Raw genomic sequence first — 72,089 nt, 5'->3', positions numbered from 1 at the left:
CATATGCCCATGAGATTAGTGGGGTCCTACTAGCTAAGTAGGTCATATGCCCAAGCCTACAAACATACATATTATAACACTTATCATAACATAAGAAACATAAGATAACATAAGCATATAACATATAGATTCTATCCTATTTTCCTTACCAAAGTTACCGGGATAAGAGGATAGTGTTGGGACTTTTGGAACACTCCTAAAACCATATATAACAGGGTGAGTAGATTGAAGAAAAAGTAATGAAAAGAATGGAAGGAATGGAATGACTAAACCTTTGAGAAACATACTTACCAAAATCTTATGTTTAAGTTCTTAAATTTCCTAACCAAAATAAGAATAAGGTTAGAAGACTGAGTAGAAGACTATGAGAAAGAAAATAACATAATACCAATGAACTAGGGTATAGAAATACCTTGAAGACTTGTAGACCAATCTAAGCCTCGAACCGAAATACTATAGAACCTTACTTCCCAAAGTGTTTGATAAGCTTATGATGATAAAGCTTATGATTCCCCAACCCAGGTGTTTACACTCTCACACTCACTTAGCACTTGTAGCCTTTGAACTTAGAGCAAAAGATGAATAATGGCTGGGTACTAGGTCCTATTTATAGAGTTTAGGAATGAAAGGATCTTAATTTTACTTGAATAAAAATAATAGCTTTTTAGGTGAAAATAATTTGAATAATCGTTCAACAGAGGCTGAAGACTCGTTCAAAAAGGTGCTGGAGTTATCAAGAGGTTGAATGGTTGAAAGGAAAAAGAATTCAAAAACATTTGAAATATACTGAAGGAGGCGATATATCGCCCCCTGTAGGCGATATATCGCCTGGGCCAGTATGCCCGAGGCTGTCGTGCATCGTCTCGTGTTTTCCGTATCTACGTGCTGCGATATATCGCCCCCTATAGCTGCGATATATCGGCACACGCTGATTAATTAAACACGAAATTACACATTTTTAGCTAAGTTTGAATGGAGTAAACAGCCTTGACTAAGCCCTCAATGTATTCAAAGCTGCTGACTGACCTTATAGCATTCAAACTTTTACCCTTATTAAATTAAATCCTCAAAATACTTAATCCTTAATCATCCATACATAACATGTGCTTAAAATCCTATTGGTCCTTATCTAAACCTTATAGTATAATAAATATTATCCTTAATATCAGTCATATAAATCAAACCTTAGGTTAACATCAATATTCTTAAACTATAGGTTAAACTTAGAAAATCTATAAGTACTACTATGAGTGTCCAAATGATTCCCGGTCTGAACCAAAAATCCACAGTTACAAAGATAATACTATTAATACTATAATACTACTATCTAACTAGCTAAGTAAAGTTCTTGGACTCTACATATTTGCCGGGAAAAAATTTCGCTGCAAATAAAAGGCTCAATATATGTTCCAGAAACCTTTCTTCTTCCTCATTTATGCACCACTCTCTCTCTCCTCTCCGTTTCTCTCTGCAAATCCGAGAAATTTCTGCTTGAAACCCCACCTCTCGACCCCATTCGACCCCACCTGCCCCACCCCGACCCCATATGCCCCACCCCCGTCCCAATCCGACCCCTTTCTTCTTGAAAAGTTTGGACAAAAATACCTCTCTCCAAAAAAATTTCAAAACCCATTTTTTTTCAAAACCACCACCGTTGCTGGAAATAGTCCATCACCACTCCGGAGCCGCTGCCAACACAAGTATTGTTCCTCTAACTCTTTATCCATTTCATTTTTTTTTTATGTATAATCCTTCTAACTCTCATTGTATTGTGTTGTCACCACCACCACCGTTATGCTGGAGCAATGCCACAACTGCTCACTGCAGAGAAATCATTGATGCCTTGATTGCCCACTGCAGAGATGTATACATATTTTGGTTATTTTAATATTATTATAAGAAAATTAATTATGCTAGTAATAGGAAAAAAATGTTATTGTGTTTGGATTATTGATTTCATTTTAATATATATTTATTTAATTAGTTAAAATTAATTTTGAAAGTTTGATGTAAAATAATTTCTAAATTTTATTTGTTGGGATAAAAGTTTGTTGTTTATTTAATTTAAAAGTTTGATGTTAGTAATATGTGAGGAAAAAAAATGATGGCTTGAATTATTTTACTAATATGTAATACTGGATTTAAGTATTATTTGCAGGGTTTTAAATTTTGGGATAGGTAGAAATATAGTCATTATGTTGCCGAAATTTGAGTAGATTTTTATTTAATTAAATTATGAAATAATTATGATAAAATGAAAGTTTAAATTAATGTAAGATTAAATTAATTAAATAAATTATTAAAATTAAACTTTAACAATAAAATTATATTTTAACATTTTAAGAAATAAAATAAAATTTTAATCATTAAAAAACTTATAAAAATTAATGTTTCATAAAATTATGAATTATTATAAAATGAACGTATAAATTAATCAATTCAGATAACTTAACTTAATAATAATTCAAATCAAATGTTAACAAATAAAATAAATAATAAAATTAAATTTTAGTAATTATAGAAGATAAAAAAATAATAAGTAAAAAAATAAAAATAATAATTAATAATTTTTTTCTATAATTAATTAAGAAATGAAATAAACTTTTTAGTTTAGAAATTAATATCAATTATTATAAAATTAATGTAAGGGTTAATTAGTTTGGAAACAATGCATTGCATTATGGTTAAGTTCACTACTACAAAAAAGACTTTTTAAGACTAGCATTGCGAGTCTTAAAAAAGTTTTTAGGACTCGCGGGGCGCGAGTCCTCTATTTGAGAGCCTTAAAAACTAAGGTCTTTTAGGACTCATGTTGAGAGTCATAAAAACTCCCGTTGAGTGTCTTTAAGTAAGTTTTTAGGACTCGCGTTGCGAGTCCTAAAATAATGTTTTTAGGACTCGCAATGCAAGTCCTAAAATATCCCATTGAATGTCTTTAAATTAAAATTTTATGACTCCTTTTGCATGCCCTTAAAAGTAATTTTTTTTAAAAAAAATGCAGCTACAATTTTCATTTTAATTTAAAAATAATATATGTCTTTGATAGTCCAAAATGTATTATATATGTTAGATTTCTAAAATTTTAGTTTTTAAAAAATTAATATATATTTATTTTAAATTAAAAATTATGATTTAAATGAAAAGTCCAAATTTTAATACAAATCAAAGTTCATAACAAACCACAACACACAACATACATTCAAAACTTGACAAATTAGATTAGCAAGAACATGGACAATATTAATATTATAGTATCACAGTAATAGACAAACAACAACATGAAGACACAGATTTCATACATACCATAAACAAATTATAATTTGTTTATCTCCAAAACCTATAAACTAAATAGGTGGATTATGAAGCAGGGTTGTCTTAGCAACTACAAGTAAATGGTAAAACTTCAACATCTTCCAACAACTAATCAAGTTACATGTGAGAATATTGCACTGTCAAATAAAACAAATAATTAAAATCAGAATGCCACTATAACATGAACCTTAAACTACAACCCCGAGCCAAGATTTCCAAAGAAACATTTTTTTTTCTTTTCACTCTCTCCTTCGTCTTCTCCATGCCTACTCCCTCTTTGTCAATCAACAAACCTGCGAAAAGAAACAAAAAAAAAAAAAAAGAATGAAACTGAACAGTTTTAATGATGTCATTTTCTTAACAAATATAAATGTATATTGCCGTAAGTATATTTCAAAAGACCTTTACTTGTAAGGAAATATAACAGTGTGCTTGTAACGCCCTGGATAGCCAGGACCGCTACACTGTGTGTTTATAAAGTGCCAGACTCGCTAATCAAGTCATTAAAGTAAAAACGTGTTATTGAAATGGTAGAGGAACTAGGGTTAAAAATGTTTTGGTCTCAAAAGATACATTTTCATTGCTAAACATTGTTTATGTACATGGGATCCCAAAGATGACAGTTTAAAAGCCATACTACAAAAGTTACAAAGTTTATATACATTAACAGCCATACTAAGGCAAAATGAGCAGTTAGGTGATCTCCGTCCTGACACACTCCTCGATCGTGGTGATCGAACGGCTGGCTATGTACATTTCACTTCGGATCTCTCCACCTCAGGACTGGTCCAGCTTGCTCTTGTCTTTACCTGCACCACGTAGCACCCGTGAGCCAAGGCCCAGCAAGAACACATATCAACAATAGAACATGCACATTTAGCTGTCAAGTCAATCTCACATATGGCATCTCATAAACTTCAAGCATATCAATAGTCAAGTATTTCATATACAAAGCATATCAGCTCATATAACACAATGCACAAATGATAACCAGGGCTAGCGCTCACAAGCCGCTCCCTCTGTTATCCTTTCGTTTCTGGCTCCCAGTGGCCAATTCGCGTCCCATGCGCTAAATTCATGAACGGTACTCTTAGACCGCTTACACGTGTCCCTTGGCGTAATACCAACGATGACACAAAACAAACCTCGGGAGCACTTAGTCCCATCACATTCATACAATCGGGTGCAGCGTTCTTACCTTTCAATTTACTGATTTCCGATGCCACGTAGCCACAAGCACGGTCCTCTACCCCGAGCCTCTCCAAATTCCTAATCAAAACACAAATATAATATTCTTTGTCATTAACCAATCCAAGACTACCTCCCCGGTACCTAATCCACACTCTCGGAACCCCCAAAACCTTAGAATAACACCCCGGAGGCATCCCCCGAACCCCCAGAGCAAAGACCAAAAATTGCAAAATTTAACTCCCTGAAATTTGCCTTGTGCCGCGGCACCACATTCCTTGTGCCGCGGCACCCACCTCCAGAGACCCCTAGGCCGCAGCAAGCAAAAGCCATGCCGCGGCACACCATCGCAGATCTAGATTTCTGGGTTTCCCTTCGCATTTTCCCGAGCTCCAACCTCTCCAAATCACCCCAAACTCTATCCTAAGCCCCAAAACCAACTCTAAACCCCTAACAAACCTCACAACAACTCAAAGACATCATGCCCAAGCTCACTCACACCTTCAATCCTAAAATTCACTCTTGAATTTCCCACTTGACAACTCAAACCAGAGAAATTATGAACTGCTTGAACTCAAGCACAACCCACACTTCAAACTCCCTATACCTTAACAAAACAAACCTAATAAACATACAGAGACCTTACCTTAAGTGATAGGTTCAACCTCCAGCTCTTGACCTCCTTCCCCCTTGGTTCCCAATTCTGAAATTACATAAAACCAGCCACCAACTCATCTCAATTCACCTTCCTTAACTAAAATTCAGACTTTAAACTTGGATATAACATAATCAAAATCTTACCTCTGAGTTTTCTTGGCCTAAGCTTGGTTGATAACTTCAAACATCCCTTGATTCTCCTTCCAAGAGTTTAGATTTCTGCTTCTCCTTTCTATCTCCTTTTTGCTCTTATTCTAGGTCTCCTCAATTCAGCATAACCAACTCCCAAAGTGTTATACGTATATGATATTCCCTCTTCAGCTGAAACTCATCTACTAACTGCCAAAATACCATTTTAACCCTCCATTAATATCACTTACTAACTAGACCTCAAGGGCTTATTTGTCCTTTCCCTAACTTTGCAATTCTACCACTTTCCCAATAAGACCTGTTACTCTCTATAGTTACTAACGGTTACGCAGGTTACCAAATCACCAGTTACCATTATCTAGTTTCCCGGGACCGTCCTGGCACGTGCATCACGTTTGTTTCACAGCACCCACACAATACAATTCACATATCATTATTATCACATAATATAATTCACATAGTCATTTAACATGCTTAAAATCATAATCATACATCTTAATCATAATAATCACACATAATTCCCATCATGCCCTCCTGGCACACTAATCAAGGCCCTTAAGCCTTATTAGTAAATTTGGGTCGTTACAGTGCTTTTTTTTATTTATTTTTAAAAAAAGAACGTCAAAATGAACAACTCACATTCTGCATTAGCGAGCTCAACATCAACGTGAGAAGGAAGAACTCTGTTATCCTTGAAATGGTAGTGGTTGTCAGATTCTGGGGTTGTAACAATAATCCTCTTGAGCCATTTTACCATGCAGCCCCCAATAAAGCCTGGTATAATCATCCTCACGAGAAAACTGTGGTCCGAAGCCAAAAGCTCACCGTTCTGCATGTAAGCCAGGATGATATCTCTAGAAGGATCCATGGCCATATGAAATTATAATATTACAAATTATAAAATATATATAAAAATAGCATATATATTTATATAAGCAAAGAAATTAAAAAAAGAAAAAGAAAACCTCTGCAAAACCAGCCGTGAACCCAGAGATGCCCACATCGAGAACGCACGCCACAACCGTGAACCAGCCGTGAACCTAGGGATACACAGAAACATCAACAACACCACAAAAATATTGAAGAAACCACGAGGAGAGAGGATTATAAGAATAGTTACAAATAGATACAATTAATATTTGACACTTAATTACATTTGAGATATAAGTGTTTTTTCTCTTAAATATATACAGAAAAAAAAAACAAGGGAAAGAAAACAAGTACTACAAGGCACAACAACACTTTTAATACATGGAAGAAAAAAACACCAATATTCCTACTTGACAAGAACATGTTTACAGAAATGCTAAGTATTAAGTTTTTTAAAAAATGCCTTCTTTTTTGGTTGAATCTTACAATATAAAGAATGAGACCAGGCCTGTAACTCAAACAATAATGGTACCAGTGTTCTGTAGCAATGGTACAAAGAGCTATAAAGCATGTATTACCTTAGAAAGAGCACTGCATCTTTCCCTTCTTGTTTCACTCCTACCAACTGAATAATATCCAAAACAAAACATTCATACCATCGTCATTAATCATCCCCACTACTAAAGAAAGATGATAAAATTTGACTAAAATTTTAGAATAAAGTAATATTCTAACACCAAATTCAAAGTCCAAAACAGTAAGAGCTGACACTTTACTAGACAGTAGACACTCAAACACATTCGCATAGCACACACATATATAAATTTTTAATATAATTATCTTACAAGATCAATAACAGTTAGCCATTATATATCTATGGATTTTATAGATATGAGACAAAGGGAACACATAGATCTTTCTAAAAAAATATTACTGTAACAAATAAATAGCATGTAGGCTTCTCTTTCTGTTTTGGCAGGGACAAGGGAGATGATAGCAAACCTTTGGAGATAGTTTTCCAGAAGCATTTCAAGTTCTTCTTCCTCATTTGCATAAAACAAAACAAAACAAAATCAACCCAAAATTTAATTTGTTGCAGTAATTATGTAAAATAAAACTACAATATTGCAGATGTCAGGATTAGAATTACCCTCAGCAATCTGGTGTTCTACAGCAACAGAGCATTCTAAAATCTCTATTGTTGCTACTAAAGAGAGTTCATTGCATGAGTAATTTCCATGGGCTACACCAAAGTAGTGTTTTCATTGATTTAGGAGACTTAAAAAGTTGCCACTTTAGGATTTTACACATTCATGAAAGATTAAAAGTGACTAAGAAGTAATATATAGCAAAAGATTAGAGATTGAACTGCTGTTCTTTTCATACTTACAGTAAATGGTCAGCATGAAAAAAAACAAGAAAAATGAATGAAAGAAAGAAGCTTATTCTTATAATACAAAACAAACCTCAAATCTGCTCTAAACAATATACAAAAAATGTGTCACAAAGGCATAATTGAACACCAACTTAGTTGAACATAAATGGTTATAGGTAACTAAAACGCACATCATATATAGTAATTTCTCAGCAGGCAGCAGCAAGACAAAACAAATGCTACTGCACACAATCCAGGAATGAATACAAGGGCAGCAGCAAGAGAAACCACTACACACAAACCATTTCCCAGTCCTATTTCTTAATTCATTCAAACACCAAATTGGAATGAAAACAAAATTAAATCCAAAATTTATAAAACACAAATAAATCCATTTCAATCAATTACTTTAACTCAAATTAATCCAGTCCAAGAATAAGTAAAAAAGATACCCATTTCAATTCCCATAAATTCAAAAACCGAAACTTGAAACATAAACAATGAACAAAACAAGACAAGACAAATAATACAAACCCAATTGCACAATAGAAATCAATTGCCATTGGCCGAAAAGGAAAAAAACAAATAATAGAACATAAAAAAAAAGTAGCAAGTTTCAGTGATACCACAAACCTAGAATCTATCTCAGTCGCTCAAGGCTCGATGTCGACAGTTATGTTCATGTCACTCGGGCAGTTTTGTTGTTAAAGGTTGGCCTGAACGAGCCTAGTTCGCGCAAGGAGAAGGGTGGCCTGAATCTTTTGGGGTCTAGTTCGCGTAGGGAGAAGGGAGGCCTAAAGCTTTTGGGGTCTGGTTCACGCCAGGGAGAAGGCTCGCCCGAAGTTTTGGGGTCTGGTTCGCGTAGAGCCCCGTCGCAGTATCCATCGAGCCTCCCGCGCCAGCCACCTGCAATTGAAAAGGGTGAGACAAAGAGAGAGAGAGAGAAGGAGCTGAGAGGTTAGATCTGAGGGAGATTGAGAGGTAAGAATGAGAAGAGGGTGAGGCCGGCTGAGAGGAATAAGATGAGAAACAAATGAACCCTAATCCCTAAAGCCCCAATCCGAAAATATATTGTATATTTTATTCCTTTCTAATTAAAAAAATTGATTTTAATTAGTTAATTAATAACAAACTCATTTTTAGATCTGGTTTTTTTAATTAAAATTTTCTTATTTAATTAATTAATAAAAACTTATTTTTACTTATTAATTAATAATTTTCTTAAGAATATATTTATTTATTACTTTTTTAGGTCCCACTTTGAGTGTCCTTAATACTCTTTTAGGACACTCAAAGTGTGCCCTTAAAAGTCTAAACTGACTCAAATTTCTTCATATTGTTTTAGGACTCACATCAATAATTAGGACTCGCAGTGCGTGTCCTAAACAATATTTTTTAAGGACTCTCACTGAGTGTCCTAAAAAGTCTAGGAGTTGTTTTTAGGACTCGCATTTAAATGAGTGTCCTAAAAAAGTGTCCTAAAAGCCAATTTTTGTAGTAGTGGTTGTTGAGACAATACAAAGTAGACACTGAGTTCCTGTCTCAGCGCCTTCCTCCTAAATCTCGTCCACCACCTCAAAAGTGAGATCAAATGAAGTAACTCAATGGTGGGAGATGTATGCGGCTGCACCTTCACAAGCTCCACTATCGCCTCCATTTATGTTCGGAGATGCGCGCCCACACATGTTCCCCCGCAGTCCCGCCTCAATCTACATTTAGAAATGGTGCGTCTTCGTCAGCACCTCCGCCACGATCTCCACCGCCCCCAGTCATTTAGTTTCCAGATGACAATGACGATGATGATGCCATCAACTTATGAAATATTATATAGAATATAAATAGTAGTGCTTATTTGTTTTAATACTATTAAGACAATTATTAATATTACATTGTATGATCTATTTTCTTACCAATTAATGGAGACTACAATTCTGATTTTAAATTTTATTATATATTATTTTTTTAAAATTTTTGTTACACTATTTGCGGCGAAAATATATTGTTCGCCGCAAATAAGCATCAGACAAGACAAATCATTTATTATTTGCGGAAAATAATAGGACTATTTGTGGCAAATTATTTAAAATTTTCATTGCAAATAAGAGTCAATTACAACAAAATCCAGAATTATTTGCGGCAGATTTATTGATATTTGCGGCGGGCATTTTTTCACCGCAAATAATAGTTTTTACGACGACCTTTTTGTGGCAAAGTATTTGCGGCGAATTGTGGGAGTATTTGTGGTGAAATTGATCGCCGTAAAAACTCTAATTTCTTGTAGTGTCACCCTCGTTTACAATTGCAAAAATAGAAAAGAAAAAAGAAAAAGAGAAGAATGTGAGAGAGAGAGAGTGAGAGAGGGATGGAGAACGTGGGAGTAAGAGAGATCGAGCCTACCCCATCGTTGATGTCGAGCCCCCACAAACCCCGAGTCTCCCGCTATTAATGTTGATTATGTCGGTGACGAGACATGAGGGTGAGTTAGAGGAAGAGATGGAGAAAGTGAGAGTGAAATGGGTATGCGAAAATTCTATTTGGAGAGAGAGAGAGATGAGGGTTATTAGGGTTGGCTGGCTGATATAGGCTTTAATTCATGTGGGCTTCTATTTTATATATAAATATATATATATATGGGTCATTAGCCTCATTGCATATCCGACACTAATGGCTTTTGCTAATTAACATCGTCAGTTACTATACTGACGCAATTAACAAAAATTAGAGTTAGTTTAAAATCGATATTAATAAGCCAATTTTATCAATAACGACAGTGATTGTGCAAAAGCGATGAAAATAACGATACTAAAAGATATTTTTGTTGTAGTCACTTTATTATAAAACATGTTAAAAGTCCTAGCATCTTTATCTTTTTATTACATTCTCTATTCTATTCCCTTCTTACATTTATCTTATAGAGCAAGTTCTTCTTTTTCTCGTTTTATCTTCTTTTCTTCTTTCTGATTTTTATTTTGTACTTTTATTGTCTTGAGAATTTATTTACTTTTTTACAAGGGATTTTTGTTTGATTTATGTGGGTATTACCTTAGGGTTTTCTCTTCTTTTCTTTTCTGATTTTTATTTGTCATTTTCGTATTTTCGACTTGGTTATTGTGAATTTGTTTATTTTTTTGTTTTCAAGTAAGTATTTGCATATAATTTATGTCGATATTAAAACTTGTATAATATTTAATTTTAATTTGGTATATTTGAATGTTTGGAGTTTGGATTGTGATGCTGGCACACTACAATGGTGCATCGAAATTATTTGGCCTCTTTCTTTCATTTGAGACTTTTCACATTTTAGATGATTTGACATTTGTGATACTGTAATGCAGGATCAAGATGTGGCAGTTAATTGAGGGGGAAACAATACGAAAGAGTTTTTTTTTTTAAATTAAAATTAAAAAATACGAGAGAGTGAACGAACGTAAATGCAATGAGATTGAGTGTGGTGATTATAGGAGTTTTGGTTTGGCATTTGGCTTCTTGTCTGTAGTCGCTCTCGAGAAATAATGATTGAAAAGAAAAGTTAACGATTAATGTAAGGATTATTAAGATGGACTTAGGTGGATTTAATTAAATTTAAATAGTGATTAAGATTTTTCTATATATTCATATATTTTTACCCAAAAAAGGACTACATGATGACGTTGCAGAATTAACATACACATGGGATACACGTGACCGTTTAAGTGAGTATGATCTGTTCGACCATCGACCAGAAGAGAATTCACTCAGCAGATATCATATTTTATGGGCGACCAGTCTCATCGCAACATTTCATATATTTTCTTCAGATATGTAATTTTGCATTTATGTAATAATTGTAATTTCCATTATTATTTAAATACGCTTGTATTAAATGCAATTAATGTCCATCGACCCATACAGAACTCCTTGAGCCTATAAATAAGAATCAAATGGCTCAAGAGATAAGACTTTTTGGGACTTTTTGAACTTTGGAACTCCGAGAGAGAGTTATAGTGTTTTTATCCGCCATAATGTATTCATCTTGAGGCTTGTGAAACTCATGAACCTTAGTTCATTAATCATAGTTTTTGTGATTCTACATCAATAAGAACACTAAGTGGGCGTAGGTTATTACTATCATTGGGGCGAACTACTATAAATCTTTGGTGTCATTTATCTTTTTGATATTGATTTCATATCGTTTTTGTTGTTTTACTTGATTTCATATCGTTGACCAAATCGATGGTCAATAATATACACTACAAGAAATCTGACATTTACCTACCAATTTTTTACCTACTTATATTTATTTGTAGGTAAAGATGAGTTTTACCTACCAATATTTAATAGTACGAACTATTCGTAGGTAAATATTGCAAAATATATGAATTATTTCAGATTTATTTTTCGCTACCAATAGAATTGGTAGGTAAAGAGTTTTACCTACGTATATATTGGAGGGAAATTTTTTCAGATTTTGGAGCTCACTTTTCCCACCAATTTTCTTTTAATTTTAAAATTTTATTAAAATCAATGCTGATGTGTCTACAACATTTGTGTGAACATACTTATTTTATAATTAACACATTATTTTATCAATACATATAAATATAATACTAACATAAATAAATTAATTATTTAACATAAATTTATATTTATAAACCTAAACCCTAACATATTTCTCAAACACTCAAGCTTCTCTCTTCCAAACACAGTCGCCTCTCTCTGTTCTCTTCTCTGAGCACTGCCTCTCTCTTTTCTCTTCTCCGAGCTTTGTCTCTCTTTTCTCTCTTCTCCGAGCATCGCCTCTCTCTTCTTTGAGCTTTGCCTCTCTTTTCTCTCTTCTCCGAGCACCGCCTCCACCATCAAACCATGGCTGAGCATAGCTGAGACCCTTAATCTCCATGGTTGAGCATCGGGTGCCTTCCTTTGTCTAGTTCAAGTGCCTTCATTTCCAGTTTCCTTTATCTCTATTCTTGAATCAACCCAGAGGCTCTCTTCTTCTTTGTTGAACCAAGATGCCTTCACCTCTTTTCTTGAACCCGCCTCTGAAGAGTATTCTTAGCCGTTGTCGCCGCCTTCGTCTCTGAATCTGCACCTTCATTGACGAGTGGTCTTGGTTGATGCTGCTGCCTCCATCTCTGAATCGTGGGTTCTAAATCGTGGCATCCATACAACTATGTCATCCTTCGACACTCCATTTTATTTTTGTAAGTATGGGTATTGAACTTGTTTAGATTTATGGGTGTTGTCATTTTGGCTATTTTAACCATGCTTACTTAACAGGGATACCATTTTGTGATTTCTATTTTTTTTTATTATCTCGGGGGGTTTGAGATTTCGATTCACTTGGCTCAGTGGCTTTGTGAGTTTCAGAATGTTGGCTTGGTGGCTTTGAGGTATATTTTTATGATCCATTTTGATTAAATCCCCACTAATCTGAAGGATTAATGATGATCCATTATTCTGAGGCTTTTTCATTGTTATTTGCTATGTATATTTAGTATAAGGTTTAGATGTATGCTTTGAGAAATATTTGTTTTAATGATTAGTTAGTTTCATTATCCTACGAGTTTGAGTTTTGTTTTTGTTTAGATTACAGTTATGTTTCATTGCTTTAATCTGGTTTTGTGGCTTTAAGTTTCAGAAAAATTGGTTTAGTGGCTTTGAAGAATATGTTTACGATTCATTTTGATTAAATCCCCACTAATGTGAAGTATTAATGATGATCCATTGTTCTGCCTTTCGATTGTTATTATATATATATATATAGTATATTGCTTAGATTTTTTGTTTTGGGTTTCACTCTATTGCAACTTGATTAAGTATGATTTTTTAGCAAAATTTGATTATGAGACATGATTGAGCAAAGTTTTTTTCTGTATATTTACTTTGGTATTTTGTTTCTGATTATAGCTTGATTCCTAGCCAATAGGGATTTGGTGATCTTGTTCATTGTTTGAGGTCTATGTTTGATTGAGCAAAGAAACTAGTTTTTATGATTCTTTTGCAGATTTAAACTTTATTTATTGGTGTATTGAGATAAGGTTTGACAAATTTATGTTTTGATGATTAGTGTGTTTCGACTTTGAGTTGTGTATAGTTTTTCAGTTATGTTTCATTGTTGTAATTTGGTTTATGTGTTTCATTGCTATATTCTAGTTTATTTGTTTGATTTTCCTTAAGCTTTGAGTTGTGATTCATGGTTTTGGGGTTTTGTTCATGTTCAGGGAGTTTGTCATATGTGATATTATTTTCCCTATGATTTCATTAGTTTTATTTTGATGAAAAGTTAGTTTTACATGTAGTTCTATATAAATCTGATTGATTATACTTGAATGCAGTTTTTAACTTTTAGGAAATGAATTTTTTTTATAGAGTAATTAATATGTTTCAAGTATTAGTGTGTTTCATTGTCCTAAATCTGATTGATCAAGCTTTCTTTTATGTATTATAGCTGATGAAATTGACTAAGGATGAGTTTTTTTTTTTTTAATATTTAAGCACTGATTCTATTTATTTATTTGTTGTTATGTTTCCAAAGTTTTTTTAATAGTTAAGCACTGGTTCTTTTGGGTATACATGCTAATTTTTTTTAATGTGTCATCTTACAAGTTAGATTTGCTCTTGTTTCTGATATTTGTATTTAGCTTTAGTGTTGCTCTTTGATTGTAGGGTTTGGTTATGTTTTGAGCAAACAATCTGTTTTAATATGTCTATATATGAAGGGGTCTGTTTTAAGTAAGGATTTGATTTAATATATGTTGTTTGGTACTTTGTTTATGATATTTGTATTTAGCTTTGGTGTTGCTATTTGAGTGTAGGGCGTGGTTCTGTTTTGAGGAAGGAATCTATTTTAATGCCTATATATGAAGGGATCTATTTTGAGCTAGGATATATTTTAGTATATTTTGTTTGATATATTGTTTCTGATATTTGTATTAAGATTTAGTATTGCTCTTTGGCTGTAGGGTCTGGTTCTGTGTCTATAATCTGACTTTTATAGTTTGTGGATTTTCGCCATTGTTACTTTGAATTTATTTTGCTTATGATTTTTAAGAATAAGTATACTTATTCTATGTTGGTGATTATGAGACTTGATGTGCTCATATATTTGTTTTTAATATATGCTGGTATGTCAAGTGTCATAAATGCTCATAATAATGAGTCATTATAATATGAAATCCTTATGATGATTAAATTGGGGATATTTTTTTATGTTGAAGTTAATTATAGTCATTCCCACTATCGCCAACCCAAACCTCACCTCTCAAAGCCATCATCAACATTCTCAAAGTTCAGTTAGAGGAAGGAGGCTCTCGTACAATAATTCTAAAGTGAAGAATATCAAGAAAAATGTAGTTAGAGAAAAGAGAATTGTATAGAATTGTTGATATTTTATTTTATGAAATGTAATTAGTGTAACACTCATCATTTAATAAGCAATGAATATTTTATAATATATGTTTGTTTATTTTGTTATTCATGTTAAATAATTTATTTGAGGAATAATGACAAATATTTTTAAAATTAATTACTTTCATTTATTGTTTATATTAAATTAAATTTAAAGATATAATTAAAATTACCTACTCATAAACATTATCTTTACTCACAAATAAATAAGTGTAGGTAAAAAATAGGTATACCAGCTCATGCCATGTGGACCAGTTATTTAGTGACACGTAACTAATAAAAAGGGACAAGGAACCCAATCATTTAATGCCACGTCATGTGCCATGTGAAGTGCCACATCACTTGCCATGTATAATGCCACGTCAAATACTAGGTCAATGACGTTGACTCATTTTTTGTGGGGTCCACACGATTTTTACCTACCAATATGCTAATCGTAGGTAATAATACATTTCTCGACTAACTATTACCTACCAATAGGTTATTGGTCAAAATTGGTTGGTCATTTACCTACCAATGCACCATTTTTACTCACAAATAAAATTGGTAGGTAAATGCCTAATTTCTTGTAGTGATATAATTTAATTAGTTACATTTAAAGGCGGAATTGTCATTTAGAAAATTACAACTTATTTTTTTTTTAAAGAAGTATATATTATCCTAATATTTTGTTAAGACGGTACCCTATTTATTTTTTCAAAATTAACATAATATATATTTACTATTATTGCTCACCTGTTCTCTTTTTTTTTCTTTCATATTTTAAAATAATAAATAAAAATAAAATATATTTTAATTATTTAAACATAAAAAATTAAAAAAATATATTAAAACTTGTTTAAGTCAAAAATAAAAGTATATATACACATTATGTTTTAAAAAAAAATTATAAAGACACAATAAAAATATATTGAACTTAACACAAAAAGAAGAAATTAAAAATGTCAAAAAAATATTGTGAAAAGGTGTTAAAAATAAATTTTAAAAAATAGGGTGCCTTTGAATGTTCTTGGGGTGCAAAGATCATTATCGTTTTCGAACCTAAAAATTGCAACTTCATCTAAAAGAAATCACTAAAAATTGTAACTTTATCTAAAAGAAATCACTAAAAATTGTAACTTTATTATTGTAAAAATTCAAAATATGACAATGGTTTAATTTGTTCAGTTTTTGCAATTAGAATGTCTTTATTTTAAAATTAAAAAATATAAATGAGAAGTAGCATTTAGTTACAATAATATATATATATGTATGTGAAATAGTGTGGACCTTTTAGCTGTTCATTTTTTTTAAGTGGACACATTAATATATATATATATATATAAATATGTGTGTGAAAAAATGAAATAGGATTATAATTTTTGTAAATTTAAGAAACTGACAATGGGAACTTTTTGGCATGTGGTCTGGTCTCTGTCGTGGAGGCCAACCATATTGTACGTTAAATATTAGCTAGGTGGGACTAAAGCTGGTGTTTCTCCTAAATTAAGTGAAAAGAAACGATTAACTGTGTTAAATTAATGTTCGATTTTAATACGGTACGGTTTTATATATATATGCCCCAAAGTAATGTCACCAAACACTGCCTGCCGAGGCCAATCCACCACAAATAATATATATATTTATATATATAAGTGCACTTTTAATGGTTACTACCCATGGATAGTTACTTTAATGTTAACAATTTGATTAAGATCAATGATCCATATTTATAGTTGTTAATTAATATTTCTCAAAGTAAATTTTGATTTTTTTTCAAATTTTTTGAAAGAATACCTGATAAAAAACGTGTATTTATTATGAAAACATAATATTGCAAGCTTTTCATTTTTCAAATGCATGTCAATTTCAAAATATAGCTATTGTTTCTCATTGGTTCGAATCACCATTAATTATAGGAAAAAAAATTAATTAAATTCGAAATTAATGTAGAAAAAAAATATTTACTTACTGGTGACTTGTTATACCAAGTCACTATGTTGCCAAATCATCATAATTGTTAGTACCCATCTATAAATAGTAACCATTGAAAAATCTTCCATACAGTCCTAGTATTACCTAATCTTTAATGTTTCTTCTTATGTTATTTTATTTTATTAAAAAAACAAAAACCGTATTTCTTTTCTTTTTAAATTTGCATCCTTTCTTGCTACGCACTTAATTAAGAGCACAAAACTAGTGGACGTACGTGGAGGGATATTCTATACAAAAACTTGGGGGTTTTTAACTTCCTACTGGAAAAGAACATAATTTTTTGAGAATATATATATATATAATTTTTTTTTTATTATGTTGGAACATGGAAACATAAATTAAAAGTAGACCCTTTTTTAACCTTGGACAGACATGGTTATATTTTAAGTGGATCACTTTTTTTTCTGAAGTATATTATCAAATAGTCTGTTTCAAAAGCAATTTTGTTTAAGGAGGTTGAGAGCAAAATCTGTAATTCAGTTATAGTAACTTACCAGTCCGCGTGTCAAAATGTTCTTTGTTTTTTTTGGGATATCCTCTTCATTTCATAATTTTCCGTCCCCCTATGTCCTTTTTACTTTATATACTCTCCCCTCTATTTACACGTCCCTTCTTATTTTAGGTGTTATTATTATAGTATTATTTCCAGATTTTATTATTGGCCACATATTCTCTTTTAATTATGGATGGGATAGCTCTAAATCGTTTCACTTATCTGCCTTAGTTGGCCCAAGCTAGTCCTCACATGGTTCCGATTAATTTACTACAAGAAATCAGACTTTTTCCGGTGCTTCTCACTGTTTCACTAGGAAAGATCCACTTTTGTCTGACAGTTTCAGAGAAACTCGCGAGGGAAAGTGTACTTTTTTACCGGCAGTTTTGTTCGCCGATGAAAGTAATTTGTTGACACTGTTCACCAAACATGCCGAGAAAGAGTGATTGAATTTTGAGTGGGATTTTGGATAGCCTTTTGGCAGTGAGAATGTGTATATTGTCGGGAAAGGTCCCCAGCTTTCATCGGGAAATGTCTTAATCTCCCTAGAAAAAGTATTGGTTTGCGTCGACAAAAGTTTTTCAATTTAGAATTATCGATTATTTTTTTTAACTTGTCGAATTTCTTTTAAGTTTAACTTGCATCGTTCAATATGTTTTGAGTTTGGAAAATGTAATCAACGGTTTGTTTTCTTCCGGATTGTTCCGAGATTAACATATAAACTTACTAATAGTGTTTTCTTAACAATTTGAAGTTAAACCGATTTGATCGGTGTTGATATGACCGTGATATCATAGTTTGTGGAAACCCTTGATAATTAAATGTAATTTTACAACTAATCAATGGTTTGATTGCACATATAGTATTTTAAGATACATATTACATTAATAACAGTTAATATTACATTAATAACAGTTCTTATTAACTGTTAGTGCTTAAAGTGTTATGATATGTGTGTAACATTGTTAATCAAACTACGAATTAGTAATTTCTTGCAACGTTAGCTAATTATTAGTTCGATAAAACGTAATAAATAGTTTGATTGAGTCATGAGTGTTTAAATATCAAAAATCGAAGTAAGTAACACTGTTTTGATTGAATGTTAAACATTAAAGTGTTCAGATTTCTAATATTTGAGCTCGATCTCATGATAATTGCTTGATCAACTCTGACCAAACGAATTGATGAGTCTTTTTGAACTTAATCAACCATATGATTATCTATCGGATATTTGAAGTGACAAATATCGGTAGTATATTGTTAGGGTTGATGAGACTTTTGCCAGCGGGAATACTTTTCCCTGGCAATATAACGCGTTGGAGAAAGTCTCATCTACCTCAATTAACACGTGGGACCTTTGCCGGCGAGATAGGTGAACGTCGCTGGAAAAGTTCTCACGTGTTAAAGTGTTGGGTGACTTTTACCAGCGAGCCATTATGCGCTAGTAAAAGTGCATTAAAGTGCCAGTAAAAGTGCCCACTAAACAAAACATGGTGTTTTGGCTTAGGTTTTCCCTGTCTAATTTTGCCGCACGAGCTTGGATCTTTGGCCGGCGAGCCCAAACCCACCGGCAAAAGTGATTGCGATATCAGACCTTCGGGTCCGCCTCCTCCCCCATTTTCTTCTTCTTCTTCTTCTTTTTCTTCTTCTTTCTCTGCATTTTCAATACGCCTCAACCCAAGTCGCCGACCCTCCCAGTCCCCACGGCCTACCGCCTCCACCTGAGCCCCCACCACCCCTCCCAGCCCCCACGAGCGAGACCACCCACACCCATTTCCTCTCTCTCTCTCTCTCTCTTTAGCCGAGCCACCACCATCACCTCCTCTTGTAATGGTAATTATTTTAAGTTTTGTATGTTTTAAATTTTTTTGAAATATTTATTTAATTTTCTAACACAATTACTGTATGTGGTGATTGAATTACTCGTAGGTCCTCCACTACTAGTCTGAGCCCACCACTGCTGCTGCTTTTGATTTGGATATATCACAAATTTTTCATTTGTGAAAAAATATATTTTTTTGTATTTTTTTTGTGTATGTGTATATTTTTTGTATATGTGTTAGAAATTTTTGGCATGTTTGGATTTTCTATTAAAAATAATTTTCTGTGTTATTGTGAATGTTCTGGGATTTTCTGAGTGCAGACATTTTAAATTTTTGGAATAGCCAATATCAAGTCGTTATCCTATCGATTTTTTTTGTGAAATTGAATTAAAATTCAGTGTTAATTTTAAAGAAATTTAATTATATGTTAAAGTAATCAATTTTTAGAAATTACTTTATTATCTTTGTCCTAGTATTCTTATGATTGATGGGTGTATTCTTGTATTAAATTATTAATTATAGATTAAATTAATTAATTTTGAAAAATTAAATAATGATTTTATAATTGAATTAGTAATTGTTAATTAATTATTTATAAAATTTTAATTAAATTAATAATTTAAAATTACTTAGTAACTTTTAAGTGACTTAAATCCTTGAAATTAGTAACTTTTTAGTAATTTAAGTAATTAATAAAATTTAATTATAAATTAAGTGAAAATAAAAATTAAATTAGTATTATGAAATGGAGTGAAAAGGTGGTTAGGACACACATACATTTTGTTGATACTTTGGAAATTGTTTGTGTAGAGGACGCCACCTGATCGAAGCTGGCTAAGTGCTCGGAATCGGCTATCAGCTGAATATAAAAATGGTGTCACTAAGTTTATTGAAGCATCTAAGAATCACGTTGATTATCGAGGTTTAAGTCGTTGTCTGTGTAAGAAATGTAGGAATGCTCGTTTCCACACCCCTGATGCAATCAGAATGCATTTGTTCAACACTGACATCCAACCATCCTGCTTACTATGGTATTACTACGAAGATTCAGTTAGTAAGGAACCATATGTAGTCCCAATGGAGGACGGTGACGAGATGGCAGTTGTGTTGGCTGATATTTTAGGAGAATACAACGCTGACGGAGAGCCAAGTACCTCTCCAACTGGAACCTTTAATGACCTCCCCCCCCCCCCCCCCCCTAGATGATGACAATAATCGTGATAAGTACAACAATTTGTTTAAGGAGATGTCAAGTGAGTTATACCTTGGTTGTAAAAAGTATTCAACATTGAACTTTTTAGTGAAGCTCGTGCATTTGAAAGTGATGCATAAGTGTAGCAACCATTATTTACCTCAGAGTCACTACAAGTCCAAAGCTAAGTTGCAAAGTATTGGATTAGGATACGAGATGATAGATACGTGCAAACATGATTGTGAACTCTTTTGGAAAGAGAATTCGAGTTTGGGATTTTTTCCTATTTGTGGCGAATGTTGTTATCATGAATCTAGTGGGAAAGGGAAGAAAATTCCTCATAAGGTGTTCCGTTACTTTATGAAGAGGATGTATAGCTCTCGATGTATTGCAGAGGATATAAGGTGGCACTATTCTAGAGGCCTAATGAAGATGGTGTGATGAGACATCCTGCTGATAGTGGGGCCTGGAAGCAATTTGATAAGTCGTATCCAACTTTCACCTCTGAACCCATAAATGTGAGTTTGGGTTTGGCTATAGATGGTTTTAATCCATTTGGTAATCAGAGCAACACTTACAATATGTGGCCTATTATCATGGTCCCATACAACTTGTCGTCGTGGAAGTGCATGAAACCGGGCTTTTTGATGTTGTCACTATTGATTCTAGGTCGTACTTCATCTGGAAAAGATATTGATGTGTGTACGAGGCCTTTAGTTGACGAGTTGAAAGAATTTTGGGAGGAGGGTGTCGAGACGTGAGATGCATACAATAAATCATTATTCACTATGCGTGCATCAGTCCTGTGGACTATTAATGATTTTCCAGCTTATGCTATGATGTCTGGTTGGAGCACAAAGGGATATAAGACATGCTCGACGTGTAATGAGGAAACTCTTTCAGTAGGAATCCAAAGTAAAATTGCATATATTTGGCATAGAATATTTCTTGATGAGGATCATGAATGGAGGAATAAACCTAAATTTTTTGACGATAACAATGAACTCCAACCTCCACCCAAGGACTACCCGGGGCTTGACATCTTGGATCAAATGGAAAATATTCAAATTCAACAACACTGATGCTCGATTAGTGTGTGACATCTTATACCCTACTTTGTTTCATTGGACCGATGTGCCACAGATAGATGTTGCGACTATTTGCCAAAGATGATCTGTAAGTATCTTACTAAACTTTAACATAACACTAAAATAATTAAGGTTTAGAACCTTGATTAGGAGGTCGGGAGGGCCATAATTGATATATTATGATATTTAATGATTATATGCATGTTTATGTGAATTATATTATTATATGATGGTGTATGCATGCATATGGGTTCATATTTTAATTGCAAAGGACATTTTGGTAATTTGGGTCGTTGAGGGCGTGATTGTGTATTTTTATGCATGGGGGTGAATTATAAATAATACCACATGATATGTGGATTGGCTCGAGCCATTCGGCGTGAGACGATCATGGAACGCAAGTGTTCGGTCTAGTCATAACGGGTTTAAGTTCGAGGCTCGGGGTGAGTCTCGGGGTCATTTTGATGACTAGAACGTTACCGGGAATAAAAGGATAATGGGTTATGATTTATTGATATTTGAGAATATTGGGAATAACGGGAATTGGAGAGTGTTAATTATAATTAACGAGATAGGCGGGAAATGATGTTTTTACCCTTGGCATGACTTTAGAAACCTTAAGTGACCTAGGGGCATTTAGGTCATTTGGCAAAGGATATGTATCTTTTAGATGGCTGTAGAAAACAGAAAAAATAGAGCATCATCATCCTCATCTCTTTCTCTCCCGTATCTCTCCTTCTCTTCTTTTCCTTTTCTGATTTTTGACCTCAAATTGAAGAACCAAGCTAGGAAATCAAAGGTGGGAGCTTAGGAACTTAGTTCGTCCATTGAAGAGGACTCAAAACCAGCTTGAGGCAAGATTTCATCCTTGAATATAAGTAATACTCTGTTTTTCCTTATGGTTTTTAAGTTGAGAATTTGAGGTGTTAGTGGTGGGAATTCATGGAAGTTTTTGTGTAAGTTTGAGTGGGTTTTGATGAGGGTGTGATATAGATGATGATTTGGGGTTGAATTGGATGTTTGGGTGATGTTTGGGATTGATTTGGAGGGTTGGTTTTAAGAAAAATCGCAAGGTAGAAGAACCAGAAAGTTTCTGGTCTGTAATTGGCGCAGCAGCGCCATTCAAGGCGCAGCAGCACTAGGCAGGGCAGAGAGCAAGGCTCTCTGACTTGGAAATAGGGCTGCAACGCCATTTAATAGGGCTGCAGTGCTGGTCCATTTTTTAGCATACCTATTTTAGGGCTCGGAATGATCCTTAAGGTTCGGGGTTTGGTTCCTTTGCCTCGTTTGAGTATATTAAGATTCCCGAGAGTGCGGGATGGATCCCGGGAGTGTGGTTTTAGATTATAAACCTTTTATGATTTATTTTATTGATGGGATTCCATATTTGGTTATGACTAGGTAACTGCTAAAGGATCAAAGGGTTGATCGTTCTCAAAGGTCATTCTTTTAATATTTCTTGCTCGAATCCAAGGTAAGAAAACTGCACCCCATGTGTGACATGCATGGTTATGATTGATGCATGTTGGATGTTTAAATGTAAACATTGATAGCATAATGAATGCTTAGCAATCTTGCTCATTTGCATATGATTATTATTTGAGGCATGCTGGATGATTAAGTGTGATGCATGTGATGCACAAGAAACATGTGATTAGGGCAAGCCATGAATGATGAATATGAGATTGGTCAGAGCTTGAGTCTCTGTGTTTGTGCATGATCATAATTATTCTAGCAACTGTTAAGTAAGCGTGCTGAATACCCTGCTTTTGGATAATTGGCATATGATACACATTGATAGCATTGCTTACTTGTGCTTGGTACTGACTAATTAGTCAGATTTGGCAAAGGTGTTAGTATCAAGTGTGAAACTGTGACTTATTAGTCAGGTTCGGCAGTGGTACTGGGCACTGGTCACATAGCGCTGACTCATTAGTCAGAACGGCCTTAGCGTGTTCAACGCAAGCCAATAAAGATTAGATCTAATCGACTTTTTGCATTGAATGACTCAAAGAGCATTAATGCTGGACCGACCTCAAGTTCGATGAATATTATAAGCGCTTGAAGGCTAGTGGCTTACCTAGCAGCCACTCTTCCATTTGAATTAGTGACTTGCTTGACAATCACTCAGTATGGTTTACCAGAACCTGTTGAAGGCTAATGGCATACCCAACAACCACTCTTCCACTTGAATTAGTGACTTGCTTGTCAGTCACTCAGTATGGTTTACCAGAACCTGTTGAAGGCAAGTGGCATACCCAACAGCCACTCTTCCACTTGAATTTGTGACTTGCTTGTTGGTCACTCAGCATGGTTTATCGGAACCTCAAGTGTTGTGACACTCATTTGATTAGTAAGCGCTTGAAGGCTAGTGGCTTACCTAGCAACCACTCTTCCATTTGAATTAGTGACTTGTTTGGCAGTCACTCATCTGATTAGGATTGACTTGATAGTCCTCCGATCAGAAGAGCAGGATTTCTTATCCTGGATACCCCAGCATCGTTTGAACTCATTTGCATGCTGAATAGAGCTATGTTTGCTAGGCATGCCAGATATGATTTGATATCATGGTTTGACTGTTTATGAGCATATGAGTTCTCTTGCTGGGCTTCGGCTCACGGGTGCTTTGTGGTGCAGGTAAAGGAAAAAGGAAGCTGGACCATCCTTGAGTTGAAGAGCTTAGGTATTGACATGTACATATGCAGCTGCTCGACCAATACTTGGGCGAGGTTTGAAAGAGGAACTAGGGTTAAACCCTGTTTTGCTGCTTAGAACGGCCTGATGTAAATATTTTCTTGTAATAGACTCTGAAATTATATTTTTTTTGGGATCCCAATGTATATAGTAGACGTTCTAATGAAACGTTATACCTTAACCAAAATTTTTAATCCCTAAACCGCTAATCGCACTTAGTTACACGTTTACGACCAAACGACTTGATTAGCGAGTTTAGCACTGTTTGCAATGTGCACTGTAGCGGTCCCTGGAGTTGGGGCGTTACAACACATATCATATAACAATTAAGGGGTCCATGCCCTCACATCATGCGTATAACAACATATTCATCATCCTCTATCTATATATTCAGGCAAACAGGGCACTTAAATAAGTAGTTAAGCATATAATTCATTGAATACCAACTAACCCTGAGTCGAGCTTGTCATTAGCAGCGAGCGTACATGTTCGGTCGATCTTTAGGAACCATAAACCTTGACACACTCTGATACCAAGTTGTAATGCCCTACTTCCTTAGATTCGTTACTATGTGAGTTAAAAATGATCCATTAGCTCGCTAATCGAGGTTTTAGGTTAAAAATGTGACTAAGTTGAAATAAAACTTGTTTAATGACATTAAGTATAAAAATTTGGACTTTCATTGAAATCATTAAAAAGTTACACAGTTGGGATCCGAAAATACTGTTTGGAAAATATATTACAACTCAAAAATACAATTAAGGTCAACCTAAGCGACAAAGCGGTTCATTACAGCATTCTCCCCAAAATAAGCCTGGTCGTGGCGGCCAAGTAGACTGAACATGTATCTGTCACTCCACGCTCTCCATACTCATGGTTGGTCGACCTTTCCCTTGCCTTTACCTGCACCATATAGCACCCATGAGCCGAAGCCCAGCAAGAAAACTCAACACAAAACATATAACATATACATAACAATCCACAATATACAACAATATAGCTAACGGGCTAAACACATAGCGGCCATCGCCGTTCGAGGCGCTTTACCAGGCCTTGGGTTTGCGATCTTCTCCGAGAGGGTGGATACAACACCCTAGGAGGGTCTCGCCCTAACGGCCTGCACTCAGCGCGCTCAACGTCGATCTTGGCCCCTTTCCGTATCAGGATTCTTGTCATTCTCGGCCTTGGCCATTCTCGGCCTTCGCCGTTCTCGGCCTTTGTCATTCCCGGCCTTCGTCGTTCACTCACAAACATGCATAACATAACATAATAATCACATATATCCACAAATATATTTAGCATAAATAATAAGGCCACACCCTGAAACATAAACAATAGGGTCATGCCCTACTCTACAGGTACAACAGTTTTCTTACCTGTGTCCCGAGCGGATAAGCCAATACGATCCCAAGCACAACCCCTTAGTCCGAGCCTCGTTGAGAACCTAGTCACAACGCATCCATAATAACCATCCATCAAGCCTTGAACCAATAAATAACTTAGAAATATTAATCTAGTGTCTTGGACCTTGGATTCTGCTAAACCAGGTAGTAGAATCATTCCCGAGCCTTAACATTCGAATTCACGAGCTTAAAACCTTAATTCCCTTTTTCTTCCCATTTAGGGTTGCGGTCCGCTACTTAGTCAGAGGGCAAGGCCCTCCCTGCTAGATGACACGGGCTACGACATGCTCCTCTAGGTTCGCGACACTTAGGCGACCCAGAGGCTTCTCCATCCTCCTCCAACATGCGGGTTGCTACACCTGAAGAACAGGGCCGCGACTCGGGCCTCCGAAACCCGGAAATCAAACCTCTTTTCTGCATTTTTTTCCAGCCAAACCTTTAAATCCTCACCCAAGTCAACCCATATTCTCATAATTAAACCCAGAATTCATATCACAGCAGCATAACCAAACTAAATACCCCAAAGCTTACTCCACCAACTCATTAAAAGTTAAAGATCACACCCCATAGTCTAACCCCATAAAACTTCAAAACCACCATGGAGAACTTAGTAAAAAGCTACAGAATTCCATACCTCAGTTGGAAATTTGACCTAAGCTTCCTCTATCCTCCACAAGCTTTAAGATTACCAAGCTTCAGCCTCAAATTCTAAGCCTCACACTAGAATTCCCATAATTTCTTCAAGTTGTTAAGAGAGGGAGAGGGAAAACTGAGAGGGAGCAAGAGAGAATTGAGTTTTTTTTGTGTTTCTTTTCTTTTAGTTCCTTCTAAATTGTTCTAGGGTCTCAGCTGCCCAAAAATTCTAAGTCTATCCATTGGCTAAAAGTCCAAAATACCCTCAAGTCAATCTTAATCCCACAGTGCCACCAAGGGCAATCCTGTCATTTTCCACATCCCGCTAAATCCTCGAGTGTTTCTATAATTCCCCATTTAATCCCAATATAACCAAATAATAGTTATATTACTACCTGTTACACAGTAAACCCCGAACACCAACGGTGTTCCCAAAATACCCCCAGGCCCCTCCCGAGCCGGGTATTCAGCCCTGTTGTGACTATTTAACTAAACTACTCCCTGGGACTGTCTCAGATCATGCATCAAAGATATATCACCACTCACTGATGGTATCAATCACAATATACACATATATCACATTTATGCCCTCAACATGTTAAAATTACAAACATGCCCCTAATAACCAGATGGGGCCCACATGCATATTTAATTCACCTAATTATGCATTTCTAATCACAATCATTAAATTCACATATTAGCATAATTAAATTAATTATTGCCCTCCCGACACGCTAATCAAGGCCCTAATCCTTATTAGTAAATTTGGAACGCTACAATGCGTGTGTGGGTTTTTTTTTTCTGGGGTTTTCCTTTTTCTGTTGCAAGTTGTGGATTTATCACAGATGACCATGGGTGTGTGCATAGATTTTTTTTTGTTATGAGTTCATGTATTGATCTTGCTTAAGTGGGGTAAATCTTGCATACTGATATGAGTTTATGTGTTGTTTTAGATGTGTGATTTCACAACAACAATTTTTACTTTTGATGACTCCCTATAATGTCTTACACCTATGGTGTAAGTCATTAAAAGTTAGATGGGGTCTTTAATGTCTTATATTGGGAGACATTGAAATTTTTTGTTTATGACTAAAATTGTAAGTCATTAAAACTATAGGGAGACCTTATAAATAGACTGGGCGGGCCCCACAATGGCATTTGGCTTGCCTATAAAGTCTCCCATTGGGAGACGTGACATTTCTTTATAAAAAAAGGGCCAGTGCATTTCTTTCTCCCACGTTTTCTACCAATAACTAAATAACATTAATTAACACATTTATTTATTTTAAAAAGCCGGCTATATAGCACAACACACACTCTCTCTCTTATACAGTTACTTTAATTTTCTTTCTTTTTATATTAAAAATAAATCACAAATAAACAAACCTACAACTCTCACTATCTCTTTCTCTCACTTCTTCCCAGCCGCCCTTCCCACCTCCCTCATTTCTTTCTCTTTTTTCTCTCAAGCCTCTTCACTTTCTTCCTCTCAATCTCTCTATTCCTCTCACTTTCACTTTGTTTCATTAATAGATAGCATCAAAGATTGGGTTTCGACGACGATGGGTGCGACAACGATGGTGCAAGGATGGGCTGGGCCCACCGAAGTTAGTGGCGAGGGTCGATGGTCTCTCTATATCTATACTCTTTTTATTTTTCTTTTTCATTCTTTGATTTTTTTTTAATTTTCAGGAAAATTTGGGCGCCAATGGAGTTTCAAAGACCTTCAAATGATGGAACTTTTGTCCCCATATTTGATTATTTTGTTTCAGAGTTTGTTTGAGAAATAGGTTTTAGATTTGAACAATGTTTACTGATTTTTTTTTCTTTTTGAAATGGATTTTAGGGTATGTATGTTGGTTTTGGTATTTGTATATTTTGCATTTTTCAAATTTGAGATTGTAATATAATCTTGAGTGTATCAATAATTAATTTGATTATGATTAATTTTTATATTGATTTTATAATATAATAATGAAATTACTTTGTAATGATTCAATTGGAATTGATTAAGGAAAACAAAATGAATATTAAATTAATTGACTCAATTTCATTGTAAATATCAAATATATAAAAAAAGATAGAAGGTGTATATAAACCGTGTATATTTAATATATAATATCATCAATTTATAAAAGAAATATGGGTATTATAAACCGTGTATATTTAATTAATTGGAAAAAAAAATAAAAATAAAAAGATACAACGTCTCCCATATAGAGACATAATATATATTATACTTTAATGCACTGCATACAACGTCTCCCATTAGGAGAAGTGAGATGTCTCTCACCTCTCCCAATGGGAGATGTGGGATGTACACTTACAATGACCCCAGCAACCACGTCTCCACCAACGGGAGACATTAAAAGTCTACAATGTCTCCCAAACAAAGTCATTGAATGTCAAAATTGTTGTAGTGTTTGTATTTAGAAATGTGATTTGAGTTTCCATTTGGTTGCTTGGGTGAAACCTAGAATTTGCATAGTTTTTGTTTTTGTTTTATTAAGTAGACTTATTAAGCTGCACATAGTACAACTTAATAAGTTGTCATTATAACAAACTCTTTGGGTCCAAGAAAATTTTTAGAAAAATACCTCATGGGCTTTCATTTCTGAGTAAAAAAATTTGTACAAAAAATGTAAAAATAAGTGTATCTAAAACTAAACCAAAGAAAAAATATATATAGGCAAAAACCAAAGGCCCAAATAATAACAACCCAAAACTAACTAAACTATTCAACTGTAAAACTAATCTAAAACTCAACAACAAATAATTGTATTTCTGTTACTCCCCCCTCAAGATGGGGCAAAGATGTTGTGAAGACCCATCTTGGAGACAAGAGTGTGAAACTGAGTTATATGTAGAGCTTTGTTTAGAATGTCAACTAGTTGGTTGTTGGTGGGTACATGCAAAGTCTTGATGATGCCTTGAGTGATTTTTTCGTAGACTAAGTTATAGTCAATCTCTATGTGCTTTGTGCGCTCATGGAAGACAGGGTTGGAAGATATATGAAGGGTTGTTTGGCTGTCACAGTAGAGAAGAACTGGTTTGGTTTGAGGAAAACCAAGTTCATTGAGTAAGGAGGGCACCCAAATAACCTTAGTTGTAGCATTAGCCATGGATCTATACTCAGCTTAGCGGAAGATCGAGAGATGGTGTGTTGTTTCTTTGACTTCCAAGAAATCAAAGAGTTGTTGAAGAACAGACAAAATTCTAAAATTGAGCACCTAGTATCTGGGAAAACTGCCCAATCAACATAAAGAATACCTTGATGGAATGCTATAAGGACCAATGAGTGGCAGAGATGGAATTGTTGCTCTTTGGATAGACAAGATCACGACCAGGAGTAGATTTGATGTAGTGTAGAACTTTGAGGGAAGCTTGATAATGGGGTCGTCTTGGGGAGAAAAAAAATTGGCTCAACCTATTTATGGCAAATGATAGGTCAGGCCGAGTGATGGTTAAGTGTATGAGGCAACCAATACGTCTTCTATATGCCTTTGGGTCCTCTAGTAGCTCGCCATCTTCAACAGATAACTTGATGTTGACATCCATTGGTGAATATGTGGTTTTGCATCCAAGAGTGTCACTATCTTGAAGGATTTGTAGTGCATATCCTCGCTGAGATAGAAAAAGGCCCTTGTCATTCCCAACAATTTCAAGACAAATAAAGAATTTTAGTTCTCCAAGATCTTTCAAGTGAAAATAAGATGATAAATATAAGATAAGAGTATTTATGTCTTGAGTGGAATTGCTCACAATCATAACATCATCAACATAAATTAAAAGAGCCAAAAAAATTGTATTGTCATGTTTAATGAAGAATGAATAATCAGTATATGAGTGCTGAAAACCATAGACAAGTAAGAAAGTAGTAAGTTTTATGTTCTTGTTTAAGGCCGTATAAACTTTTGTTAAGTTTGCAAACTGGTTTTTGAAAATTAGTTTGCTCCCCCCGCCCCCTTAAGTGTATATCCTTGAGGCAAAGACATGTAAATCTCTTCATCAAGGTCACCATTTAAAAAAGCATTATTGACATCTAATTGATGTGAATACCAACCATAATGGGAAGCAATTTCTAACAAAAGTTTAACAGTGACCATTTTTGAAACAGGGGCAAAAGTGTCAATATAATCGACTCCTTATTGTGTATAGCCTTTGGCAACTATTCTAGCTTTATATATCATTCAACAATACCTTTTGAATTCCTTTTAAGTTTATAAATCTATTTGCATCCAATAGGTTTATGGGTAATGGCAAGGTCAACTATGGTCCAAGTGTTGTTATTTTCTAAAGCACTAAGCATTTCATTCATAGCTAGCATTGGTCCATTCTAAGGAAAGGCTAGCTGACTTATAAGATGTGGGCTCAGTGACAGAGCTAGCATTGTAAATAATTTGAAGATAAAATGGATGCAACTTAGAATAATCAAGACAGCTAGATAAAGGGTACTTAGTAGAACATTTACTAGACTAAGGAGGACTAATATCAATGCTAGAAGTAGTTAAATGATAATAATGATATTGCTGTAAAAAAGAGGGAGTTTAGAAGATCTCCCTGTTTGAGTTATCACTCCATGGGAGTTGTTGTCCATGTCGAAATGTTCTTGTTGCGTTTGTAAAGTGTCCATTGTTTGTGGACAAGGATTATTGACAACACCTCCATCATTGGTACATGCATAGACAACAGAGAATGAATGTTAGAAAACAAATAAGTTATGTTATCGATAGAGCTATTGTTTAGAAATGGGAAAATTTCTCATAAAATACAACATCTCTAGATATGAAGATTTTATTAGTACTTAAGTCCATAACTTTGTATGCTTTCATACCTTGGGGATACCCTAGGAAAAGGCAAGGAATTGCTCTTGGAGAAAACTTGTTTTGTGAGTTAGGCAAAGTGGAAGCAAAACACAAGCATCCAAATCATTTTAAATGATCATAAGTAGGAGGTTTAGAATGTAATACCTCATACGGAGTTATTTTGTTGAGAGGCTTTAAGGGAAGCCAATTGATCAATTGACTGACTTTAAGAACAGCATCACCCCAATATATTAAAGAAATACCTGATTGAAACATTAAAGCTCTTGCAACATTGAGTAAATGTTGGTGTTTTCGTTCAACCACCGCATTTTTCTCAGGACAATCAACACAAGATAAGTAGCGAATAATGCCTTGGGATTTTAAAAAATTATCAAAAGCTAATTCCTTTACATTGTCAGAAATGACTCCTTTTATTTTAGTGCCAAATTGTGTGTGAATTATGGAGAAAAAATGTGGTATAATTATGGAAACATCAGATTTCATTTTCAATAGAAAAGACCATGTATAACAAGAGTGGGCATCTACAATGATCAAGAAATAACGATATCCTTCTCTAGTCTCATGCATTAAAAGTCCCGATGTATCAATATGTATAAGATCAAAAATAGAATCAGAAATATGGCTATTAGAAGGAAAAGAAATTTTTTGTTGTTTAGCTAAATGACAAATATTACAAGGAATGTCTTGTTTATTCAAAGTTGAAAATGAAAGTAAAGAATATGCATTGGTAGAAACATGTAAAGAGGGATGTCCAAGTATTGAATCCCATATTTCATTAGAGATAGATGCAATCCTAGGCACGTCCATGACATATAAATTCCCAATGCATTTAGCTCTCCCAATCGGAGTATGGAAATGCTTGTCCTAGATAATGCAATCATGTAATGTAAGTATTACATTATGAGCAAATTTTTGACACAAAGCACTAACAGAGATGAGATTTATGGTGAATGTAGGGACAAATAACACATTGTACAAAATAAGTGTTTCCGATAGTTTGATACTGCAAATTTTAAGAATAGGAGTAGTCATTACATTAGGCATGGAAACAAAGTTACGAAAAACAATATCATCAAAATCAGTAAACAAAAATTTATCTTTGCAAATGTGATGGCTATCACCTGTATCAAGTAGCCAAGAAGAGGAGTTAGAGTTTATACCAGAAACTTGTGAAGCGAATGCAGTGGTCTCGGAATGTTGAGATTGCATTTGATTAGCAACATATGTGAGGAGTTCCTGACACTGTACAGGAGTGAAGCTTGAAGTGGACGACCATTAGAAACCACATCAGCTATTCCATATTTTTGTTGAGACTTGGGTGGAAAATTTGGTTTGTTGGCAGTCCAAGAAGCATTCGAATCACGAGGCTTTGGTTTCCAACCAAGGGGAAACCGTGGAGCTTGTAACAACGATCACGTGTGTGGTTTTGGAGACCACAATGAGTGCACAGTAAGGGTTTCTTCCCAAAAGATTTGTTTGTGTGAACAAGGGCAGCAATAGGCAACTAAAGATTGGACAGTAGTCATTTTTTATCCTCTTGGATTATGAGGAAAAAAACTTTGTTAATGGGAGAAAGGGGCTCCATCATCAGAATATTGGAGCGAATTTGGGCATATGATTAATTTAAACCCATTAGAAAATATAATCCATAATCTTGTTCTTGGTAATTTGAAGAGGCTCCATCAGTAAGTGGCCTAAACATAGTCAAGACCCCACTACAAGAAAAAATGCTTTTAATAACACCAAAAATGTGTTATCAAAACATACGATAACACTTTCTGATGTGTTAAGACCGACTATGTTATCGTAGGTTAGGGTACTTTACATAACATATTATCAGTGTTATACAGATGTGTTATTGTACTGTCAACGATAACACACTTTCTGTGTTATTTTAATATATAGATAAGTGTTTAATTATGTTATTTATAGTCGATTATATAACACATTTCAATACTTATAAATTTGTGTTATACTACACTTTAGTATAACACTTTTTTTGTGTTATACTACACTTTAGTATAACACATTTTTTGTGTTATACTATACTTTAGTATAACACATTTTTTGTGTTATATAATGAAGTTTGCATAACATAATTCTTTGCATAAAAAGTGTTATTGTAATAGATATTATAACTCAATTTTCATATTATTGTTATATTTAGATATGTTTAAATTCTCATTATATAACACTAATTTATTCTATTATATTTTAATTTTTTTTATATAATTAAAATTAGCTTTCTAATATATACTAGCATCATCAAATGAACTTGATTTTCAAATAACAAAAAGTAAGAACATTCAACATTGAATTAACAATCCACAATTTAGTTTAAAACATTCAACACTGTCATCAACAACAAAATATTCTTTAAGTATTCAAGGAGTCTAAAAGTTACTACTTTCAACACAAAGAAATAAACAAAGTTACTACTTTCAAGGAGTCTTAAGTATCCTTTTCTACTTCGCTTGTCACATCTGCAAAATAAACAAAGAAATATTTTATTGTTATTATCTAGCATCACAAATTACTTCAAGAAAAATGCTATGGAAATTATATCCAAGAAAGGACACCACATACAAAATAATGGATTCACAACTACACTAAAGCAAACAAAGAAACCAAACATTAAATTATAAGACATTAGTTATTTTTTGAGTATGAAAATGTACCTCTTGGATTAACTTTTTTAGAAGGCCATGCAACTGTGGAACCAACTGCTTCTTGTATTGTAAGCATCGCATGATTAGGACGAAATAAGTAAGATTCTGGTACAATAGCAACATCAACCCATACTCGCATAAAGTCTGGTCCAAGAGGCTTTCCATGTACAGTTATCTTTGGATCACTAGAATCCCAACGACCTTCAGCAACAATTACATCTGCCCAGTCAAGCAAGTAGCAAGCATTCTTCCCTTCTGTAAAATTATGTCTTTTTTCTAGTGCAATACTCTACCAAATTTATTTTAAAGACAATATATTAGTTTCTGTAATTGTTCTTCTAAAATGAAAATTTAAAACAATAACAACTTTTATAATTTACCTTAGGGGACTGAATATTGTTTGATTGCGGTACATTGCGAGAGTGTCCTTCGCTTGGTGTCACTTTACCACCAACCTAAATATAAAACCAAGATAAGTTTCGTTGGAAGAAAAGAAAACTAAGGTTTATAAGTGCAAGATAGAAATACCACCAAGTGTTCTTTAAGTAGATTCATCATTTTAGTCATTTTGAGCTTCATATTATGTTGCTCTTCCTCTAACTTGGAGATCTTGCTATTACACATATTAACAACAGTTAGCTTTGACCTTGTTACGCCTCTTCCTTGTTCGATTAAACGACCAGATTTTGGGTTACCAAACAATTTTGTCAAGGCATCCTCATCAGCGTTGTCTGTAGTTCCAGATTTTGGGTCTTCAAGGAGAATCTCATTCAATGAACCCTGCATATAAATTAGTATAACTAATGTATGCATTATGGAAAATAAGTAAAAATTCACAAAAATTAAATGACTAATACTCACAAAAATATCAGATGCCGTTGGGTTTACAGGTTCACCATTCTTCTTGGTATGGGCTCTCCGAAAAGCATCGATTCTAGATATTTTAACATCCTCATTTTCTTTCTTCTACACAATGCATCAATAGAGATTATAAAATAGAGACTACAATAATGGAAGAAAAAATACAAACAGTATAAAAATTAACTATTACCATATCATCGATTGTTCGAGCATATCCTCTTTGACTTAAGGTGTGTGGAACAACTTTCTTTCTTCTCTTTTGGTATTTGGCCCTTATATCCTATTTAATAAATAAGTAAAAGAGGCATAACTATATTTAATTTAAGACCAACAGAGATAAAAGAGGCAGCAACATCACTTCTTACATCATATTTCTTACTAAATGTTCTTTACTAATTTTTTTGGCAACAAATGCTCTCCATTCTACATCACTTTTTATGCAATTCGGCTTTAAGGCTAGTTGTTCACTCTCATTTTTTGCATTGATAATATCCTTTACAAGTCTAGATTTCCCAGCTCTCCATAGTTCTGCCATCATTTCAAAGCAAATCTTTTTTTGCCAATCATCATGTAAGTCATATTGTACCTACAATAGAATATAGAATAACATATTATATGTTTAAGTGTAGAGCTGAATATATATAAAAAAAATACACTCATAAAACTTGTAATTCTACCTGAATAGATGCCCAAAGAACATCTCTCATAATTGGTGAAACTTTCCTCCAATCTGAAATAGTGTAAGGAACAACCTCTCGCACAAGAGTGCCCACAAAAGAAGAAAATTGCACTGAGTTAGTACCAACTGGTTGCCATTTTTCATTCCAATTTATTATCCTTAAGTCATTGTTCCTCTTGGTAAGATTTGCCAATATAGTTTTTCACCTTGTCTTCTTGGCTAAGTTCAATACATTGGCATCTACATCTTGAGGTATTTCTTCAATCTCAGTTTGATTTGCCTCTTCAGTTGTTTTTTGTAATCTAACAGATTTTCTAAGAGGTTGTTCAAGTTCTATCTCAGCCACTTCTTCACATTCTGCATCAGCCACTTCTTCACATTGTGCAACAGCCCCTTCAAATTCTACACCAACCCTTTCCTCATCAGCTATCTCTTCATGTTCCTCCCTTACTCCCTTTTCACAAACACTATCAACTACCTTATCTACTTCATAATTAAGAGATCGTCTAGTTTTTGAACTTCCAAGTGACATCTCCATGTCTTCCACATCATCATTTGGATCTAGCTCTGTATCATAGACCATACGACGAGTTGCTGCTCTAGTACTAAGAGCAGGTGGTGAGTTAATTACAACTCTAACAGGTGTAGAAAACCTACGAAGACCACTCTTTTACTTTAAAACAGGGCTTCCAAGCAACATATCGTCATAATCAGCTTGAGTCTTCAGAAATGCGGATCACCAAAGAGTAATAAACATACACCAAAACCATAAAACCAGAATTATTTCATTCAAATTAAAATAAAATCATAAAGTGCACCGTAGAGAGTAATAAAACCAGATTTGTTTCATTCAACAAAAGAGTAATAATACACCAAAATTACATACAAAAAGTGTAAATAGATTTGTTTCATTCAAAGTACATAAGAGACAACAGGAAACTCAATTTTCTTCATTGGATTCAAGTCCAAAACATCCTCTATTTGAATCCTTTAAAGCTATATACCAATTACTTGACTCATTCACCCTTGCATAAAAAGCTTTTTTTACTTGTGAAGCTAATACAAATGGATCCCTAATGGATTTAGCTTGTCCTATATTGAAATTTACAAGCGTATAGAACTCCGACTTCTTAACACCCATTCGAATATTCGCCCAATCACACCAAAACAACGGCACCTTAAAATTACGATAATCAAGCATAATTATATCCTTGATAACACCAAAATACTCTTCTTTATCATTCAATTGCCCACTGTCATGTGCTTCCAAGTATACACTGCTGTTTTGAGTTGTTTTTTCAGCTCCTTTTTTATGGAATCGAATTCCATTAATCATGTACCCTTTGTAGGAAGTGACACCGCGACTTGGACCTTCAGCCAATTGAGCTAACATGTCATCTACTTTGTTCATGTTAGAAATCTGAAAATAAAAATATACTTGTAAGAAATTTGTACACTAAAACAAAACGTAAACTTTTATCTTGGCAATAGAATACAACCTTTTCATAAAACCATAACGAGAACCCTTCTGAATGTCAATCCCACAACAAAGTTTGATTGTTATTCAGTTTTGAGTGTCTTTCTTTCAGCTCATCCATATGGACATTGAGAAATGGTTCTACAATATCCGAGTTAAACAACACATACCGATGCGCTACTGCCAAGTTCAATTGGTCAAGCTCAAAGCACTCTGCTGCTGATAGTGGATTTTCTTCTAGTAATGTACTGTCTTGATTATCATTTTGCTTTAAAAATGTTTCACAAAAGTGTACACATTCAACAACAAGATAGCGATTTGCAATACATCCTTCTGGACGTGCATAGTTTGCTACAAATCCTTTCAATACTTTCATATATCTCTCAAAATGGTACATCCATCGAAATTGCACCGGACCACAAAGTCTAACTTCTCGTGCTAAATGAACAACCAAGTGAATCATTGGATCAAAGAAAGAAGGAGGGAAATATTCTTCTAGTTGACAAAGAATTTCAAAGGCTTCTAGTTCCAATTTCATAATTTCCTCCTTAATAACCACACGTTGACACATTCCATGGAAAAACTTAGAGAGCCGAAGAATTTTCTCTCTACAACCTTCTTCCATTAAACCCCTTATAGCAATAGGCAATAGTTGTTGCATAATCACATGACAATCATGAGACTTAAGTCCTGTCAGCTTCTGTTTCTCCACATCTACACAGTTTCTAATGTTAGAGCTATATCCATAAGGCAATTTCAAGTCAAATAGCCTCTCACAAAGCAACTTCTTATCAGATTTTGATAGAGTATAAGCTGCAGCAGGAAGACGAGTAACACCATTTTCTTCATACGGATGGAGATGAGGCATAATGCCCATCTCTGTCAAATCTAATCTCGAGTTGTAGTAATCTTTAGAATTTCCTTTGCAATCGAGCAATGTGTTAAGTATGCTTTCACAAACATTCTTTTCAACATGCATATCATCAAGGTTATGACGAACAACTAATATTTCCCAATAAGGCAGCCTAAAAAAAATAGAATGCTTATTCCAGATTTGTTCTATATCTATACCACGACTCCTCTTTTTTCCGTTTCCAAAGCCATTAGTCACTTTGCTTAACTGCTCAGCTACTTCAACACCTGTCAATATAATTGGACATTGTGGTGCTCTTTCCCTTGCCCTAGCTATTGTATATTTCTTCTTTCTGTAACGGTGTTCTTGTGGTAGAACTCGAATATGATTGCAAAATGACATCTTTTTGCTATGCTTCAACCAAACAACATTTGAGTGCTCGACACAAATAGGACAACCATACTTTCCTTTAGTCGCACATCCAGCTAAGTTTCCATAAGCTGGAAAATCATTTATGGTCCATAGCAACATGGCCCTTAAATTAAAAAACTTCTTTGTAGAAATATATCATATGTATAAACACCATTCCATAATTCAAGTAACTCATCAATTAAGGGCTCTAAGTAAACATCTATGTCATTCCCGGGTTGTTTAGGTCTAGGAATAAACATAGATAGAAAGGTAAATTCATCCTTCATGCACAACGCAGGTGGCAGATTATACAATGAGCATTATAGGCCAACAACTATACGTAGAACTTATATTTTTGTAAGGATTGATCCCATCAGCATCAAGTCCTAATCTAAGGTTGTTAGGTTCAAGTTGAAAATCTGGCCATCTCTCATAAACTGCATCCCAAGCCTCTGAATCTACCAGGTGTCGCATTTCCCATCTGTTCTTTTATTGGTTGAATGCCATTTTAAGCTTAAAGTCGCCTCTTCTTTTCTAAACATCCTTTGAAACCTTGGTATAATAGGAAAATATCTCAACAATTTTGCAGGCTACCTTTGTAGAATCTCTTTTGTCTGTTCATTTTGCTTCCATCTTGGATGTTGACAAGTGGGACATACTTGGGCATTAGCATTCTCTTTTGTATATAAACAACAATCGCTGACACAAGCATGGATATGCTTATAGCTCAGATCAAACATCTTTAGAAACTTTTTAACTGCATACATTGATGTCAGTAGGAGATTATCTTTCGGCAACATTTCTTTGATCATCTCCAACATCTCACTAAAGCCAACATCTGAGATTCCATGATTTGTTTTTAGATTATGCAGCCCAACGATAGATGAAATTTTTGTATACTTTGAGCAACCTTCATACAATGGAGATTCAGCATCTGCTAATAGACTCTGAGAATCATCATCATTGTTATCGTCACCAAAATCATTGGCGTTACTTGAAAATACTCCCGCTGCCCGAAATAAATCATATTCAAAACTTGTGTTTGTCATGCTGCTTTGGACTGGATCTTCCCCATGATGAAACCATGTTTTGTAAGATTAGTCCATGCCCCACAAAACTAAGTGTTCGACAACTTCGTCTGAAAGTTGATGTCTTAGATTGTGACATTTGTTGCATGGACAAAGAATTTTGGCTGGAAATCCAAGATTCGTCATGGCTGTCTTAACAAACTCTCTAGCTTTTTGCTCATATTCCACCCTTGCTCTAAAATTTTAGAGCATACGTCAATAATCAAGCACTGACACTTAAACTTATACCCAAAATAAACTATATGATTTTGGTTACTAACATGTTAAGATGGATCCAACTTTTATCCATCTCCAATGAATTTGTATTTGATGTTGTTCTCTTAATAAAATCTTGTTTTTTGTCTGGGTTTAACAACTGTTAGACAAGACAATCACATTATTTGCGGTTGTAATATCAGGGTCATGACAAGGTCATTCACACACATGCTTTTAAAAGAAAACATGCCTTGGTTGAATTTCAGGTCATCTTAAAAGAAAATTTCAGGTCATACCAGTTAAAAAGATCCTTTTCTTCAGTTAAATATCCTATATTTGCTATTTTTCCTATGAATGACTAAAACTGGAAGAATTCCTTTATTGTTTTGGGGTTAGTTGCAGAAGAAGAAGAAGAAGAAAAGAAAGGTCATTAAGTCATTGCTGTTTAATAGAGAAGTTGACCATATTGTTATTTTCGACCTCAATTGTTTTGTGGGTTGTAAATATATCAATTAAAAGGCCTAGTGGGCACTGGCCCTTTTAATTTGATTAAGAAAGAAAGGGATATTATGTCTAGTGGGCAGCAGACTCTACATCATGTGCTCTTCAGAACGTGTTCCTTGGAGATCTAAAACTCCTCTAATTTATAGAGCTGTTCCAATCTTGTAAATACATTTAGTGTTTTTTTTTCCAAAATTTAGCTTATAGGGACAGATATACTTTTTAATATAGAAGAAAGAAAAGATGAGATAGTATTAAGGAACATGACTGGGCCTCTAGTTAGTTTGTCAAAGTTTGATGATTAATGACATGGATATTCATCATTTTGATGAATACATTCTGGTGTATATTTAGGTCATTTAGGCTTCAAGCTAGTTTTATAAACAAGTATACAGGTTATTTAGGCTTCAAGCAAGTCTTATATATAAGTATATTTGGGTTATTGAAGTTTAAAGCTTTATCTACTGGACTTGATTCATAGTGTTAACCTTGTATTTTTTTTTTCAATGGTGCTTTTGTAAGAAATATTTTCTGTCCCTACTTAAAGATTATTTGCCGCCTAATTGAGTTTTGGTGCATCTTTCTAGGTTTATTCGCACTACAAGAAAAAATGCTTTTAATAACACAAAAAATGTGTTATCAAAACCTACGATAACACTTTCTGATGTGTTAAGATAGACTATGTTATCGTAGGTCAGGGTACTTTACATAACACTTTATCAGTGTTATACAGATGTGTTATTGTACTGTCAACGATAACACAATTTCTGTGTTATTTTAATATATAGATAAGTGTTGAATTATGTTATTTATAGTCGATACTTTAACACTTTTTTTGTGTTATACTACACTTTAGTATAACACTTTTTTGTGTTATACTATACTTTAGTATAACACTTTTTTGTGTTATACTACACTTTAGTATAACACATTATTTGTGTTATATAATGAAGTTTGCATAACATAATTCTTTGCATAAAAAGTGTTATTGTAATATATATTATAACTCAATTTTTGTATTATTGTTATATTTAAATATGTTTAAATTCTCATTATATATTTTATTTATATAACACTAATTTATTCTATTATATTTTAATTTTTTTTATATAATTAAAATTAACTTTCTAATATATACTAGCATCATCAAATGAACTTGATTTTCAAATAACAAAAAGTAAGAACATTCAACATTGAATTAACAATCCACAATTTAGTTTAAAACATTCAACACTGTCATCAACAACAAAATATTCTTTGAGTATTCAAGGAGTCTAAAAGTTACTACTTTTAACACAAATAAATAAACAGAGTTACTACTTTCAAGGAGTCTTAAGTATCCTTTTATACTTCGCTTGTCACATCTGCAAAATAAACAAAGAAATATTTTATTGTTATTATCTAGCATCACAAATTACTTCAAGAAAAATGCTATGGAAATTATATCCAATAAATGACACCACATACAAAATAATGGATTCACAACTACACCAAAGCAAACAAAAACCATTCTACTTCGAAACTACTCAGAAATGAGCCTTTTACTTAAGAGTGACAAAAACCATAATTTCCAAGTCTCCACATAAGATATAAAGGAAATACTAGCAGTTTTTTCTTTTTTGGTTTCATCAGGTTATGACAGGTGAGCAAAAGAAACAATTAACTAAAGTCGCACAAAATAGATTAGCATTTGCTAGTTTGGTAAAGTTGAGTTCTTTTCACCATTGTCAAATCTACCAATAAAGCTAAGATCAAAAGATTTATACAATTCTAATTAACATAGCTAAAAGTCAATAGTTCTATTGTTACTGTCACATTATATTCATTAGCAAGGCAACCATAAGCTTCTGATGAATGTTAATTAAGAAGTTCAAAAGCACCATCACGAACTTCATCATATGCCATACAACCTTTAATGCATATACAACTCCAAAACAATTAGTTACTCCTATTGCCACTGCTAATAAACTTATGTGTGAGATATGAATATGAGAGAAGGCATAGCTCCATACCTAGGGAATCTGTAGAGTGCCAGAGGTGTTGTTTCCAGAAGTCTTAACTTTAAAGTGAATAACAAGATTACTGCAGTAGATTGTTGCTGCAGAGTTTTATATGTTTTTTTCTTTCTGATTCTTTGATCCCTGAAAGTAAATAAGAATGACCATAACCAATTTACCAACCAAATCAGAATGCATATGAGACAAAAAAGCACAGAAAAAAAATCTTACTATCAATCAATATCAGCTTTACCATTCTTAGTAATAGAATAGGAAACAGACCTATCATGTTTTGACCCAATAAAGCTCCATGACTTAATTGATTTTTAATAAACACATCTTCTCACCAATTTCCAAAAATAAACTACCACTAACTATTATTATTTTACTTATGCCAAATACATAAACCATCAAAAGGAGTATGTGCACAAACCAGTACAGTTAACAAATTCTTTAGGGAAAATAAAATAAAATAGAGAAGATAACATATTGAATACATATTTTCCCCTGCATTGTTTCACTTTCAAAAAAGAGAAATCAAGTTAATACAAGTTGCCCTCACCAAGGAAAGCCTCTGCTCACAATAAAGTTTGTGGCATTTTGCAAGTAGCTGAATATACTATTTTCTTGATGATCTACTTTCAATTTCCTTCAGCACTAGCTTAAGCTGCAAAACTTCAATTATTAGATATGGTCACATAAAATCTCTCAAATTGAGAAGTCTACTCCACCTCAAATTGAGAACTTATTCAATAGCATCATCCAACCAAGAATACACCCTCAGCAAGAGATGCCTTGCTGCTACTATTGCTCCGGATTGCTGACTGAACCTGATGAAGAAACAATAACCATATAGAACCAGAACATTTTATTTTTTAGGTAACAAATAGAGCACTTGATTTAAGACCAAAAGGAGACAGAAACAGAGGTCTACCAACCCAACAAAACAGCACAAAACAATGGAGCACATTAATTCAACCCCTACATTATTTTACCTGAGAAGACGCACTTTTGAGTATAGAAAGTACATGAAAGCGAATCATACCCAATGCTCGAGACTGTCATAACAAAAAAATTACTCAATTATTGGAAATGGAAACAAATTTTAGTGGAAACACACTCAAACTATTAGGCATATCTAATTAAATTAATAATATAACTCCTAATTATTTAATATGTTGCTCTGTATCTTTTTGAGCTAACAGAGACTTTTGAGAAGAAATGAGGAATAAGTTTAACAACTGTTTCTCATTCGTGCAAAATGGGGAAGAGGATTGTCCTATAATTTAGTATATTTTTTTGGTCAGGTCTATGTTTGAAATATTTTATTATTAATCAAAATGTCTTTTATATTATGGGTTAGTTATGCTAACACAAACATCTTCACCAAGCCTTCACTATCAGTTTAGGTTGTAGTTTACTCATTTACCACGTATTAAAATTAGCTTCTTATCTATGGATATCATAATAATATGTGATGTCTTGCAGGCACAGGATACAATTTTTGCTATGGAAGCCTCAAAAAAGTCACAGGTAGCTTTTGCAGCTACTAGCACTGCAAGCTTGGCAGAGGCTAAATCTAGGGAGGCTATCTCTTCCATTAAGAGGGCTCTTGATTTTAATTTCCAAGACGTGGATGGATTACTACAGTTGGTACGGCTTGCAATGGAGGCCATTAGCCGTTAAAGACTTAAAAGTGGTTGTGGACTTCTTAACTCTGGGATTTAAGATAAATTGGTGAAAAGCAAGTAATAAGAGGCTGACCTGATCTATGTGATGAAGGCTCTCTCTTTGTCCATGTTTATAATTTTTTTTTTTGCTGAAGATCAGCTTATTGGCATGCACTGCAGTGCCCCAAGGTTGTTTCAAGTTTACCATGGCTGGTTTGTGCTATTACTGATTCAAGGCTTTTGCATAAAAGATTCTGAGCTCATCCCAATTGGCTGATCTGCTTTTTCCAGAAGGAGCTAAAGATTTTCAAGAAAATAAATAAAAAAAAAGTGGATAATTTTATTATAGGTGTTTGTTTTTTTTTAATCCATACTGGTGGCGACAACCCAAGGATTGGGAGCTGCCTGATGCATAAACCATCTAGCTTTACTTATATGAAGAGAATTCAGAAACTGCCCTACTAACATCACTTGAAGAAGGTAAGATATGGAAATTTTCTGTAGACCAGTCCTTTTTGTTTTTCTCTTTCAAACTACTTTTTCTTAATCTTCTTTCAGTTGATATGAGAAGAAACCATAAAATTTATAACACAAGTTTTTACCATACTAATCTCAATTAAAGTACTCAAAAAGAAAAAAATTGTACCTTTATTCCAAAGGAAAACTGATAGCAAACCTCAGAATCATCCTGTAGAGTGAAAGAAAATTCACAAAATAAGCAAAAGGAGTGTGGTGTAAAGAAGAAAAGACAAAAGGAGTGTGGTCAACAGCTCTTACAACTTCTGAAGCTGTTTCAAATTGCCAAACTCAGGCATCCTTCCTGTGAAGTAGTTACTACTGATCCTTCTGCAATGAGAGAACATGAGTCAAGATTCAAGTGACATAAAACTTGGTTCATTTTGGTCATGGAGTTACATTACAGATTGACACTTACAGTTCTTTTAACTTGGTGAGACTAGTGAGATCAGGGAACTCTCCAGTAAAATTGTTTACAGCAAGAGTCCTGCAGCCACACCATTTCAATTACTTAAGACTAAATTAATAAATGTCATTTTACTTTATTAATAAAATGCAATTTAAACGTTCTTCCACATACTTTATAACATAGTTTGCCTTGAACATATTAAAGTAGAGAATCACCTTTACCATTCTTCTTTCAAAGAGAATCCGACCAAAACCTATATGAGCCAAGCATTGAAAAAGTAAGGAATTAATAAACTTTACCATTCTTCTTTCAAAGAGAATCACTTGGCTCACAAAGTTCTTTAAACCCTGAGGTCCTTCATTTAATAAAACACATATTAAATATAAATATATATATATCTAGCATCCAAGAACAATATTGATACATGAAGCTATATTCTTTTACATGTCAGAATATTAAACTCGCCCAAACTAAAAGGGATTAAAAAAGTGACACAAAGGAAACAGAATCCAAACTATAGACTACTTCTAATTCGAAAGCAACAAATAAACATAAATATATAAATGTAACATAGAAACTAAGTTGAATAAAAGTAAATAATTTTCCAGTATGAAAACACACATCAACTCTTGCAAGATTTTCAACTGTACCTTGACCTATGAAAACAAAAACTATTGAAGGCCAAAACTGATCAAACATTGACCAATGCACAAAAGTTTGCATCTCTAAAAAGAATGATAAAAACATTAACCACACCAAACAATGGAATGTACAATCATTATTAAGTCCTCATTTCAAACTAGGACTCTCTTGACATTACATCCCCTGAACAATGTGTCATCTTCTTGGGTCAATTATAAGAACAGAAAATATGCTTAAACCCATAAAAATTTATATACTACGTCACTCAACTGTAAAACAGATAATCCGCTTGGAACAGCAGAGCCAAATACACTTGACTGAAATCTTGCAGAGTTTGGGCTGCGATTGAAACTAATGCACGATGTCTGAAAAACAGAAGGAAAATATTAACAATATATATTTATATGTATGAGTGTATATGTGTGTGAGATAAAAAGATCTTATAAAATCAAAACAAATAAATGTTGAAAACATTAAATATGGAAATCAAGCAAACCCTAAATATAAACAAACTAATAAAAAGGTTTATCTAATATACTCACTCCGCAAAAAAGAACAAAAACATTTTAATGAGAGAAATTATACCAAATGCAAAATTTATGTGTTGAAAAAAAATTGACTCTTTTGTGCAGTCATTCCTCGCTTAATAAAGCTTTGTATAGCATAGCCATCCTGCAGTTAAAAAGTCCCGTGAGCATGAAAATAATTAAATATGCTAATGTGTTATGGTGAAACATATTGAATGAAACTGAATATTGGAAATGTAAGACTTACTCTTTCAAAAATAAATCCAGGATCTACAGCTTCACAAAAAGTGTTCACTGTTGTGTAACAAGTTTTAAATCTGTTTAATATGATTTCTTTTATGATTTTACTGTTGGCAACATGATTAAAGCTGGTTTCAATTACAGTTTCTCCTATGTTTTTACTGTTGGCAACATGATTTAAGGTTGTTTCAACTTTCAGTTTCAATAGCAATCATTTCAGATTATCAATCATAATGGTTTATTTTTATTTAAATAGGAATTTGGCAAGAGAAATTTCTCAAGAATATGTTACTACAAGTTCAAAATCTATTCTGTCAATGTACTCATTGTTTGTTGATAAATTACTGAAGAAATCGATGCATAAAAATAAAGAGAAAGAAAATGAGTTGTTTGATAAAATGAAAAAATAAAGAGAAAAGAAAAATAAGAGAAAAAATAGAGGGATGCCCGCTAAATTTTTTCTCCTCTGCTTTCACTCTTCTCATCAATAAATCTATTTAGATCCTGCACCAAGTCATTAAATAAATAGTCAAATCCCTGCATATTCAAACCCAGCCAGCAGGTTGTCTGCAATTTCAAATGTTAAATAACAATTGTCAAATCCCTGCATATGCTTTATAAAGACTTCAGTTCATGCTAGCGAAAAACCAACATAGAAAGCAGACATTTATATTGGTTTTGGTACTAAATCTATCCCAGAACAGAGTAAAAGTTCTTGCGACCACTTTCATTTGTTATCTTGAAAGAAAAATAGTTTATAGGTTAATGAAAATATTATAATCAATGTGCCAACTCATCCACCAGAATTATTGTGGGGAATAAACTCACTTACATGCCTGCTTAAAGCGTGTATGTGTGTGTATATGTGTAATTATCTGTGTACTAGTTTCTCATACCACAGCATACAAATTACTTTTCTTCTCTTAATTTCAAAACAAGAAATATATGGGGTCCTTTTATCTACTGACCAAACAAGACATAGCGAATAGTAAACAGAGCAGTGTTGTAAATATAGTGTTGGGTTATTCAGAGACATTATACTTATGGACAGAGCAGCTACTAGTTATTTTCATGGGTTTTGTTGGCTATAACAGTACTAGAAGACCCTTCATGGAAGAAACAAGTGTCCTCAACCATGTATTTAAACATCATTTTTAACAAAAACAAGTGTCGTATATCTCACAATTAAATGCCAAATTAAGAAGCATACAAAGTCAAATTAAGAAAGGATTCAAGGACAAGAATCCCATTTACTCATTTACAAGCAATTACTCATATATCTCATTGAAGCATTCTGTCAAACACCTTTAATGCATTATTTAAAGCTTAGTAATATATACTTTAAAACAGCAAGCAAGTCCAGATACGTCCTATATTCACTCTTTCTCTATCTTTCTATATATATATATATATACTAGAAAAAACTCAGTGAACGGTCACTCCCATATAAAGCATCATTTTTTATAAAATATTGACACTTCATTTGTGCAGAACAGAGTCCAAATTCATAGAATATCTGAAAAATGTCAAAATTTGTAAGAGGGGTCATGTTTATTGTCAACTGAAACCACTTCAATGAATTATCAAGTGAAAACAGCTGCATAAATTAGGAGAAGCTGACAGTTAGCAAAAGAAGTACTCATACCCTTCTACTGAAACAAGGCACCGATTTTTAGGAATAAGACGACGGGAAGAAGCCTTTTCACTGATGGACTCAGATCGAGCATTAAACTGAAATTTTAGGAACCAAAAAAAAAATTATAATATCTATAAAAAAAACCATCTTGAACAAAGCCAAAGTTAAGATTTTACCATCTTATAGTGATCAGGTTTCTCCATTTTCTTAGTGAAACTGGGAATAAGTCCCCATTTCATGCATTGGAGGACCACTGCACCATCAGAGCCGTCTTCTCTACGGATAACGGGTATGTTTGATCCCGGGGAAACATTGTACGAAGGACGATAGCTGCACACACATACGTATATATATTTATATACATATATATATATGAGTTTAACTTATATGTAAACATTTTTTTCTTATCCGAAAACACACCAAAAAACGAATATATATATATATTTATATGAGTTTAACTTATATAAATTGATTAACAAAGAGAAAATATGATTGATGAATAATTAAATCAATGATGAAACAACCAAAAATGAAATTACATTAAAAACTTAGAGTGATGAACAATTAGAATCAGAGACTGTACCGTAAAGCTCCTTCGTTGTTCTTCGCGGATTGAAACAAGAAATTTCAACTGTAGTAATTTCTTCTTGAATCAGAGAAACCCTTTACTCGAATGTGGTGAAGCCCTTCTCAGATTTGTCTTTCGTGAAGGGGAGTGAGAGACCGAGAGAGCTACTAGCCTACGTGAATGACCGAGAGAGACCGAGAGAGCTACTAGCCTTCGTGAAGAGAAAGATTGAGGAAGAAGAAATGGGTAAGGGGAAATGGGTACACGGGAAACTAGAAAAAACTTAGTCATTTTGGTTGGCGGTATTTTATTTCACTTTGCTGCCCGAAATTTTTCACATATACAATAACTCTTTTTAAATACTATTATAATGAGGTGTTATGGTAATGGGTGTTTGGTGTAGTGTCGGGTGGAATTGTTGAAAGAGAAATTGTTAGAAAACAACAAGGAGATTATTATGCTTGTTTTAGTTTAATTTTTGGTGAACATGATATCATTTATCAATAGAACAAACTGATTTAGTGTACATCATCATCAATCTTTTACTTTGTTTTGCCTAGTGCTCATTATGCTAAGCTCTTTCACAGATTCATTGTTAGCTTTGAGATTTCATATGCTTATACTTGTGGTAATGCTAGTGAAAGCATGACTTCTCCAAAAATTGTAGTCTAGTGAACTAATAATCAACTTTTTTGTGCGTAGAAATTCCTTTCTTTTTCAACATTGTCTTACATAATTACTCTGCATTTCTTTTTACTGATAAAGAGACCTTTCAACTCTAAGCAATCTAAACTATCTTTGTGAGTAAATCTTCAATATTTTGTCCAACTTTGCTTGATGCCTCCTCACACAGCCAAGATTCTGTAGTGCTTTGTTCACTTACAATGCTAAAAGAACAAAATCATGTCAATATTCTTTCTTGGATTTGATTACTTATAGACTATTATGTATGCAATTGAAATTGATCAATCTGTCACATATTCTATGATTTCATCTCACTTTTCAACTTATCCGGACAAGTGGAACAACATTATGTTGCTGATATGCTATGATCTACCAAAAGAAAATTGGAGTTTTGTGTTTTCTTCATATAGAACTGTGGTCAGTTATGTTCTTGATCGTTGGTGTATTTCAATGTTTTATTGGCATAGAAGATTGAGATCAAAGCATAAACTCCCAAGTCATGTGGATCAGTAGTTTGAAATCAACCATTGATTTTTTATAGAAAGAAGTACTAGAAGTTTAGATACTTTAGTGGTGCATAACTAGAATGACTTGAAATATTAGTTTATGTGTTATTTATTTAATTCTAAAAATATACTGTTACTCTGTATTTTTATAAAGATAAGGAGCTTTCTAAGGAGCTAATCGATTTAAGTGGTACTCTTCATTGTCAGAAAAGACACTGGTAATATTAGAGATGACAAGGAGTCACTATATTATAAAATATATTGCTTGACATTGAGCTTAGCAATGTTGAGTGATAGAGACATTTGAGGTTTCATAGATTGATGCCCTCTTAGGATCTATGGGGTCTTATGCAAGGTCACTGATATTTTGTGGATGGGCATTGCATTCTGAATCTGTTGGTATGGGCAGTGAGGTGAACTGAAGTTGACACCCTACATAGGCACTCTGTGTTTCATGTGTAGCTGTTTTGTGGCTGTGAATATTTATTTGTTTAAGTCTGGAAATATACTAAACATGGCTATGCTTAGCTTCTTAAATATAAATTTGTTACATGGTCTATGTGGTTATATTTTTATAAAAGTACGACCACCTCAATAGTAAATTTGTGTTTATAAAGGGCAGACTATGATGAGATAGTTTGATTAGTTTTTTAAAATAACTTTTACTTAGCTTAATAAGGACATGCTATTTATTGCCGAGCTTTTTTGGTAATTTATGATCATAAAATTGAACTTTGCTTCCTAGTCACTCCCTTGATATTTTCTTATTTTTCGAAATTTTTTCCTTCAAAGTGGTATGGACTATTTTGGTAATATGGGAGGTAAGTAATGTTTAACTAGAGAATTCTTTGGTGCTGATAAGGATTGGTGAAATGTTAAAGTATTTATCATTGTGGCTCAGGAAGTTTGTGAAGGGTTGACAATGCTTGCTACCAAAATTTAATTGACTAATACCTTATATTTTTACTTAACTTATGTTTATGAAGTCTACAATGATGCTTCATCAACAAGTTTTGAGCTTTTCTTTCTCTTGCACACATATGAATATATATGATTACTTATTTTTTTAATTCAACTTTATTATAAATTGAACTCAGTCTAATTTTTTTCTTTTGCAAAATGGTGTTAATGTGTATGGTTTATTATGGTTAATATGGCTCACTTTGTTTTGACAGGCTTTATGTATACTGAGACTCTAAGAGTGGAACTATTTGTGCAAGATCATTAGAATTGAACGCTTTGAAGGAAGCTTGTTGAAATTAGTTACCAAATAAAAGGTCTTGTTACTTCTGTTTTCTTAACTTTCTTTTGTTAAGTGTGTATAAAAAGGGTGTCACCTCTCTTTGTTAACTGATCATTTTGTAATCAAAAGCAAGAAAACTTGGAGTATTGTGTGTGAAGACAAGAGAGATTAGATTGTTGTGAGTTCTGGGATTTCTTTGTACAGGGAAGTGAAAATATTATAGAAGAGGGTGACACCATTGTTTTGTACTACCATTACAAATTAGTGCAGAGGAGAAGAACCAGCTCTATATATATCTTGGTGTTCACATTCTATTATTGTTCTAATATTCTCTAGTTCAATTAATATTTGTTACTTAGTGTTCAAATTTCTGGTTTGAACAAGTGCTGTCAGTTTTGCTTTCTTGGTTGTATGCATTGTCTATTGCAGGTTACATTGAAGTCTAGAAGATGTGTACTAATGAGAGGTAGGTGTGGTGTTTGATTGAGTGACTATATAGGGACCTTGTTGACTCTGCTGCCTTGGACGTAGGACCTGATTATTTGGTTTGAAACAAGTAAACTACTTCTCTTGTTCATCTTCTACAATATATGCTATTACTAAGTTGTACTTTTGTTAGGGTAGTGAATGTTTAGGTAACTTCTAATTGTAGTAAAGTTGCTTTCACGGAGATATATAACTAAGGACTCGAAAGCTTGGTCGATTGATATCAATAAGATATATAATTTACAAGGAATTCTTTCAAGTACTGTAATTCTCTTCCAGGGTCTATCATCTTTACTGATATTTTGGTTTCTATGTTAGTTTGTTATGTTGGTGCTGTAGTGGTTCTCTTGGCCAACTGATAATATTTGTATTAGATGATTACGTAAAACTTTATATGTGATGGTTGAAGTAGGAGACAATGCAACATACAAAGACTATGCAAATGATTAGTCTGTTCTTTCTCTCTCATTATTGATTAGTCCCTTGATATTTTCTTATTTTTCGAAAATTTTTCCTTCAAAGTGGTATGGACTATTTTGGTAATATGAGAGGTAAGTAATGTTTAACTGGAGAATTCTTTGGTGCTTATAAGGATTGGTGAAATGTTAAAGTATTTATCATTGTGGCTCAGGAAGTTTGTGAAGGGTTGACAATTCTTGCTACCAAAATTTAATTGACAATATCTTCCCAACCTAACAGCCCAGACAACTTCTAACACAAGTCTTTCTTATTGGAGGCTTATCTAAATGCTTATATAGTTATCTTATTGGAGGCTTATCTAAACACAAGTTTTGACCACCATTTTTTGTTAATTCTGCTGGTTTATTTTCTATCCATTTAATAGTCTCTAGTTCAAGAGCTTATAGTGTTGTTTTTAATTTAAAAATCAGATTTTAAAATGGTAGCCACTAACTAATTGGGGTTGGATCAAATATAAGATTTTAGCTTGGGTTGTGGCAATTAAATCTAATCTATACATATGGAAATAATGAAAACAATATGACTAAATAAAAAATTTAATCTATACATATAGTGAAAAATCTAATCTATACATATAAAAGCTTACCTAACCATCTATCAATACCAAGTCAAAAAATTCAAACAACACACAATAAGTTTTCTTCCTTATATCACTGCAGCACACAAACAAATTTTCTAGAACCTACTTCTCTAATACACACAAGTTTTCAACCTTCCATTATCACTGCAGCACACAATTTTAATCTCAGAACCTACTTCTCTATGGATGAATATTTAAGATATTCAAACTCCTCTAACATTTTTAAGATATTAATAATAAGAGTTAAAAGAACAAATTCCGTACCTCTTGCAAATTACCTTTGCAATGCTCCTTGCCAATTCGATCCCCAACCTAAAGAATATAATCAATAATTAAAAGATTAATACAAAATTAAAATTTGCCAATAGATATTAAAACAGCCTTTGAAATCCAAAATTTATCTTATTCGATCTTTGTGTATCTATTTATTGCAAATTGGTATTACTACAGGAGGTCCTGCCAAATAGGAATCTGACTAATCTTTCTCTTTTTGTTTAGTTATTTTTTTTTTCTTTTCAAAATGTTGATTTTAAGGTCTTGTTCTATTCTCATTATTAGTACTTGCTTGTAAATGTTGTAGAAGATGTCGTGCTTGTGTATTTTCATTACAAAGTTCAGCTGTTGGTATTGAATTTAGTGTTTGTATGAAAGGTCAAGAGAGGTTGGTGGTGAAGTGCTAATGTATTTTTTTATATAGTTTTCTTGAATATATTTTATAATAATGTTTACAAGTTGTCAGACATTATATATCAACTAGCTACCACAAGAAGGCCCTCATAATAACTACACTGGAAGAACCCAGCTTCAAATGAAACTTGAATATTTATGTTGTTTAAATATAACAGTTCTTATATATACTTCTATATATATACTGAACAAAGTTCTTATATTCTATGATTTTTTAAAATATTGTTTGAGAATTAGAATTATGTGTTTTTTTTTAAATATTAATTGCTTTTTTTATATTATAAAAAATACTTTTGAAAGAAAAAAAACTTTTCAACACTGAAAAAAAAATTTGAAAAACAAAGTCTAAAACTAAAGAGAAAAGTGAGAATATAAGCTGTAAAAAAAAGAACTTAGAAGTGATATTCTAAATGGACTGGTAGACATGGAGAAACAAGTTATGGACTGGTAGACATGGAGAAACAAAAGTACGTACTTACTACTTCTAAATGGAGGGAAGCTTCTTGGTCTGACTCTTCTGGGACAAGTCATCCCAAATTTATGTCCTGTTTAGCCAGATTTCACAGACCAATCATAATTACAATTTAAGTACAAATTAAGTTACAAACTCAGGCATCACAAAAAATATATTGAATATAAATCCATATACATATATAATTGATAAATTACTATCTGTTCACATGAGATTTTGGTCCCAATGAGCCTAGGTGTGACAATTGTTATGCCAATGATTGAACCAACTTCATTTCTCAGTGTCTCACAAAAATGCTGCCTTGCTTGCCTAAGTATCACTACTACAAAATACCCTTTACAGGACACTTTTTTAGGACACGCACATAAATGCAAGTCCTTGAAAATATTTATGAAGTTTTTAGGACACTCATTGAGAGTCCTGAAAAAACGCAATTTAGGACTCGCAATGAGTGTCCTAAAAGAAAATGCGAGTCCTAAAAAAATCTGGGCGATAAAAATAAGTGTTTTACTTAATATTTTTAAGGACTTGCTTTGGGAGTCCTTAATACTCTTTTAGGACTCGCAATGAGTGTCCTAAAAGAATTTGCGAGTCCTAAAAAAACTAGGCTAAAAAAAAGTGTCTTACTTAATAATTTGAAGGACTTTCTTTGGGAGTCCTTAATACTTTTTTAGGACTCGCTGCGAGTCCTAAAAAAGTATTAAGGACTCCCAAAGCAAGCCCTTAAATATTTTAAGAAAACTCTCAAAAACAGCCATATATTTCGGGTTACATATATACTTAAAAAACTATACACATTTGGGGTTTTATAGGGTTACATATACTCAAACCCACAGTAGCCACACGACACTGAAGGAGATGAACGGCTGAACGGCATGACCAAGGTTGAAGGAGATGAACGGCAGCAGGTGGTGCTCGACGACAGTGACGTTCCAGCATTCTTGACAGCGTCGACGGCGATTCTAGCGTTCCAGCACTCACGGCGGCGCAGGTCTCGGCTCCAGCAGGCTCTCCGGCAGTGCAGGGTCTTGGCTCCGGCGGTGTAGGTTCTCAGCTCCGGCGGTGATGGTTGCTCACGGTTCCAGCCGTGGGTTGAGGTATAAATATTGCTTCTTCTTTTTTATTTGTTTGCTTATATAAATATATATATTATAATTTCAGATATATATATGATATCAGATTTAGAAATAGGATTGGTATTTATTTATTTATTTATATTATTAAAAATTGGTAATTGGTATTATATTATTTATTTATATTATATTTAGATATTATAATTGGTAATATTATAATATCAGATTTTAATATAGGATAATAATATAGGGTAATAATTTCAGATTATAATATAGGGTAATAATATAATTTCAAGTTTTAATATACAAAAAATTAAAATAACATAGGTAACTAGAATGTTTATAACAATAAAAATAATAAACCCAATGGTTATACAAATAAATAATATAGGGAACTAGAATGTTTAAAACACTAAAAATAATATAGGCTAATAATTTTCTATTTATAATATAAGGTAATAATATAATTTCAAGTTTTAATATACAAATAAATAATATAGGCTAATATTGATACTATTTGTTATTTTACAATTTTGAATGATAATTGTATTACTTTAGTGGAGTTTGAATATCTTAGATATTCATCCGTAGTGAAGTAGGTTCTGGGAATTTTGTGTGTTGCGGTGATAATGGAAGATTGAGAACTTGCATGTCTTAGTGAAATAGGTTATGATAATTTTGTGTGATGCGGTGATATATGGATGAAAACCTGTGTGCTGTTTGATTTGTTTGACATGTTGGTGTTAATTGTGACAGATGGCTAGGCTAGTAAATTAGAGGATATGCTGCCCGATTTTCTATAGATTTTTTTGTACTTAGCTTTGTGTGGAAATATGAAAATGACAACTGCCACAATGATAAATTTGTGATCCAGATATTTAACATTTGATCGTCTAATTAATAATTAAGTTGAATTTCAATTTTGCTACTAATCACAAAATTTTCTTAATCCGATCCTCAATTTAGAGTAACTATGTATGCCATGTTATTTGTGCTTTCGAGATTATAAGTGCAGGATAGGTCTTTCTAGAATTTAAATCAAAATCCCCATCTTTTGTCTCCCAAAAGAGTTAGTAATGTGAGTGGTGTGAGTGCTTGGATACTATTTGGTTTATTATTTTAGATAAGCTATGGTTTGGTTTTCTATATTAATATACAGTTTAGTATATATTATTTTTTTTGGATTGATTACATATGTTTGCATACTTATCTATTAATTATTATTTTAATTTGTGTACAAAGTTTGATAATAAGATACTAAGTATACATGTGAGTGAAATTATATGATACCAAAAATTTATATCTTTGTCCTATTAAAAATTTAGAATTATTTTATCATTTTACTATTACATTAAATTTGGTAATCACATTCTAGTTGGTATATATGTGAATGATTGGATCTTAAAATCCAAATCACTCATTGTGATTTGGATCCTATTTTTCACAAAATTTTGATGATTTCATGCATTGCATGGTAAAAACATAATAAAAAAAATTGGATTTGGATTTGATTAGGTAATATTATGAGATCATTCATTATTAGTATATATACCAAGAGAACAGAGATCAATGATCTATATTTGATCACATCAAGGAAATTTCTTTAAGTGTTTGCTTTGTTTAGTTTAAGTGGAATAATGATGAAGCTAAAGTAACTTGTGTCTTACATTTATTCATCTTTCTAGTATTGTTGAAATCAATGCATATAAACACAAACCATTATTATTAACAAACCATTAGTATTGTTGAAATCAATGAAATCAGTGGCTTTAATCTTTCCTGTGTTACGTGTCGATGTAGCTGGGATTGAAGTTTAAGGGCTTCGTATTTGATGGATTCTTGGCATTCTGTGATGGAAGGATGCTCTAAATTTAAGGTGCCAAATGCCTAGTAGTATTAAAATTTAAGCCTCATTGAGTATCCAAATAATATGCCAGCACTATTTGACTTACATGTAACATATCTGAAGATATTTATCTGAAGTAGGTTTTATGTTTGATTGAATTTTATAATAAAAAAAATTGTAGTTTAAGAAAAATTAAAAGATAAAAGAGTCAATATTGTTTTGATTGGTTTTTCTTTTCTCTTTATCTTGGACTTGAAGAGACATCTTTTGCACGTGCTATAGGGTCAACTGATGCAAATGACTATGATGGTTACACCCAACATCAACAAAGCGCTGCATTACCTTAACAAGGAAGATTGTTTCCTGCGCTAGCTTGTGGTCAAACACCGAGATGCAAAATATGGGCTGGAATTTCTTAGTGAAGAGGACAGCAGAAATGAACTCAGTAAGTTTCCTCGAAGCAGTTTATATGATAATCAAGATGTTGATGAAGACGATGACAACGACGATGAATATGTTGTGGATGAAGAAGAAGGAAAGCAGACATAAGGTTAGTAGAATTTTGTTGTGGTTCCTATGTCTGTTTTCATGCATTGGCATTTTGTTGGAAATCGGGATGTAATTTTTTCATATTTTGGTTACAAGTAAGTGTTATTGACAATTATCCCCATATTATTTGGCATGTGTTAGAATGTAGATCCTTATAAAGTATTTCATGTTTTTATGTTAGTGATTGATACTAGCTCTTTATTTCTCTTCTATAGTAACTAGAATGACAGGTGAACTTCATTGGATTCAATAGTCATTACGTTATGAGGATGATGAAGAATGTACTTATCAATGCCCCTCATATCAAATATTTCTTGTCGAAACAGGTAATAAACAATATACAACTACATAGTATTAATCTAGTACAATTTTTATATATGCTTTGAATTTATTACCACTAATATAATTATAATTAAATTTTTGTTTTCTTTTTTTTTCAGTTCACCTCCGACAAACCATATACTACTCAAGAAATTGACGAAGTTAGAGAAGAATGGGCAATGTCATTTTCACAATTGGTTAGAGCAAAATGAATGATATTATAGCTAGCTAATTACAATACATGTTTTGAAATTTAATTTATTTCGTAAAAAATTTTTGCCATTTTTTTAGTATTTTCTTTTCAAAATTCTTTTGATACATATTCGACACTCAAATGGATATATATTTTTAAATCAAAATTAAAATTGTAGCTGTATTTTTTTAAAAAAAAAATTACTTTTAAGGGCATGTAAAGCGAGTCCTAAAAAATTACCCGCGAGTCCTAAAAAATCTGGTTGAGTGCCTTAGGACTCGCACAGATTTTTTACTCGCATTGCGAGTCCTAAAAAACATTAGTTTTTAAGGCTCTCAAATAGAGGACTAGCGCCCCACGAGTCCTAAAAAACCTTTTTTGTAGTAGTGTATATATAACAGAGAATATTGTAATTTGCACAAAAAATAGGGCATTCTATAGTCCCAAACATTAAGCAAACTCTCATATAGATTAAAGACCAAACATATTGGTAAGAGTATCACATGCACCCAAACATTTTTCATGGACAACTTCTCTGTTCTTATATCAGATAAAGTATAATAAAATGGTTTAAATTGAGGAAAATGGATTGACAATATATCAAGAACAAACTGAACAAAGTTGAACATGTTTAATTATTGGGATAAACTACCATCCACCATTTCAGATTCAACCTTCTCATTTTTCAAGGTTGAACATGTTATCCTTCAATTAGATTATTTATTAAAAGAACATATTCTAAAGCAAGTGAAAGATGTTTGAGAGAAAAGATTGACATAATAATATAGATATGTAGAACACAGTACATGACAAGGAAAATGAAACAAAACAAAAGGACAAAAACACAATGCGAAAAAGATGATGGAAACTATGGTCGCTTTAGCTATCTGTCCCCAGATTGATCCACTGGATTGATGAATTATATTTTGCTCGGGCCTACAACTTAATCTCTCTCGACTCATTGGAGGATGAAGGCTACAACTACAAGTCTTCAAATGGCATCATAAAGATTACTAAAGGCTCACTGCTAGTTATGAAATGGAATAAAGTAAATGGATTGTATGTGTTAAATGGGTAAACTGTATCTATTGCTGAAGCTGATGCTATTAAAGTTCAAGAAAATGAGATGCAACTATGGCACCAAAGGATGGGTCATCTAAGTGAACAAGGATTGAGGGAACTACCTGGCTTTTGCTAATATATAGATATAAACTTCCTCTTAAGCTACTAAATATCTAGTGAACAGGAGGCTGAACTTAATTATCAATGGAATGCACAATTTACTTAATGATTGTGAAGTGTAATAAGTTCTGACACCATAATACAAAAACTGTGTATTGGGTCATCCCATCAAGCAAAAGTAACCAACAATGACCTAATTAGTTCCTACACCGAAACAGATGATAACTAGAACTTCTGACAATTGAAAGCAGATAAACTTGAACGAAAATTGCTTACCATAGCAAGCTAGTGCTCCAGCTAATAAAAGCATTGCTCCTGCAAAAACCTCTACATATACCTGTGTAAATCAATAATATTATTGTCACAACTCCAATATATGTTAATCCATGAAGAAGTAAAAGTATCATAACCTTCTTTAATCTATCAGAAGATATTGCAATCAAGGTTATAGCAATTTATCATTAACAGTTGTTCATTTAACTCATAGAAAGCACAAAACAAGAAAAGTTAGTTTTAACTTAGCATCTTAGACATGCCAATTATCTGATTTGAACACTTTGCAAAAGTAATCTCCTGTTTACAGTGTATGTTGTACCACAAATAAGCCATTGGAAAATCCTTAAATGTGGGAAAGCAACTAGAAATCCCTAAGTAGAATTTGGTGTAATTGATCAAACTTTCCCTTTTTGCTAAGGGATATATAACTAGGTAGAATTTCCTGTCCAATGCAATACATATATATATATATATATAAAAGCCAGACTTTACTCTACCCTACTATTCTCAAGTCATTAACATGTTTTTGAAATCCAAACTTTATTTCTTCTCTGTCTTTCTGAAACATAGAGCATAAATCCTACTTGATTACAAGGTTTCTATTTATTCCTTGTTTGGTAGTATTTGTCCCAACTCCCAAAAGCATTCTGCTTCCCCAGAAATATCACAGGCTTTTTTCTTAACTTAAACAGAAAGTCATTAAAACCTTCTTTATAAACCTTTTGATCGAGGTCCCACATGTTTGCATTCAGTACTCCTAATTAACAATACCAAACCATATCATATTTATGACCAGCAGCATTTCAATTTAATCTTTCACCTTTTGATCGAGGTCCCACATGTTTGCATTCAGTACTCCTAATTAACAATACCAAACCATGTCATATTTATGACCAGTAGCATTTCAATTTAATCTTTGACTTTTCTAAGTTAGCAAGAAAAAAAAATATATAGTTTCACCATTGTACCGATAAATATATATATATGTAGACATATTCCTATCTACAACATAAACGGGGCATCATATGGCTTGTATTGGAGTAACTAATAACAAAAAACTAACAGAGCAACAATCTACACAAAACCCACACTGCAGACAACACAATAACATTAAATAACAAACCAGATGGGTCTCAAATCAAGCTATCTATGCATAACATAAAAACTAAAACAAGAACACAAGAAGAAACACCTCAACGAATTATCACAAACACAGAGAAGGGGTCAATAGTTTCAGCTGAACATAAATATTACGATTTAGTACAATTGAATAAAAATAATTCATCATTGAAATATTCCATGAATATGTCAATGATATTTGTATAAGTTGTCTTTATGCACACTTTTCTCTTTAATGTAACTTTGACCATGTTTGTTCATCTTTGAATTTTAATAATTGAGATTAATTCACAACTTTGACCCTTAAAAATTTCTAACTGTGATTTTTTTGGCTAAAGTATGTTCCTGGTATCAGCTTCAGAACAGACAATGAGCCTTTTCAGGTTTCCTTCACTCATTTTATTGCACGCCCAGTTTAAAAAATTAATATGTTTTATTATTATTTAGTACAAATTTTATACTAAATTTCTTATGGTGTTTTCATAATGCAATGCAAGGGTTCACTGAAAAGATTGTGAGGATGATGAAGAGTGAACATTTATTTGAGTCTCAAGGAGGTCCCATCATACTATCTCAGGTATGAGGATTTGAGTCTTGTAAAGCTTTTGAACTTCAAGTTCTGATTTCTTTGCAATTGCAAATACATGTGAACAGTAACTGTTTTGGGAAACATTAAGTTGTGACTCTAATGCAAACCAGCTTAGAACTGTGTGTGCTTTTTTAATAAAATAAGTGGAAAAATCTATGTTAAGTTCAGCTCTACTGGCACTAAAGCTATTGTCAAGGGTCAATTTTCAATAAAAGTTTGTTTTTTTATTATGTTCATATTGAGAATGAATATGGAGTACAAAGTAAGTTATTTGGCCCTCCTGCTCATAACTACATGACTTGGGCTGCAAAAATGGCTGTTGGGTTGGACACTGGAGTGCACCTAAACAAGCAATCCATAGCATCTATATTTAATAAAAAGACTTTAATAAAAAGGGCTACTCATAACTATATTTCTCCTTTATTAAAGAACAAAAGACTTTCATTTATTAAAGAAACAAGCAATCCATAGCATCTAAACAAGAAATATACATAAATATGCACCTACCAAAAAAAAAACACATAAAGCACACATATGCTTCCATAGGGATGAAGTAAGTGGTTCCATAGTGACAAATAAGGACTTTATCTACCAAATCATAATACAAGCAGTACATGAAACAAAATTTAAGCTGGGAAACCTAGAAAAATTTAAGCTGAAACAAAAATCAAGTTTAAAAATTTCTTACTGGTGTGTCTCCAAGTAATTTGCGCTGTTCTTTGAGGTATTTTGCTAAGCTAGACTCAATCTCCTTATCCTCTTTAGATAATGGACCTATTAACCTATAAAAGATAAAATGGTTACACTAGATCATACTTTAAAACAAGATTTTAATATATATATATATATCAAACACACACCAGAACTTAGCAAATGACGAAGCTGATCTGAACAAGGAGTGTTGCAAGGGCCAGGAGATTGATAGAAGAACCTGGCCGAAGTCAGTGTTGTGTTCAACTCCGCGGGTTGACTGGTTCTTCCGTTTTTCAGCTTTTAAAAAACTCCTGTTCTGAAAAAGACCCTTCTTTGCAAACTTGCAAATGTTCTCCTCAACCTAACAGCATCATACTGAAAATAAGCTTGTTAATAAGCTTGTCATGAGAGATTTAGGGAATGAGATGAGGGAGAGTAGTGAGGGAAATGTCAAAGATTATATTTATATATATATTCAGAAAACATGGCTCGTGAATGCAGTGATTCTCAAGAAAAATATAGTCAAAATTTCAAATAACAAAATAATAGAGAAGCATACTTTACCAGATAAGCTTGAGTTTTACTTGTTTCTTGGCAGGGGATCTTATTTCGTTACTCGTTGCCCACCCACCTTAGAGAAGTGTAACTCACTCCTACCGGCTTGTTGAGATCCAATCGATCTACATTCTCCCGCGCTCTATTACCACATGCACCAGAATTCTCAGGAAAATGAGACACAGGAAATGGGTATAGCAGGAAGAGAAAGAGAGAAGGAAATGGGTATACCAGGAAGAGAAAGAGAGAAGAAAATGAGACACGGGAAATGGGTATACCAGGAAGAGAAAGAGAGAAGAAAATGAGACAAGGGAAATGGGTATACGGGAAATGGGTACATGGGAAAGGGGAGTCTACTGTAGAAAAAACTTAGGCATATTTGGCGCTTTTTTATTTTCATTTGCCGCGTGGGAAACTTTCCTAATATACAATAACTCTTTTTAAATTGTATTATAATGATGTGTTATGGAAATGAGTGTTTGGTGTAGTGCCCCCTTGCTTGATGTTGGAGATGGATTGCTTCAGTTGATAAATCCGAGGGCATTGCTCTGATAGTACCGATCATGAAGGTCTTGCCACATTGTAGAAGCACGATCACAATACAGAATACTTGCTGCTATGGGAGGTGAAACCTTATTTATTCAAAGTATTAATAAGTTGTCATTAGGGCATTCAAAGTGTGGCTTACAAACCTTATTTTTACGCCAGTGTTTATTACATCGCACTTTTGTATGGCTTAGAAACTTTATTAATAAGCCTCACCTTAACATAATCCACTTTGAGGAAAGAACTTTCATCTCGAAATTTCATTATTGAATCAGAAAGGCAAAGGAAACCGAGTAAATGATTATCTTTTTAACTTATATTGTTTATCATATCCTAGCTTGAGAAAAACTGATTCTACAAGACATCGTTTTACTCCGTCATAAGCCTTCAACATGTCAAGTTTAAGGGCAATCTTTAATCCATTATCTATTCTTTCCTCATCAAATGCATTCAGCCTTCCAAATCAATAATAAGAGCATCATCGTGAATCGATCTTCCCTTCACAGAAGTACTGTGGGAGCTTGAGGTCACCTTTCCAATAAATACTTCAATTTTTCGCCACAATTCTATATAGATCCACATTACAGAAACAAATTGGTACGTAGTACCCCACCTTCGAAGGTTTAGTAACTTTAGAGATTAGTGTAATTAGAGTCTCATTAATCACAATCACGAGACATCCTCATTCAAGATTTGTAATTAAACATATTCTACTCACATTATCCCTCACAATATTTCAATACCTATGCAACGAGTTTAAATAAAAACAAATATATAGGCCAAAGTCGTTCACCTAATGTTGACTTGAGTATTGACTGATGACAAATTAATCTTTTACACTAAACTTTTGAGTTATTTTATTTTTTATTTTTTTTAAAAAACTCGTATCTAATTAAGTTTGATGCACGGTAACATTGAAATTGGTCATCGCTATCACATTGTGCGATTTTTTCTTCAGAAAAAACTATTTTGCTGGTCGGTGTATAAATAGCCAATGAAATTCGTTTGTCATACTACATATACAAATTTATGAAATTAAGTCAACCACACACTAATTTATAATTATTTTTTTCACAATGATATATAGACATTAATTATTACCTCAAGAAAATATCATTGAAATGCTGTTATCACATAGGCCTCACAGTAAATGCTCTTAACATATATATGTCTTGTCACCAATAATAATATTATACTACAATTCGTAAGATTACATTGTCTAAGGATTGCAATTTGTGACATCACACAGAAACTTAACTCAATTCTTTAGTTGACGAATTTTATTTAATTTTTTAAATGTATAATAACATTTTTATATATATTTGAAATTTGTTTGATATGCTAACTTAACTACTTAATAAAGTAAGAGCATTAAAAAATAAGATATAATAATACTTACATATAATATATATTAAACCAGTAACACGTACTTTGAACACAATTTATTGAATTAACACGCGATATGAATTGGCATTAATTCTAATTTAAATTTGTTTTAATGTGGGAAAAGAAAACTTATTATATATATATTCCCCATAAAAATGTGAACACTACAGAAAATTCAATTCTAATCTCTGTAGAATGGGTCCATCCTTATCAACTATACATATCACGAACAGAATCTAGTAAAATCATCACTCTCTGATGCGATCTACCGACTTTACCTTTCCATTTTATTTTATTGCAAAATCAAAGGGATTTTCCGTCTGCTTGTATATATATTTAGTCAATATCATCAACTATGGAATAAAGGTATATTAATAAACTTTTTGTTATTACACATAAATCTCACACAATCTCACTCAATTAATTAATTAAGTCATAGTTGGACATAGTTTAAGGTGGGGTTAGTTACTCATCAACATGGAAATATCTAACAATTAATTGTTTACATGCAATATATGACCAGAGGAACAGAAGCAATTATCAGCCATTACTAATGCACAACACATATTAAAAAGTAATGAAATATAAATATATATATTTATATATATATAAAAGGTAACTTAATCAATTCCCAGCTTATTCTTAAAGGTTAGCGGATAAAGCTAGTATTTAAAATGATGGATGGCGTGTTAGGAAGAGTCTTAAAAATGGGATCGTGTGCTAGATTCTACTCTTCAAGTATGTCTGAAAGAGACTTTTTAAAAAAAAAAATTTAAATAATTAATAATTGTAAAAATAATAAGAACAAACATGCACAAAAACCCTCTAGCTAAATAAAATTATCAATTTGTCTTTATTATACCTTTCTCTTTATATATACAGAAAGTGCAAAGGGCCCTGAGGCCATTCATCATTATATGTTGTCCACACATGAAATCAAGGTTGCAATCATATTCTCAAGCCATATATATATATATAGTACGTACATCAATTTAATTTGATTTCTTCTCTTTAAAAGTAAAAGTTTCTTCTATTAGACGCTTACATTGTGGTAACTGGTTACGTAGTACTTTAACCATGTTCGTAATCTATATATATTATCACTTTCCGAAACTCAAGTCGTTGCATATTAAGTCATTTGAATTGGAACAACATGATTTATTGGTTGAAATTAAATTGAAGATATGGAACATTCTCTAGTTAAATTTTCAACCTTTAAACTAAGCAATTGACATATATATATATATATCTATGTTTTTTTTAATTAATGCTCAGAGAGAGAGAGGGAGAGAGAGAGAGAGAGAAAGAGAGAGGGGGGGAGATAGAGAGAGAGAGAGATTGTGATGATGATAATGATGATGGCCGGGCCGGTAGATATTTGATTAGTTTGTGATCAAATATATATGATATGATAGATATTATGACTTAATATATAAAAGGAAAACTTGGAACAGAATGTTATGAGAAACATAATGATTAATTAATGGAATCAAGTTCAATTGATTATTGTGGGCAGTTTAAGTTCTAGCTCTATTCACATCTATATCTAATTAAACGACTGGCCGCGCGATGATCATGTTCATGATCATTCGGTTTTCGAAATACTTAAATCATTACTTCTCCTGTGCTTATTATGTTTTAGTCATATATTAATTGCTACTAATGAATTACCAACTAATATTATCCAGCGTAGTATTATTGTTATTTGATAAGCAATATATATATATTTATATGATGTTGTTTTTATACTGAGATCACTAAATAATAATAAGCTATATATATTGGTGCTGTCATCATGGTAACAAACTCACAAGAAGCCAATACTCTTCCTATATATATATATGACTTATACCGAAATTACTTCATAGATATAATTTTAGATAAAAGTACGTAGAATGATAATTAAATTCGCTTCCATAATTCCACTATAACACATGTCTTTCTCCTATTATAGCTAGCTGTGTAACCTATAAAATATAAAATATAAGAGCAACTTTATCAGCACAAGTAATAAAATACATAAGTGTAAAATAGCTAAAATTAATAGGATAAATATGTTTTTTTTTTCCCGAAACTATGACACTCGTAGAATTTTGTCTCATAATTTTTTTGTTTTTTGAGAAAAAAATCTCACCAAACTATAGCAGTCATTGCATGTGTGCCCTTCAGTTGCATTCTGTTTATTTTTTTAAACAGTTTGCTGACCTTGCCACAAGCCACTAGCCACATATATAGTTGCAGTACAATATTGGTCTATTTAACTAACTTAAACTAATCAAAATCAAGTTTATTGACACTAAACATACAAATATTATTAACTTTAAGAATGCATATACATATTCTCAGAATTTGTCATTATACTACTATTTATGTATGTATTTTATGTCTGGACTCTTGGATAATGTCACAGTAGCACTACATCAGTGCTACATTAGTGATTTGTCTAAAAAATGAACAAAATGCACTCAAAGGGGCACATTAATTTGCAATAGTTTGAGAATTTTTTTCATGAAAAAAAAACAGGAGTACAAGAGTTATAATTCTATGGGAAGAATATTATTATTTGTCGAAATTAATAATAAAGGTACTTAAAGTTTTTCTGAATTTTCATTAAAATAAATTTTTTTACATAATGTTATGGCATTCTTTAAAAGATAACTAATTTTTCATTACAAGCTAATAAATAATGAATAATATTGTAAAAAGGACCACTAAAATAAAATAAAAGTCACTATTGAGTGATAAAATTTTAACCCTTTTTTTTAAACTAAGTAAATTATATAATTTTTCATTAATAAAGTCACTAAAATTAAATCATCACCATTTTTTTCATTAAATATATTTTTAGAAATAAATTAATTAATCTCGACAAAAAAAAAAGAAGAAACTAACTAATAATTTATTTTAATTTAAAATGTAACATTTTTGGATAAAGGCATGGCAAAGTTACTAGTGACGTGGACTATAAAGGAATGACTCATAAACACGATTGTTGAAGTTGTTTGCAAGCCCCAGCTAGACCCAAATAATGATCAGACGTTTTCGTTTTCCTGCTGATGGACTGGACAGTTTGTTTGTAATTTTATAATTCTTCTTTTAACTAAATATTTGTCAGATATAATCTCGGGTTTTGGGGTTTAGCTAATCTTAGCCATGTGTGACTACTCACCTAATGTAACTCTAATCCCCACTATAAATAAGGGGAGAAGAGTTCCAAACATTTTTTAGAGACTCCATATTACATAAAACTCATTATTCTTTATAATTCAAGGCTTCATAACCATTAGATACTCAAATGAATGATTCTAATTTATTTGATCAGGTGGTTGGACAACTTATAAGCAATAAAATAACTAATTGAATGTAGGTCAATTAATAGGTGGAATCACTCTAAACTTTCTTCTCATTTATTACACATTTTAAATATTATCATCGTTGATAATTAAGTTATAAATTATCATTAATATTAATTGTAATAATTTTTTTATATATAATTTTTTGTGTGGAAAATAATCTTTTTTAATGATGACTTAAGTAATTATATATTTATATAGTGTAAGTTATTTTTTGATCAAAAATTTTGTTGTGACTAAACTGTTTTTAATTTCCATTTAAAATGTTCATATTATTCGATATATAAATATCATGTTTTTAATAGTATACATTGTACTTATAGGGGGCTTCTTACAAATTTTTAAAAAATTATGGATAATTTAGGATACCAAAAGTAGAATTCAAATAGCCTGTATTGCCCTAGCGTATAAAAATTGAAAAATAGGCACACGTTCAGTAGGTTATTTGAATCTTGATTTCGACACCCTATATTATTCAGAATTTCCTAAAAGATTGTGTGAAGCCCACTATAACTACACTACACCAAAAAGAGTCAATGATATCGCTTTTTTGCGTCAATTTTGCACTAAAATCGACATTATTGATAAAATATACCCATTTTGCGCTTATAGCATCGGTTCATTAAGTGATGCAATTGATAAAACTAACACTAATGGGCTATTTTTTTTATAAAAAAAATGTCAAAGACCTTCTTACTAAAAGCCCAATAACAATTTACCCTAACCCTAACAACCACTCTCGCTCTCTCTTTCTCATACCCAGTCGCCTCTCTCCTTTTCTCACCCTCTCATTCTCGCTCTCTCAGCTTCTCATTCTCAGTACTTTCTCAGTCTTTCTCTCTCTCTCTCTCTCTCTCTCTCTCTCTCTCTCTCTCTCTCTCTCTCTCTCTCTCTCTCTCTCTCTCTCTCTCTCTCTCTCTCGATCACTGTGTCACTCTCTACCTCTCATCTTCACTATTTATTTCTCTCTGACGAACGACTCTCTGAGGCTCACGGACAGGGACGAGGCTCTCAAACGCATCGTTGACAAACGGATGGGGACGAGACTTGGTAACCTTTGTTCTTAGTTTTCCATTTTTATGGGTTCATGGGTTTGACGACGGGACGAGGATGGGGCTTGGGTACTCAGGGATGGAGGGGATGAGCGGCTTGGTTTTGCATGTTTTCCCAATTTGGTGGTTGTGGTGGTGGTGGTGGTTCTAAGGGGTCGTGGTAGTGGATTTTGGGGTAAGCTCTTCCTCTCTCCCACTCTCCCTCTCTCTTACTCTCTCACACACATTATATTTTTCTTTCTAGGTAGTGGTGGTGGTCATTTGATTTTCTTTCTTTTTTTCGTTTTCTTCTGTAGTGGTGGTGGTGGTAGCTGGTTTGAGGTGGTAGAATTCTGAAATTGGATTTATTTTTTTATTATTATAATTATTTTTTTGTTTAGTGACAATCTAAAACTAATGCTATTGACTTCAATAGTGTCGGTTCTAAAGTGACGCTTCTGAGCTACACCAATCGTGATACACGAATAAGTGTGTTTTGAAACTGATGCTAAAAGCAGCAGCTTCAGTTCTAATCCGACGCTAAATGTATTTTCTGGTAGTGCTACAATGTACATCATCATATACTTATAACTTATAAAATAGCATCTTTCTCCATAAATATTATCATAAGTTTTTGTATTCATTTACTTAGTTTTTTTAACTATTCACTTTCTCCTCTATAAATATATATTTTTTTCTTTTAAATAAGTCAAAATTCAAGACTCAAAGAATAACTAAAATTTGTTTTTTAATATAAATTACACATCTTAATATAGAACGAATAGGTTTTAATTAATTGTAGAACTCTCACGTTGCTTGATTGATTGCTTGTGTCTCATTAGACTCATGGTTGAAATTTTCGTGAGGGTTTTCTTTCTATTAAATATTGTATACGACTTAGTAAGTCTATGTTGGTTGAGTTTTATCTATAAATGTTATCTTCGTGTATAGGCTATGTCCAATTGACCTATTATTAACGAATATTTCCTTTATCTTTAAAAAAAGACTTTAACCGTTATTATTTTGAATTCTCATTATTTTTTATATAAAAAAATTAATTAAAAGTATAATTCTTCAAATGAATTAATCATTTTTTAATATATTTTAATAATTAATTATTACTATATTATTATATGTTATTTTAAATAATATAGAATATGTTTTTTCCATAAATATTTTACTAAAATCATCACAAAATTATTTCCATATATATAGTAATGATTTTTTTTAAATAAATAGATTTTTATTATAAATAATTTGTATCTATGTAGTGACACCCAACAATTTTCCTTAGATAAATATATATATTTCTGTATTAACTGTATTTTGCTAGTAGTGGAGTCAACTTCTCTTCTAATTGAAAGGCCGGCCAATATGGATATCCTTCAATAATAGTGTACATACATCTTGATCTCGTATATGTTTCTGAATAGAGAAAACCTTTGACAATACAGCCACATTCGAAGAAAAAGAAATATTACTAATAATTATTTTTAACAGAAAAACAACAAACGTAACTAGTTAAATCTTGTGAAATTCAAACATTTACTTTTACATGTAGTGGTTATGAAATGAATAATAAAAATTAATAATATTGAGGGATTATTAATGGTGCACCATTGGTGCACAAAAATGTCTCATCATATGGAAAGGAGGGGGGGGGGGGGGGGGGGGGGGGGGGGCAAAGGTGGTGGGGTTCTTGCTTTATACAAACAAGAAATAATAACAATAATAATAATAATAATAGTGCGAAACAAGCAAGTTGCACTTTTGGGGCGGTGTTGTGGGACTGCTGTGGGAGGCTGTTTGTGCGGCTGAGTCCCACACAATGCATTAATCTATTTATTATTATTATAACATTAATCTGTTTTTTGTTTCAACCTAGCTCTCATTATATCCATAATATATATATGTATGTATCTCTATCTATGCAACAAACCCTAGCTTCTAGATAGTATATACAGTGAAACAATGGAGGCTTGGGGGGGGGGGTGATATCAGAAGAAAAAGAAGGGTTAACTAAAGCATATATGAAAGTGACTTGGAGAGATTTATAAGAACATGTATATAATATTTGTAACTTGCAACTAATAATATATATATATATGACATGTTTGTGTGGGCTTGCATGACTTAATCATTACTTGTGGTCTATATGAATATTTATATTTATATATTCCTGTCGCTTTTCTAAGTTATATATATATAAAGGGACAGCTCTCGTCTTTCCTTGTTGTCCCATGCCAACGAAACATGTATGTTACAATATATGTATAAAAATTAATAAAATTAACCTCCTCAATATTGCGATTATCTTTAAAGAGAAAAGCCTCTTCAATATTTGGACTCAAACAAAAAAGAATCAGACTATTGGTTTGGTACCCCATTAATTTTTAGTGTCAAAAATCATTTATTTAAATAATAAATATTTATAAAGGTGAAATTTATATTTAAATTACTAATAGGGGTAGTTTTGTACTAAACTCTTTTCAGAAGGTTTGTAAAAAGAAATTTTAAAAATTTATGAGAGGTCTATTTAGAAATAGGTGGGAAGAGAAAAAAGAGGGGTGCATATAGAAACACCAGCCAAAAAATTAATAATTATTTTCCTAGAAAAATAAAAAAATTAATTATCGTATAATTTTATAAATATTAGAACAATTATAATTAATATATTAAAAAACGAAAAATGTATATTAAAAAAGTCACTTATAAAATTTTAGGAAAATATTTTTCTCTACTCTTTTCCTTCATAAAAGTTTTTCTTGGTAAAATCTAAACCTTATATATTTGCTTACAATTTTTGTCTCACTTTCACTTTTTCTTTCTAAACAAACAAGCATCTATTTTTCAATATATGTACATGTGTGTATATATATACATATTGCATTGTAAAATAAATACTACTTCAAAATCGCTTTATAGATATATGTTGAAAACCTATTTCAATAAATATAAAATTTTCCCTCTTTGTTTGTCAAAAATAGGATTACTTATCAAACACCACAATTAGCAATATCAATATATCAACAAAAGCATCACAAGCAATAGAAAACACAAATCAACCATAAAAGTGAGAGACCAAGTTTTTACGTAGAAATCCAATGTGGGAAAAAATTACTGGAACCGTAGTCCGCTTAAATCATTCACTGTAACCAAAGTTCAATAATGAGATTATAATGTTCTTCTCTAGTATAACTAAATACTCACACCAACATCAAGATTACAATCTTTGATCAACAATACAAATAGTCATTATTTATAAAGATGGATACACTAAACAAAAAGTTTTGGTCTCACCAAATGGGTTAGTAGAAGAGCACCTTAGAAAAGACAAACCACAAAATGGAACCCATAGATTTGTAGAGCACCTTGCAATGATTCACCACCCAAAATTTGAGCTAAAATAGATGAGAATCAACCACTTAATATTCAAGTTAAAGTGCCAAAAAACCACAGTCACTCTCTAGTTTTTCTCTCATTTTCTTCCTCTCTCCACCCCACGACTGCTTCTCTCTCTAAAAACAACAGCCCCCCTCCCTTTTCTTTTCTTTTTGAATCAAAGAGCTTCATGTGATGCTCCTTTTTTGTTTCTGTTCTTTGGGCTCAAAGCCCTTATTTGGTCCAGGCCCACACAATGGGGCTGACCCAACAAATCTCCCCCTCCGCCCTAGTTGATGGGCTTTACTAAGCTCGCTCTTTGCCTACAAGCTTCAAGCTTCTCATTAGGAAAATATTTTGTCAATATGTTTGAACCTTTCTCACTAGTGTGCACCTTTTCTAAGTGCAATTCTTTCATCTTTAACACATCGTGAATCCAATGAATCTAACATCAATATGCTTCTTGAATGGAATGTTGAATTCTTGGAGTGGTAAACAACACTCTGACTGCACAGGAGACAATGTATCTTTCTTGTTGGAATCCTAATTCTTATAGAAAATTTTTCATCCATAAAGCTTCTTTCAAGCTTCAATCATAGCTATGTATTCAACTTCTATAGTGGACAAAACGACACATTTTTGTATCCCTGATTGCCATGAAACAACTCCCCCTACAAATATCATGAAGAATCTAAAGTGGATTTCCTGGAAACACAATCACCTACCATGTATGCATCTGTGTACCCATAAAGCATAGTTCATCATTGCCAAAGCATAAGCACAACCTGGAAGTACCTCGTAGAAATCTCAATATCTATTTCACTACTTCCCAGTGATACTTACTAGGAATAGAGA

General features: G+C 32.9%; 1 long non-coding RNA gene across 1 annotated transcript; it reads right to left on the bottom strand.

Annotated features, from left to right (window-relative positions):
* Nucleotides 1–44,123: 44,123 nt before the first annotated feature.
* LOC133807012 (uncharacterized) lies at nt 44,124–44,471 on the bottom strand. Its single transcript, XR_009879113.1, has 3 exons — nt 44,400–44,471; nt 44,243–44,311; nt 44,124–44,153 (listed from the first exon to the last, which is right to left on the bottom strand). It is a non-coding gene; the product is annotated as an uncharacterized LOC133807012 (long non-coding RNA).
* Nucleotides 44,472–72,089: the final 27,618 nt, after the last annotated feature.

The sequence above is a fragment of the Humulus lupulus genome, chromosome X (genome assembly GCF_963169125.1).
Source record: "Humulus lupulus chromosome X, drHumLupu1.1, whole genome shotgun sequence".
In the NCBI taxonomy this organism is placed as follows: domain Eukaryota; kingdom Viridiplantae; phylum Streptophyta; class Magnoliopsida; order Rosales; family Cannabaceae; genus Humulus; species Humulus lupulus.
The sequence above is the reverse complement of the archived record's forward strand: the minus strand, read 5'-3'. Positions and strand labels throughout refer to the sequence as shown.